At 46.2% G+C, this 60948-nt stretch overlaps 2 protein-coding genes across 2 annotated transcripts; one reads left to right on the forward strand and one right to left on the reverse strand.

Moving 5' to 3' along the window:
- The first annotated feature begins 28273 nt into the window (after nucleotides 1-28273).
- On the forward strand, nucleotides 28274-54227 carry LOC119164404 (uncharacterized). Its single transcript, XM_037416593.2, has 5 exons — nucleotides 28274-28964; nucleotides 45789-45860; nucleotides 46642-46843; nucleotides 49476-49682; nucleotides 52232-54227. Exons 1-5 carry the CDS (start codon nucleotides 28856-28858, stop codon nucleotides 52374-52376), a joined length of 735 nt encoding a protein of 244 aa, XP_037272490.2. The 5' UTR covers nucleotides 28274-28855; the 3' UTR covers nucleotides 52377-54227.
- Nucleotides 41369-44951, reverse strand: LOC142768963 (uncharacterized). Its single transcript, XM_075871618.1, has 3 exons — nucleotides 42371-44951; nucleotides 41900-41959; nucleotides 41369-41828 (listed from the first exon to the last, which is right to left on the reverse strand). Exons 1-3 carry the CDS (start codon nucleotides 42543-42545, stop codon nucleotides 41728-41730), a joined length of 336 nt encoding a protein of 111 aa, XP_075727733.1. The 5' UTR covers nucleotides 42546-44951; the 3' UTR covers nucleotides 41369-41727.
- Nucleotides 54228-60948: the final 6721 nt, after the last annotated feature.

The raw sequence follows: 60948 nt of genomic DNA on the forward strand, positions 1-60948 counted from the left end.
ACGTGAAGCAGTCCAAAAGAAGCGGGAAGAACTAGATACCAGGAATGCTTAGACACTATATACGAAGCGTTCGAAGTGCCCTGTCCTGTATGTCGCGCAACTTAAATAGTAACATAACTGCACCGCTCTTGAAGTAACAGCACGGTTTCGACGTCTTCGGAGTGGTACGACGTGTGAGATCCTTCACGTAGAGGCATTGAGGAAAACGAGTACTCCTCAGGATGTATTGTTGTGCTAGCGAGATTCCCGTGGCCTGTGAACGTCCGCAAGAGGGCAGTGATGTGATAAGTTACCAGCGAGACAGTTATAACCCACTCGAAATCTTGTTGCTGTATCCTTTAACCCTTGATGTTTTCTGCTTGCTCGTGCACATGCTCGTGCTTAGGCTCGACATCATACCTTTTTATCAACGCACCACGGCTAGTGATCGGCCAGAGTGTGCAAGTTCGACTAAAATATCCGTATTCTTCTAGAATGACCCTCTGTTGCGCCACTTGCTTGAAAACGTCCACCACAATGAGCAAAGATTCGTACCCAATTTCAGCGGGCCTTGCACAGAAGCAGGGGATGGTAGTTCAGCGGCTCCGACTGCACGGCATTGGGGTGCGCAGCGTAAATTGTTACCGTGTTGCATAGTTATGCGCAAAGGTGATCTTGCCATACCTTAATATGAGAAAAACCACGACGCATGATTTTAAACAACTTATACATAGATGTCGGTATGTTCCGTCACCTCATCCTTCTCCGCAAAGACGGAAGATCTGTTCCCCGTGGTAAGTAGGGATCGCTAGGATCTATAAATGCGAAGAGTGCTCACAGTAAGCAAAAAAATGCTTCGCACCTAACAAATCCTGTATCCACCCATGCATCACTTACCTGACATTAAATAAGCCCGCTTTAGAAGCAGGCATGTGCAATCTTTTTTCGAGGAGGAGAAAGTGGAGGTTAATGATTGAAAGGGATGTGACGTGGCACGAGATGCGACGGAGGAGGCTGAAGAGCCAGCTCATCGTAAGTCTCCACTACCCTTATTGTCAATTCAAGAATATTGCCCTGCCCATTCGGCGACGAACTGCATATGACAAGCTGCTACTGTTCCGCATATAGGTTATGAATAGAGCAGCACTATCAAGAAGAAGGATGTTTCTCTATTAGTAAATTATCCTTTCGCGATATCAAAAATACTGCGATGACTATGAGAAAGTGCCCAAAAAGATAATGAATGTGGTGGCGTAAGCCTGATGCTGCCGTCGCCGTGATGTATGTTTCGATGGCGTCTGTTAGATCATTCGTATTTTCCAATCGAAAAAAAAAAATGTTTTCCTGGGCAGCCGGAGACTTAACATATAAGGTTTCAGAAAATTTAGTTCAATCAATGTCACAAAAATAATAGAAAAAGCACTTTCATATCCATAACGTCAATTAGGATATGTCAGCACTAAGTTTAAGAGGCAAATTTCATGGTCTATTACCACGCGTGTTTTATTTCGACGTATTCGTATTTCACCCATAAAAACCGGAATACTTAAGGATATTACCGATTGTCTCAGATCATTCTGTGAAGATTACGCACTGGACGCCAATGAGGAAGGTTTCTTTCGAGAGGTTTAGCAAGCACGCACGATAACGCTGGAAACTTCGATGCCGCATGTATAAATGCCGACGTGCCTTATCACAGATCAGTTTTGCCGATGGCCGACGCCCTGTTAGCCTCTGTCAGTTTAGAGTGTGCATTGCTTGTAGATAGACTTTGTGCTCCTCGGGCAAAAGGTTGCCCAAATAAAACGTATCAGCTTAAAGCAGGTGACTGTGGCCTTCTGCAACGTCACCAACGCATGACGATGTTTAAATGAAACAGCTGCACTAGAGTTATTAGATAATAATATTACTTGGGGCTTCATGTCCCGAAACGACGATATGACTATGAGAGACGCCGTAGTAGAGGGCTCTGGAAGTTTCTACCATCTGCTATTCTTTAACATGCACTGACATTGCACAATGCACGCGCTCTCTACCATTTCACCTTAATTAGAATGCGACCACAGGATCGAACCCACAACCTGCTGGTTAGCAGCCGAACTCCGTCATGGCTACGCCACCACGGCGGACGCTAGAGATATTAGAACACAATTTATCAATAAGAACTAATGTATTGATCCATTCAACGCATTTGATTGCGTATATAGACTGCAGAAAATCCATAAATAAGGACATACACCAGTTTCTGGACGCCCTCAAGCACCGTTATCTTGGACGACTAACGATGCAGTTCTGCATCCGTATCAAATAGCCTAACAGCGGTGTATGGTGAACTCGCACGCACGACAACGTTTGGGCAACTAGAATTAACGTTTTATGACCGTGATATTTTCATATTACGGCATAGAAAACCGGCAAAGCAATCGCTTATCAGTCCAAGATGGCGGCACTTATGAACCGAAAATAAAATGGCGGCGTTGCAGCAAGCCCCTCCGACGGAAGGCGCGCGAAGCCATTTGAACGTGCAGTTTGCACTCTACTACACGGAAAAAGGAACTGCATAGGTGACGGCCGCCATCGGATCAGTGCTGATTGAAAAGAAGAGCGCAGCGCGATGTGCCTCTCCTTGTGGAGTGCCGCCGCTGCCTTTTCGGCACGGAGTCAAAAGCAACGGCTGTGGTGTTCGGCTTACTTTGGCGAGGAATGCACGTTTGTTTGGACAGTACGGCTTGCGCTGATGATGCGGAGTTTGGCTCTGGCCCTTGTTTACGCCCTCTCTTGACCAGGGGAAAGCAGCTCATGGAGCGGCCGTAGGACGTTCTCCTGTGGAGCGGCGAATAAACTTTTGAAGAAAGGTAGCAGTGCTCGCTAACTTTGGGTAGTCAGCGCTTGTGACACAATTTGCTATCCTGCAGTTAGTAACAGCAAGGGTAGCGACTGCTGCGCCACCGCGGTGGTTTATAGTGGTTATGTCACTCGACTGCTACCCCGAAGGTCACGGGATTAAATCCCTGCTGTGGTGGTTGCATTTTCGACGAAGGCGAAGATGTTGGAGGCCCGTCTAATTAGCTTTAGGCGCACGTTAAAGAGCCCCAGGTGGTCAAAATTTCCGGATCCTTTTAATATGGAGTTTCTGCTGCAGCGGCTGCATTTTCGATGGAGGTGAAAACGTTTGAGGCCCGTGGGCATAGGTTGAGGTGCGTGTTAAAGAACCCCAAGCGGTCGAAATTTCCAGGGCTCTCCACGACAGCGTCTGGTTTCGAGACATTAAACCCCCGATATCATTATTAGGGTAGTAACTACTAGTATCCTTGCTGTTACTAAGAGAAATAACTATGATCAACTACTTTTTGCACGCAGGTCGTTGGATCGAATTTTGGCGGCGGTGGTTGCAATTTCGATGGAGGCGAAAATACTGCATAGGCCCGCGTTTCCTCCCGTTTCGTCGCACTGACGCAAGGGGTAGAGTTCGCGCATGCGCCGTGAGGAGCAGTCGGTCGCCGAGGGACGGACACAGTCCCGAGCAAAAGCTGCTTCCCATCTAAAGTCACAAGTCAAGCATATCCTATGGTGGTGAAGTTAGAGCCGGGCGTAAAATCCGGTTGTGCTCTCGACGGCGTGCTCTGCGCAGCTCCAAACTCGCCGATTGATTCTGCGAAGTTCCATTGGCCCATGAAGAGGTCCACTTGGAAGGCATTGGTGACCCGACATTGGAGACCTGAGCCTGGGTCATCAATCAGCCAGATAATGAATGTTCTCTTGTTTTTCCATTTGTGACGTGATCGCATAACTTCATAGATCGGCCAAAGGCAGACTAGAGAATGGGAGGGCAATGTTGTGTGTGTGTGTGTGCGTGCGTGTATGACTAAACCGTTCAACCATTAAAGGCGAAGCTTTAGGCTGTTACACTTTTGTCTTCTGCTTTTTCTGCATTTCCTGCTTTTTATTGTGCGATAGTCCGATATTTGCGGTTCTTTTCTTTCGGCTTCTATGATTATTTGTTTTGTATTGCAATTATTCCCTGTTGTATGGTCTCCTTGAAGAACAAAGAAGGCCAACCCATTCCGCAGTACCCGCAGGCTTTGCCGCCACCATTGCGAAGCTGCCTACCGTTTGCTGCACTGAGCACAATGCGTATAACCTCTGGCACAAGCATTTAACCTCCGCTTCTCTCTTCCGTATACCTGTGTCGACCTCTCGGTGCTGGTGCACGCATCGCAGCCTCGGACAGACGAAATAGCTCTTCAGCGGCGTTAGCGTACCAAACGAGCAGCCTGCTTCACTTATGGGCATAAAACTAACACCTGTGTGATGCCAACACGATACATCATGGTGGTGGGAAAACTTCATTGCGCAAGAAAGGGGCCCCAAAGTACACCCGGCTAGGCGCCAGGTGTAGAGAGCATCTCCCACGTCGGTAGTGCGAGACCGAAGCACTCCGCCAACTCGCGGTGCACCTGGACAGCCCGAAGTTGGCCTGCTAGTGAAGTCCTTCTGAGCACACTTTCCCGCTGTTTCGCGTTCGGGGTGCGTTACTCGATGCACAACCACATATCTTATGGCTCAAATTTACGTATTCACAACAATGTTCTCACATGTTGTCCGTCGTAGTCTTGGGCAACGGTGGTCTGACTCGATACGCTTCATGCGCCAGAGGTTGGGGTAAAGTTAGTCTGCAACAAGCGTAACGTGACCAACAAGCTGCGCGTTAATTTCTTATCCGTGATTGGATTGGATAAACTTTTATTTGGTCCTCCAAAACACAGATCACTGTGTTGTGGGCAGCTCCCACGTGAGGACTGAGATACCGAGCTCCTCAGCCGCCTCGCAGGCTTGGTGGTCAGCCCAGAGCTGATCTGCCAAGGACGAGCTGCGGATGGCCGCCTCCCATCTGGCAGGGGTGGTGATGTCCGATAAATGAGCGAATTCGGTACACTGCCAGATCATATGTTCTAATGAAGCTATTTCCCCACAATGTGGGCAAAAAATACTTGGGTAGGGGTCAGGGTACATGATGTGTAACATTTTCAAAGCAGGGTACATCCGCATTTGCAAAAGCCTTGCAAGTTAGATTTTTGTGATGTGGAGGGAAAAGCCTTCTAGACAGGTAGAAATGTTTAGTGAGCTCGTTATATGTTGTAAGAATTTCCCGGTTATCCCTTTCACCGGTAGAACGCATCCCCGGGGAGACGTGGTTGGAGCGGTCTCACGCCGCCTCGTGTGCTGCTTCATTGAGATTGGTAGGGGAGTCTTTGATTTGTCCAAGGTTAGCTGGGAACCAACTCAGAAGATGATGCGTTATGTTCTTGCCATGCGGGACGTGGAACTCTTTCTCGCCTGTGTGACGATAGCAGGGCGCTTGCTGAAACTCCCTTATTTTAGGGGCGAAGCTCCTTATGGCATGGCTTGTGCGTCCCTCGTAGTACGTAACCACCAGTGGCACATACCCGAAATAGCGGTCGTTACGATTTTGACCTCCAAGGTGGTTCCGGTGAAAGATTTCTTCTGTGCGTTGTTGAACAATAAAAGATAGTGCTCAATGCACATGTTAATGACTGCTAAGGGGGAATGAGAGACAGGAGCATTCGGCCTTTAGGTAACGCGCACGCTGCAATCTCCATTAGCAGCTATTGGAATGTACATTGAGCACAATCTGGCAAGAAAGGGTTGCTACGTTATACTCGCTGGGTGTAACCTCCTTGGTTTTAGAAAGGTTTAGCGAGCGTTGGGCCGCATAGCCATGAATACAGTGAACTAGTATATACCATGAACTCGAGGTGGTTAAAGGTGGGAAGTAAACCCGAAGCGCAAGCCGTAAGAAAGTGTGCATGTGCCACCTCCCGTTTAGTCCTTGAAATGTCCGCTGGATGGCGGTGCTTCTATATGGAGAATATATGATGAAAAGATGCGAGATGGTGGTACTTGGAGTGCTGAATAGATGGACGAACGGACACACAACAGATGCATGGATGGACGCATGAACGGACGCAGGCGCGGATGCATGGACGAACGCACGGACGGACGCACGAACGGACGCACGCACGGAAGGGTGGATGGACGCATGGACGGTTACACACACGTACGCAGGAACGGACGGAAGCAAGAACGAATGGACGGACGAATGCTTCGCCCCACTCCCCATCATTCACTCCGTGGATATGCTGCCATTTTTTAAAGCCAGTTATATTTCACCCTCGAGTCATCTGAGGCATTGAATGCATAAGGAGCACCTTGACGTTTCCACCACTCGTTCTCTCCGTTTAGGAACAGAGTATCCGTTGAGGACACGCTGCTCTGAGGTGAATACTGTGCATGTTGTCCACAGTACCTTTTATACTGTTTGCACATTGAATTGAAGGTTTGTGTAATTGGTAAAGTTACGTGCACTAAATATCTATCTGTGCCTTTTGAAGCATTTTTCACTGCTTTACTGCGCCAAACCGTGATACGTACACTTGCACTACTTTGTCAGACCATAATAAATCACCCTATCGATCGCGTAGGACGTAAGCAGAAACCATATTGAACCAGTGAGTTTGAACTGGGACGGTTTTCAGCTCTTCCATAGTAAAGTATTAAGTACCCGAAACCCCATAAAGTATAGCACAATTTGAGATGCCCTGGGACGGCTTTATTCTCTCCCACTGTACTGTACTGTACTGTACTGTACTGTACTGTACTGTACTGTACTGTACTGTACTGTACTGTACTATCTATCTATCTATCTATCTATCTATCTATCTATCTATCTATCTATCTATCTATCTATCTATCTATCTATCTATCTATCTATCTATCTATCTATCTATCTATCTATCTATCTATCTATCTATCTATCTATCTATCTATCTATCTATCTATCTATCTATCTATCTATCTATCTATCTATCTATCTATCTATCTATCTATCTATCTAGTCGCCTACGACTTTTAGCTCTCCCGGCAGTTTCGATAATGGTATCGATACCAAACTTGGCATGGTATAACCAAGGAGGATTTTCCTTTAATCCTCCTTGGGTATAACATGACTATATGACGAGCATAAATGACTAGTCAGAACATGAAAATCATGACATGTATGTCGTGAATGCCATGATTTACCTGCCATGGTCTTGCTGCTCCTTTGGTGGTTTCGTTCACTTCAAATAACGCAAAACGGGCATGGTATGACACGACTTCATGGTGAACATAACTGACAGGCCCTCACCTGGAAATCATGACATGAGTGTTATGTAAGTCTTCATTACACGCCACGCTCATGGTGCACTCGCGGTCATTTCGCTAGCTTCACATATACCAAATTCGGTATTACGTGACGCGAATGGATGACGAAAGTATACGACTAGTGCAAACATGATAGTCATGACATGCGTGTCATGTAAAGAACACTACCACTTGCCACGCTCATATTTCGCTCACGGCCAATTCGCCAGCTTCACATATACCAAATTTGGTTTTACATGACGTGAATGGATGACGAAGGTACATAACTGGTGTAAACATGATAATGACTTGCGAGTCATGTAAGAACATGACTACATGCTACGCTCATAGAACGCTCACGGCCGTTTCACTAGCTTCACATATACCACATTTGCTATTACGTGACGTGGATGGAACGAGCACAAATGCCAGACGCAAACATGACAATCATGACATGGAAGTCATGTACGGCATATTTATCCTCCCCCTCGTAACGTTGTGCTGATTTTGATGTGACAATTCAACGTTCCTAATTCGTACTTCACATATCATCGATTCTCACTGTAGGCGAGATGTACCATTTTTTTTTCTAAACATGAGTCTCGGGCCAACTCGTGGCCCTTTCATTGCGTCTATGTGTCCAGAAAATGCAAGGCCAAGACACGAGCATCTCGCTGTGTGCCCAGATCCTGCGACTCAAGGAGATTTTCCCATTTCTCCCATCGACGCAGACAGCGGGCATCCCCTGCGGGGTAGGATCTGCAGGGCAACCATAGCGGATGTCATCTAGGGTGGCGGACGCGAACAGAAGAGCACCTAAGTCTAATACAGCGATACCTTGACAAGAGATTATATATATATATATATATATATATATATATATATATATATATATATATATATATATATATATCTATATATATATATATATATATATATATATATATATATATATATATATATATATATATATATATATATATATATATATATATATATATATGCGGCTTATAACAATGCGAAGTAAAGTCAAGTTGGAGGATAAGAGCTGTCGTCTGTCGCTTCCGGCTATGGAGCCTGATAACCTGGCATGGGCACTGATAGAAAAACATTGGCAGTATATCCACGCAGTGAATGATGGAGAGTAGGGCGAAGCATTCGTCCGTTCATTCGTTCTTGCTTCCTTCCGTCTGTGCGACCGTCCATGCGTCCATCCGCCCGTCCGTGCGTGCGTCCATTCCTGCGTTCGTCCACGCATCCGCCCCTGCGTCCGTTCATGCGTCCATTCATGCATCTGTCTGTGTCTCCGTTCGTACATCTATTCAACACTCCAAGTAACACCATCTCGCATCTTTTCATCATATATTCCCCATATACAAGCACCGCTATGCAGCGGACATTCCAAGGACTAAACGAGAGGTGGCACACGCACACTTTCTAACAGTTTGCGCTTCGGGTCTATTTCCCACCTTTAACCACCTTGAGTTCATGGTATATACTAGTTCACTGTATTCATGGCACTGCGGCCCAATTCTCGCTAAACCTTTCTAAAACCAAGGAGGTTACGCCCAGCGAGTATTATAACGTAGCAGTCTTTTCCTGTCAGATAGTGCTCATTGTATATGCCAGTGGCTGCTAATGTGAAATGAGAGACAGGAGGATTCAGCTTTTAATTTCTTACGGCTTGCGCTTTGTATCTGCTTCCCCCCTTTAACCACCTCGAATTGATTCATGGTATATACTAGTTCATTGTATTCATGGCCCTGCGGCTCAACGCTCGCTAAACCTTTCTAAAACTAAGGTAGTTACACCCAGTGGGTATAACGTAGCAACCCTTTCCGTTCAGATAGTGCTCAATGTACATGCAATGGCTGCTAATGGGGATCGCAGCGTGCACGTTAACTAAAAGCCGAATGCTCTTGTCTCTCATACCCCATTATCAGCTATTGGCATATACATTGAGCACTATTTTTTGTTGTTCAACAACGCACAGAAGGAATCTCTCACCGGCACCACCTTGGAGGTCAAAATGTTTGCAGGTCAAAGCGTAAGACTGGTTACATACTACGTGGGACGAACGGGTGCCGCTATAGGGAGCTTCGCCCCTAAAAAATCGATGCTACTGCACCCCGCGTGAAAGGTGTAAAAAGTTCAGAGAAGCAAGAAGTGATTCCTAAATGAAAATAAAATAAAAGTGAGCCCCATAACTGTCTCTCCGGAGGAGGAAACCTCAACAGCAGCTCACTAGGGATGGGGGTAAGGAGGAATAAAAGGACAGGGGCGATTCAAATGTATAGAGATAGAGAGAGGATCAGGAAGAGACAGGGCGCAGGGACAGCCACACACAAAAGCAAGGAGAAGATAGGAAAGATGGACGTGGTCGCAAGAGTCCGAGGACGGGGCACCACTCAGAGAGAGCTCTTGTTGGCACTAGGAAATGGCGTAGGGCGAGCCAGTAGGCCGGAGCTGCGCTGTCGTCAGAGATCGTGGGAGCACAACCGGTCGGCATGAAGTCCAGCGAGCGAGTCAGGTGCAGGACAGGGATTCGCCGGCTCTTCGGCGACGCTGGCGTTCACGGACAAGAGAGCGCTGGGGTTCCATGGCGGAAAAGGACAACTTCGTTTTCGATGCAGTGGCACCCTCTAGCTTACAATTTGTCCCGTCCCCACCATCACGTCCCTCCTCCGTACACTCACTTTCCTTTCAAACTTCCTGCCTATATTATACTATACACGGGTATGCTATGCGCTTTGCTAAACCATTTGAGGGGCCGAAAGCACCTTTAAGCCTTTGATCCCGGAAGTTACCCAAAGCCACAGTGGCTGCGCGAAGCCTCTTGAAGAGGAAGAGGTGGAAGGCACTGTAATCGACTCAGATGAAAAATAAACTCCATGCATCTCCACGAAGTCATTTCGATAAGTGAATGTTGACGAGTGAGCGAAACTATAGGTCCTAATAATAATATCCGGAATTTAACGTGCCAGAACGTCTATATTATCATAAGAGCCTGCGTAGCAGAGGGTCCCGGAAATTTTGACCACCTGAGGTTCTTTAACGTGCGCCTAAATCAAAGTACACGGGCCTAAACATTTTCGCCTCCATCTAGAAAGTCCTAAGGTCGGTAATGTCTACGTTGAAGTGGCCGACTAGGGTGAAGAGTGTATGCTCATGGGTGTTCTATACTGTTCTCTCACTATTATGATTAATATTAGTGCTTTGCTATACCTTTTTTTGTGTCTCACATATCTTACGCGAGCGTTGCCCCATATTCTATAAACTGAGTCGACGAAAACGCCAGGTCTCAAGTCCATAATGTCTACGTTGAAATCGCCGACTAGTACAAAGAGTTTGTGCTCGCAGGTGTTTTAAACTGTTCCGTCCCAAATATTATTGTCATTCTATTGTAAACCATTTTAAATGCGGAGCATCTCTTAGTCGCTCGAGGATCCAGCGTCCGCAGTGCCGTCCACAGCCTCGTTGCGCATACTCGCGTCTCGTGCCGCATGCTCGCTTCTCGTGCCAGCTGTCACTTCCCTGCCACTCTCTCACCTCGCAAGGCCGACGCAGGCAGCGTCTTCTAGTAAAAAAAAAACAACGTCTGCTCGGAGGCGACTTCAAACTAGAACATTTCCCAATCCGAAGCACCTAAATCGCATCTACCCCGAACTATACCCAGATGACTCGTGTAAACTATGTAGCATGAGACGCGCCTCCCTAGAGCATAAGTTATGGGAATGCACACAGATACAGGACGCCAATGCAGTCTCCCCAGAACAGTTTGGGACGCGGTGGAGAGCCGCGCTGATCAGCTCAGATCGGACAGATCAAATATGGGCCATCCAGCGAGCACGGGAGGCGGCTGAGAGACAGGGTCTCTCCACCGCCCCTGGTGCGGCTTAGGCCCACGCCTCAATCCGCTGGTTAAATAAAGTTTGCTCACTCACTCACTCACTCGCGCTACACAACCGTTCACTGGCCACTGAATTATGCGTCCGGAATTGAGTAGATGGCGTCTTGGCGTTCAATTGACGCTTTGCTTGACTCGAGTAAATGCGATGGAAGCAACAGCAATTGCAACCACTAAGTGGGGCGCAACCCATTATCAACATTCCACCACTCTTTGAAGGCAACGCTTCTCCTTCATTCAATAAATAATTCGGCAGATCCCACGTACCCGGGAATCCACTTTATGCAAAGCATGCGGAGGAAAGGTGACCGTGTTTCATTTTTTTATTGAATGACACGTCATCAAATGACGCTAAATTAATGTACAAATGTCGCACGCATATATATATATATATATATATATATATATATATATATATATATATATATATATATATATATATATATATATATATATATATATATATATATATATATATATATATATATGTTGAAGAGTTGCAAATGTTTATATAATTATTTGTTTGCACTTAGGCAGCGATGCCAACTGGAACATGCGTATTAGCAATACTAGAAGCTCGTATGAAGCGCTGATGGTCGTGAAGATGCTGGCCCTGGACACTGCTACATAAATCAACTTCGGCGCATGGCAACTAACCACACCTGACGTTAACCCGACGTGACGGCTGTATCAAAATAGTACATATGTAATGTTTATAAAATTGGGTAGGCAGCACTGAAACCGCTATTAACGTTTCACGAAGATTAGCATCTATTTGAATAGTAGTTCCGAGACCTGGCGTAGCTCTGTGGTAAAATGCTTCATTGGCACCCAGAATACTTGGGTTCGATTCCAGCTGGGACTCGTCGGGTCGACGCTACCGACGTCGGGGGTTTCTTAACACTCGCGCGTTAAAATTGCCCACGTGTGTTCTTGTCGTTCCTGGGCAGTTACCAAGTGTCAATCACCTGTGGCACATAAGCGCAGACCAGCGGCACATTCCCGCCCGTGGGTATGCGCCACTGTCTGGCGGGAAGGGTTTGACGACGTACGTGACGGGATTGTGACATTATTCATGTTTTGACAAGCACGTCGTATTTGTCAAACCATTTCACCCTCTCATGCTAATTTTGGTTTATGCCAAGTAAATGGGGTGACCACGAGAGCACCTAAACGTAATCGGCTAGATAGATAGACAGATAGATAGATAGATGGATAGATAGATAAATAGATACGCTCAAAGTCGCCGCAATTGGCTAAGAAATGCTTCGCATTTAATAAGAATAATAAAGCCAAATAACAACTAAGCACTCTTGAAGCATATCTAATTACGCAACAATCACGCGATACCTCCCCCCCCCCCACTGCGACGCATTTGCTTGAGCCCCCCCCCCCCCCCCCCCCCCCGTGGGAAGATGTGGGTGGTTTGGTTTTGTGAAGTGATTTTAAAAGAAAATAAGAGAAAAGTGAGCCCCGTAACTGTCTCTCATGGGGATGACACCTCAACATTAGCTCTAGAGGGATGAGGGTAGAGAAGCAATTAAAAAGATAAGATTAAAAGGTATAGAGATAGAGAGAGAGGAAGGAAAGAGCGAGGCGGAGGGACAGCGAAAGACGGAAGTAAGGAGAAGACAGGAAAGATGGACACGATAGCAGGTGTCCGAGGACGGGCCACCACTGGCAAGAGCTCTTGTTGGTGTCAGAAGATGGCGTAGGGCAAGTCCAGTAGGCCAGAGCTACGCTGTCGTCGAAGATGAGCGTCAGGAGATGGCGTAGAGCCAGCGCAGTCAGCCAGAGCTACGCTGACGTCGGAGATCGCGAGCGCACAACCGGGTCGGCACGAAATCCAGCGAGCGAGTCCCGGGTGGCTTTTATTCACATACACACGTATGTTCAGTCGAGTTTTCCAGCCTGACTAAAGTGCCAGAATACATAGCCTAGCGGATAAACAAAAGCAACCTTGAGACAGCCTCGGTGAGAATGGAACGCGACACGCGCGTCTCGCGCCCTGCATCTGTCGGCGGATTGTGTCCGGGATACATGCACGACGCGCGCATGCGTCTATTTTCTGCGGGGCCCCTATTGGCGAATGTCAAACACTTTTGAGGCGGGACAGTGTGAGCAACGCAGCTCCCTCTGGTCAGCGTGCGGTTCCTATAGTGCAGTGAACTACCACATTCTAGTCCACTATACCTATAGCAACAGTTTTCTAACCACCAGACAGTGAGCGTCGATGACATAGCTAGGTGAAAATTTTATAATGAGTACGTTGAATTCACCGACTATATCAAAAAAGGGTTTGTGCTTTAGGTGTTTTATATGGCTCGTTCTGTTTTCGTTTCTTTTGACATTTTGTTAATGGCGTAGTTTTTTTTTCACAGCTGTGCAGCAGGTGTTGTGATACGAGTGTGAACGCCTATCAATACTTCTTTCTCTGTGACACCATTATATCGACGGATGCCGGACAAGCTTAAGGCATTGTTTCCTAAATATACACTTAAGGGAACTCTGGCGCTGTTACGCATGGCGCTTCAGGGAGCATGGGAAATATGGTTAGTTCATAGATTTGGCTAGTCTTCGTACTTTACGTTCTTTCTGGCTTGGCGTGGCTTGAAGCTGCTTTGTCATAAAACGCAAATCGGCGAGTGTTCCGTAGTTGCACTACAACACTCTCACCATTTAGGAGCACCATTTCAAATAAGCTCACCAAGTTCAAAACGGTTCGTTCTTTTATTTGAAACAAAGCGAAAACACGGCAATAAACGAAGCCACAAGTGCAATTCACCACCCGCAAGTACGAAGACTAGACAAATCTATGTCATACCCATAATTCTTATGGTCGCAGAATGATCGCAGTGCCAGAGGCCCCTCTAGTTAATCTTAGGAAAATCTATGCCTATAAGCACTAAAGAGCTTCGCCATTAGAGAAATGGTTCTGGCCTTCTAGTCAGACTAATCATCAAGTTTCATGGTTAGGACCACACAAAACCAATTACAGAGCCTCATATGCTCATCCCCCTCACGCTAGGCAAGACAGGACACAAGCGGTACGCTACAGAAAATTACAAACACATTCCCACGCAAACCCCTAACTCATGCACGCCATGCATCCAGGCATTCACACTACAGACAGATGCACGTCATGTGGTGAGATTGCCACTCTATCTCATGCTGTGCGAGTGCCAGGGCCTAATGGACAATTTTAACAGTGCCGAGTCATCTGTCTCTTCCACTCCTGGCCTCTATTCGCGTTGGAAGACCACACTACTCAGCTCGAACCCGATAGCAAAGCTCTGGGCCATCCAGCTTGCCGAAGAAGCCACTTCGAGAAAAAGTCTCGGAACTGCATCCGCTGTGGGTGACCAGACCCATAGAGTTTCTTAAAGATACTCTAGAGGGAACTTTGGTACTAGTGTCGGAGATGCAACGTACGGCGCTTCAGTGAGAATGGGAATTATAGGTAGCACACGAATTTGCCTGTATCCTTCGTACTTGACGATCCTTTTCGCTTCGCGTAGATTGAAGCTGCTTTGTCACAAACCAACAATCATGTTCAGCAGTTGTGCTTCACCATCTTAATCTTCTAGGCTTACCATTTCAAATCGGGTCACGAAGTTCAAAAGGGTTCGTTATTTCTACCAAAACAAAACCGAAACAGAACGAAGCCACAAGTGTGATTCGAGGCCCGAAAGTACGAATACTATAGGCAAATGCATGTACTAGTTTTCATTCTCATGGTCGCTGAACGATCGCAACGCCAAAGTTTCCTCTATGTAACTTTAGGAAACTCTATGCCCAGGCCCACTAAAAATACTCTGGACTCGAATATTCTCGAAATACGCTGGACTCGAAAGCGTATGTTCTTTTTCGCCGTCTAGTACTTTCTTAAGAAATGCATAATGAACCAAACTTCTACGGAATGAATTAATGCAAAACCTTAATCGAAATATTTTGCCAGCGAAGGTGGAGCCCTCAGTCCAGGGCCCCTGTGGCCTTTGCCATTTTTCAAGCTCTGCCAATCAGCTTGAGCTGTTCTTCAGGCTTAGAGCAGGACAGCCCAGCCTCCCACTGCTCCGGTGTTGGCGTACAGTTTCTTGGCACTACCTGTGTGTGTTGGCCGGCCCATGTCACGTGGTAAAGTGTGGGGTGTTCTCAGCATAGCGGGCATTTGTTGGCGTACGTTGTCGGATAAATTTTACTCAGAAGACTGAGATTGGAGTACGTATTAGTCTGCAGTTGTCTCCAGGCAACCGCCTGCTCTCTGCTGAGGTCTTTGTGGGGAGGGGGCATATCTTCCTGGGGGATATCTGAGTGAAACTGCTTGCAATAAACGTGCCTCTCAAATGTCATTGTTAGTGTCCCCGTATTGCGAAGTGTTCTCAGCGTGGAATGAATGGAATGAAAAAAAACTTTATTTCGGTCCTGCAGGACGCGCTTAGCGCGTAGCGGGCGTCTCCCACGTAGGGACCGACAGGGAGTACCTGGCGGCCGCTTCGTGGGCCTGCTGGACAGCCCATTGCTGGTCGGCGAGAAGTGAGCTCCTGAGGGACCTCTCCCACTTGCTTGAGGTAGAGTCGGGAGGAGTTTTTCTACACTCCCAGAGCATGTGTTCGAGTGTCGCTGTGTGTCCACATGATGGGCATGTGTCGCTGGGGTATGCATCGGGATAATAAATGTGAAGCGTGGCAAGGTTTGGGTACGTGTGTGTCTGTAATAGGCGTAGGGTTAATGCCTGCGGTCGGTTAAGTTTCGGATGTGGGGGTGGAAAAATGTGGCGTTCCAAGTAAAACTGCTTTGTAATTTCATTGTACGTGATTGGTGCATCCCGATTGGTATCCAACCCAGCAAGATGAGGTTGCCCTGTGGCAGCGCGGTCGGTAAGTGCGCGCGCTGCATCATGGGCGATCTCGTTGAGGTTGGATAGGGCACCCGGCACCTGGCCGAGATGGGCGGGGAACCAGATGGAGCTTTGCCGAAATTCGGCACACAACTATCGTTTACTTCTGCCCACCCAGTATATTACTAAGAGTCAGATTACAATGCTCTCTGTTTACCACTGAGAAAATCTATTCGAATAGTAATTACGCACAAGCCGTTGACAAAGTCTATACCTGCCACCAGCAAAGCTTTGAGGTGTACGCAACTATCATCATCATAAGTGATTACTTGTCACAAATTGTGGTTGAATCCCACGACTCGCAATTTTCATAAAAATCAAGAACAAACTGTTAACCTCCTCCCCCTCCCCCCCAAAAAATGGCTGCAAAGCAACGGTAATGAGCTGAAGACTACAAGTACGTACGACAACATGGTTGCCATTGTGGGGAATCGAAAAGGCGTCAGAACTCAAGCCAAATGTAGTGAAAGTATCCATGTCATAAATATTATTGCCGAACTTGTAGCCAAATAGCTCAATAGTCTTGTTATAAACAGAGTCTTTAATACTGACGAATAAATAAAACCATTTGGAATAAGCTAAACTCAAAACTTGAAAGTAGCCAATAAACCGCCATGGCCCTTTTTGTTACGCTCCTTTTGTTACGCTCCTGTAACTGCAGTGCACGTGACACACTTGCTGTGGTTGTGCCCGGGTCTAGAGTAGGCGCGCATTCGGTCATCTCAGAATAACCGGTCACCGACCCGGTCACCCTCTAGACTTACAAGGGTTGATAAGAGATCCTTTCCACCAATCCTTGCTAAGCTTCATGCAAGAGTATAACTTGTTTGCTTATGCGGGATGAACCACTGTTGTTTTAGGGGCGAATCTCCTTTTAGTCTAACCTTGTAATGCATCACGCGTAACTGAGAGAAGAAGAGACGAGAAAGAAAAGAAGGCAGTATCTCCCGAACAGTATGATAGAAGGCAGAGTCTCATAAATGTACATACAAACTGCAGTTGAGTGAGGATATTCTAGATGGCGTTATACCACTAGTCTACAATTGGCTGCTGCGCGGGCTGTTCCTGGGTACGCGGAGAGCGAGTGCCTCTTTCAGACTCCTGGATGGTCGCCGTACGAGGCGCATCGTTGGCGGGGCATAAACTAAGCAGAGCGGTGGGTGTGTTGAAGACGCTTGTGCTTGGCTTCCTCGGCTCGCGTCTCGACGGTGTTACCTGCACGCGGTCTGCATTCTCGAACGCGATCGGACGCATGGACGCATGCACGAACGGGCGGACGCTTCGCCCTACTCATCATCATTCACTCCGTGGATACGCAGTGTTTTTTTTAATGTACGCTTGTCATGCCAAAGGAAAGTTTTTTGAATAAAAAAAAAAGGTCTCCATGGCAACAACTGGAAATTTCCGTTGCCCAATGGGTCGGAAAGTAACCGGTTTGGCGCGAAGTTTTCACCAACGGCCATGAGGAAATACTAGAGAATGGCAACGGCGGCGGCAAGAATACTTGAAGCAATGTCAGACCGTCGCGAACAACGACGTACCAATGTCATCTTTGTGAGTCCTTCCGGTTTAACTTGGACCTATCTGCACTTGTAATCAACGTAGACACAACTTAGAATAAACTATAAAATAACTAATAACAGCCTAGTAGCCACCGCATTAGTATTCAGAATCGTTTAGTTCCACCACTTGAAGCCTTTCAAAGCTGAGGTGTTGAAATATTTGCGCGAGGTTTACGTCAGCGACATGTGTGCACAGATATTTGTAGCAGCTTACAAGCTCACAAGAAACGTTATCTCCGCCAACAGCCATTGCGGTTTCTCTGAATTGGAAACTGAGTTTTGTTGCCCATTTGTACGAGGTTCAGAGAACACGAACACGTACAAAAAGTCACGAAAAGGCTTCGCAGCCCTTTGTCGTTTTCTGGCAACTTTGAGCGTTGTTAATTGTTGTAAATAAATGTTTAAGTATTGACTTGAGGGCAAGTGCCAGGTCAATGAATAAAAATGTTAGTTAACAATTTTCTGCTATTACGTCACAACAGTGTCAGGTTAACTGCGGCAGAGTATTTCCGTCTCAACGTGGAGTTCGCGTGTGAAAATGACAGGTGCCTTCCTGTCATAGGATTTTTATAAAAATGTCCATAGCCTAAAGAAAACCTCTGTAAGGTTGCTACTGTGTATTAGTCCTTATGTTTTATAAGTTAAGAGTGTACTGCACCCTCTAATCATGTCTGCGAGTTGTTGTGTATAAGAAGCAAACAAACAAACAAACATACAAACAAACTAACTAACTAACTAAATAACTAACGATATTTACTCAAGGGCACGCATTGCACATAGATTGTCATCGTATGTGCAATGGAAGGCAGTGAGAAATTCAGTAAAACGAAATAGGTTTTACTCTCAGCCCCACAAATCACTGGTGGCTCAGCTGTAAGTCATTCCAATAAGCGTGGAATCGATTTTCATTGTTAACGAACACCAAATCAGTGTTTCGGGTTGCTACACTTTGGCCAGAGGTGTAACGCTCTACGGAAGGGCTAGAAGAATGCACTGTAGTATGGCTTGCGTATGTGATATTTCACCGGGGTTAACCGTACAGCACGCGCTGAAACTTGAGGCTGCCTCGAAGACTCTGTCTTTGAAGCGTGAAAACGGGGCGTCGTTGAGTTTGTTTCCGGTGAAGCCCAAGGTATTGCGTCCCAAAACCATGCATGATTATGAGAGACGCCGTAGAGAGGGCTTCGGTAATTTCGGCCATCTGATGATCTTTCACGTGCGCTGACATAGCACAGCACGCGGACATATACTCTTTCGCTTCCATTGAAATGCAACCGCTACGACTGGGATCGAACCCATGACCTTTGTGTCAGCAGCCGAGCACCTTAACCACTGCTTCACGCGGCAGGTTTTCTGGTGACGCTCGTGTGGCCTTGTCCCTTTCCCTGCCTTTCCTTGCATCTTTATCTCTGTCTCTCTCTCTCTCTCGTGTGGCCTTGTCTTATACGCACTAGTCTAGTGAAACGGAATTGTCTGGGCGAAACTCGGAGGCCTTTCTTTCTTTCTTTCTTTCTTTCTTTCTTTCTTTCTTTCTTTCTTTCTTTCTTTCTTTCTTTCTTTCTTTCTTTCTTTCTTTCTTTCTTTCCTTGTTTGTTTGTTTCTTTCTTTCTTTTTTTCTTTCTTTCTCTCTTTCTTTCTTTCTTCCTCGAAGAGAAGAACAGCGTGCCTACGAGCAGCTCACCTCGGTCTAATTTGACCGACGTTTTGATGGGTCAACCTAACAGTCAAATACAACGTTATCATCCTGGGCGTGTTTGTCTTAAAGAGCTCAACTTTTCAGTGTTCTGAAATCCCACAACCAAACAGGGCTCTGTTAGTCCTTTATTTTTGTTTGTTTATTGCAACTAGCCACTATTTACCAGCTGATACACCTCGCGTCCTTACTAACAAAGAATTAACCAGACACGAATGGTACGACCACTTTTGACAGACATATTCAGCATTACAAATGAAAGCCATACTACACGAAGCTTGTCTTTAGAAGATTTTTGGTTGGACTCCACTAATTTCATTGCGCGGGATCTTGCGGGCCGATACCACCATGTGGTAATCAGGAATGCCGCAATGAAGGACTCCGGCTGTTTCGACCATCTGGTGTGCATTTGCGGAAGTTGACATCCCAAAGTGCAAGGGTCCCTAGCATTCCGGCTCTACCGAAGTGTGACTGTGGCGCAGGACTCGAACTCACGTACTAATGGCCCATATCTGAGCGCCGTAACCAGTTTACCATTGTGCCGGACAATAGCACTGCGTTGGAGCGTCCATGAAAGATGCCTTGAAGGACACTCAGAGAGCTCCGAAACGCTGGCGCTTCAGGAGCAGCTGGTATACGCGCCGGCAAGATAAGTGCGCAGAAGCGGATGTAGAGGCCTGATAGTGTGAATTATCGCGTCCATCCACTCCGTTGCAGCGCGCAGCGCTCGGGCGAGCCGCGCAACGCCTTCATCGCGTTTAGAAGGACCCTCCGCATTCCGTGGCCCTGGACTCCACGGACGCACGCCTGTCCGCCCGGTGGAGTGACGAGTGCTCCTCGCTGCCCGCAAAGCGGTTTAAACATAGCCGCGGCAACCCCCCACACGCCCATCCCGAGCTTTCGCGGGCGTGGATCCGTACCCTTTTCCTCCCTCCCTCCGGCTCCGACTTCGGGACAGGCGTCAAGCAGTCTGCTGGCCTCGGGGTCCGACAGCCAGCCGCCTTGTGCGCGTGCCTTTCTTTAGACGCTTTCCGGTACCTCCTCCCCCTCTTCTACACTTCCGAATGCTCGCTCAGGGACGTCGACGTCACATATTTTCGACCCGCGAACGAAGGCATGCTGGGTAAAGAGGCAGGTGCCTTCGACGAGAGAGAGGGCGTCGTGGTGGAAACGTGGAGGTGGGCTCGCCGAAGATTCCAGAAGCACCCGCTGGAAACTGCCGCTTCGGGGACGCTGAGTGGCCGGGCCGAATAAGACGTGATGGCGAGGATGTGCGGGGAAAAGGGTTAACTATTAGCTGTTAAGAGCTGTGGGTCGGCAACCGATGGTTAGGATATGGTTCGCGCAAAATTTAGGTCAGAAACTAACGGCGCTGCATAGTTAGGGCCCCATGGCGTGGGTCCTAAACCAATCGCGAGGAGCATCGAAACGTATGAGTAAATGCAAGTGTAGGCTTTAACGCGAAAAGTTCCGTTAATTAGAACTTAGAACAGTGGTTTTCAGTGGACGAAGAACGAACTTATAAATGGTACAAAGAAGATATGAATGGGATTATCTGTCCTGTCATTTTTTTTAAACTTTCTGCGCTATGTTGAAGTTTACCTTTTCTATGTTCCGTCATTTTTTCTATTTTTTTGCACTACGTTGAAGTTTACCTTTTCGCGATGGAAAGTAACGCATGCATTAAACGTGCATGCTCACGTACGAACGTCAAGAAAAAGCATTTATTCGACGCTTTGACCGCCAACCAGTCTTATTCAGGAGTTTTGCAAGCCTCTTAACTAAGATCAGTCCCGGTCGAAACGTCTAATAATTGTGATGTTATTTAATCATCATAAGCAATAATATATATATATATATATATATATATATATATATATATATATATATATATATATATATATATATATATATATATATATATATATATATATATATATATATATATATATATATATATAGCCGTCAACAGAACCGAACCTGCGACCTTTGAATAACGCGTTCGATGCTCTACCGCTGAGCTACCACGGCGGCTATCCCCCAAGCCACTATATTGGGTTTATATATGAATTATATATAAATACGGAAGTGTCAGTCAGCGCCACCTGTAGCCATGCAGGCGAGTGTCGCACACTCTTCATGAGCCTGTTTGCCGCCACCTAACATGTGAACTTATTACGAGCTGGAAGCTGACCAATAGTCCCTCGTACACAACCTAACGGCACCAAATCTGCCAGTACGAGACCCCCGTTCATGAATAAGGAAAAGAAGTGTATACTTAAGGGCTCGTTTTTTCGTGTTTTTGGCACAATAATAATGAGATCTAACAAACAATATAGCCAAGGAATGTACAGGGGAAGTTATTAGACCAATTGTGATATAAATGTGAAGAAAGAAAAGTGGGTGAAAAGATAACTTGCCACCTGCGACCTTCTTTCTTCTTCACACTTACATTACAATTGGTATAATAGCTTCCCATATACATTGTTCGGCATTATTGTTGTCTGTTAGATCATATATATATATATATATATATATATATATATATATATATATATATATATATATATATATATATATATATATATATATATATATATATATATATATATATATATATATATATATATATATATATATATATATATATATGACGCTTCACAGGTGAATGTAGGAAAGGAAGGTGAGGAAGACGAAGAGTCAGAATAAACTGGTGTTCTGACTGACGCCATGTCTCATCCGTTACATATATATATATATATATATATATATATATATATATATATATATATATATATATATATATATATCATCAGCCTGATACGTCCACTGCATGACGAAGGCCTCTCCGATGTTCCGCCAGTTAACTCGGTCCTGTGCTTGCTGCGGCCAATTTATACCCGCATACTTCTTAATCCCATCTGCCCACCTAACATTCTGTCTCCCTCAAACCCGCTTGCCTTCTCTGGGAATCAGGTTAGTTATTCTTAACGACCAGCGGTTATCCTGTCTACGCGCTGCATGATCGGCCCATGTCCATTACTACTTCTTGATTCAGCTATGATATCCTTAACCCCCGTTTGTTCCCTAATCCACTCTGCTCTCTTCTTGTCTCTTAAGGTTACACCTACCATTTTTCTTTCCATTGCTCGCTGCGTCGTCCTCAATTTAAGCTGAACCCTCTTTGTAAGTCTCCAGGTTTATGCTCCGTAGCTAAGTACCGGCAAGATACAGCTGTTATATACCTTCCTCTTCAGGGATAGTGGCAATCTACCTGTAATAATTTGAGAGTGCTTGCCGAATGTGCTCCACCCCATTCTTATTCTTCTAGTTACTTCAATCTCGTGGTTCGGCTCTGCGGTTATTACCTGCCCTAAGTAGACATAGTCTTTTACACACACACACACACACACACACACACACACACACACACACACACACACACACACACACACACACACACACACACATATATATATATATATATATATATATATATATATATATATATATATATATATATATATATATATATATATACGCAGCAATTCTAGTTTAGAGTTCAACAAGGCAAACTTGATACACGGATTCGCGGTTAAATATATCCACGCCGTTTTCCAAATTACGTGTTTCACATTTTAAGCCCTACATCATTAGGCGATCTGCTCCCCGCCAATGTACCTGAGTGACGGCACATCTACTAATGTCACGAAGACGATGAAACTGATAATACGGAAGCAAGGACGTTGTAAACACTCGTTCGGTTGTATTTCAGGAGTCATAAGGTCACGCGATAATAAAGGGGAGCCGATTGGCGTGGCCGTTGACTCCGAGCCGCTGAGTCTGTCACTCACGTCGAGCGCGACGTCGTGATGCGTCTTGTAATCTCTCGGGAGACGTCAATCACGTTTCGCCACAGAGCCGCGCTGTCTGGCTGATAACTAGCCGGAGTTTTTCCTCAATGCGGCTGGATAGCTGAGTGTCCCAATGGCAACGCCCTTATCGCATCGAGCTTGTGCCGTTATGTCTACGTCGTCGCGGACCTCACGTGTAGGCATGAAATAGATTCAGCAGCCCTTGTCAACGAGAAGAACTGCCGGTATCTGTTTACGTCTCCGATGGCACTTATCGAGGTCAGTAAGCAAGTGGCATACCCTTTCAGTCTTTCTGGTATCAGCAGGGGTTTTTTACGTAACACGTTGCAGGTAGTCGATTACTTGCAATTAATCCCATTTCCTTCTAAATTGATCGTTTACTTGTTTGCTTTTGAAAACTGTATTCTAGGCGATTTAAGTACATTATCTTGTAACTGATCACATGTACTCAATCGCATTTTCCCAAAGAAAAACGTGTGTTAAGTGGTCTTCTACGCCAGTTGTCCCGGAAAATATGAGACGGCTCTGTAGAGACCCACCATCTAGTCAGATGGGGATGACAAAAAGTCCATTTCTTCACATTTTCTTGGCCTTATCTCCAAAGTCTTCCGGCGAGTAGTAGGAGCAGCAAACCGCGACTCTTCATGGGGCCACTGGCATTGAAGCAATTTTGCAAATACGAGCTGATGTACAAGGTGATCCTCTGTTATAATACCACTATTACCCACAATACATACATTGAGAGTGTTGGGTGAAGCAGCTGACCTATTAATGAGGAAACGAGAAGCAATCAGCGACGTTAACTTGAAGCATCAATTCCTGTTGAGAGTTAACATCGTGTAACACTATGCATCACAGAGGCCATGGTAAACATCTTAGCCTTCACGCAAGCCTCCAGCTCTTCTTCTAGCGTGATAGCCACAGTATTTTGCTGTAGCTTCAGTAAAGTTGTGTTAGTTTTTAAAGCAGTAAATTGTTACGGCATTCAAATTTTGAAGAAATGTATGGCAATACTAGTGAATTGAGTTTCTGTAATTACATAATGACTTTTCTGTATGTGTTATGGAGCACTGAAATTTATTATATTTTAAGAGACGTAACTGTATTTGTAATCGCTTACCCATTTTATGTAACAAGTCTAGTATTAACTATATCGCCGCTTGCGTCAGAAGTGTGCCTCACTGATACACTGGTTGTTGTTACGACGGCGCTTGGGCTGATAAAGGAGCGGCGTATTTTGTTGATCAAACGAGTAGCCGAAGGGCTGCCGGCCTGATGTCCGGCGTGTATTGTCTTTCCAAGCCGCTAAGTCAGGCCCCATGCAGTTCGACGCCATAAGGTGTTCAATGAGATGGCCACAATGGTTTCCGTGGTCACGACATGTTCCTGGACGAGACACTGGCGTCAGCCCCGACGACAACTTTTGAGGCATCCGGTAGTACGACTGTGGGGCCCATCACCCAGTGGCCTTGTCACGTAAGGAAGGGACACCTCGGTGCCACAGGTGCAGCGTGGTGACCACGCTCCAGTTAAAGACGTTCGCCTGGGCGGGTGTTTGTGGCACCATCGGAGGTGGTGTGTGTGTCCCGTGATTAGACTGTGCAATGTGCACACATTCCCCGATATTGAGACCCGAGGAGAACGTGCTCTTTAAAATGAGCCACCGAGTGCATTCGTCAGAGATATCTCATGCCATGTGCAAAATGCAATAAACCCTGTGTTAATTTACCTTCCTCCAGCATCTACATCTGACACAAGCAGGACACAAGCATGCCACGTGTCTACATGACGCAAACATGCGCCACGGCATGGCGAAAGTTTTTGTCGTGGCAATGATGTCGATATTTCCGGAGCCTTTCACTACAGCGGCTCTCGAAATCACATCCTGTTTTTTTTTTGTAACGTACAACCAGAAAACATTCAAATGCTTCCTTCAGTATTTCGCTAAGAAATCCTGAAAAGCAGCAACATTTATCATTTCAGTGTACACATTGTATTAACAGGATTATGGGCCTCCGACAGGCAGGCCAAATGTGGATGGGCTTACCAATATTTGTAAAAGGCGGCTTACCATCCATGACTTCTATAGTGAATCGTATGCCCATTCGTTGGCTCTCTACTTGTTGTTCACAGTCAAGCTAAGGCGATCTGCATTGTAGCCATCACCATTCGTTGGAAGCCTTGACTCACAATCTTGCCGTCAGCAATCGTAGTAACCGCGTAATGCTTTTTATGTTCCCTTTCTTGCAATCTTTGTGCATCGTACGATGCTGTTGCGGAGAACCACTCGGCAATTCAGTATCTTTTCACGAAATGGATCGAGAAGTGTGCACACTACTTTTTGCAGTCTTCAGACTTATATTTGCTTTCGTACGCGTTATTGACTACCGATGGAGCAGGATGTGTTGGGAGTGTAGTAACTCTTCCATTCTACGTGAAGTGGTACGGGAAAAATTAGTCAAACCGTCCTTTCATTTGAGGTGGTGGTCCAATTCTAAATTTGAACTCTGCGCCCAATGAAGGTGCTTCGGCAAAAGTTGTCCGTCCACTCAGACCCGCAAGATATTTGGAGCGGCGCTGATACACGATACATACCACTCGCTTCTGGCCGCCGTACTATGATGAAGCGTTTGTGGGCCTCCGTTTATTCCTTCCTCTTTTCCTGGCCTGTTGAACGAATGCGACACGTGACTAAGAGAAAAAGTAATAGTTATAACTAGTGGGACTTAACCCCCCAAAACCAACTTATGCTTATGAAAGACACCGTACTGCAGGGCTTTGGTTCTTTAACGTCTACCTAAATCTAAGTACATGAGCCTCAGGCATTTTATCCTCCACCAAAAATGTAGCCACCATGGCAGGGATTCGATCCCGCGACCTGGGGGTCAGTAGCCGAGTGTCTTATCCACTAGACCAATATGGCGGGAACGATAAAAAGTATCCTAACATTTTCGGTATTTTATACAGCAAAGCGAGGCGTTAACGGGATGGTGGTGGTCTCTTTACAATACCTAAAAAGAGGTGACGCCCCTCCGCGGTGGTCTAGCGGTTATGGATTTTGATTACTTACCAGAAGGTCGCGGGTTCGGATCCCAACGTCGGCGGCTGCATTTTTGATGAAGGCAAAAGTGTTAAACGCCCGTGTACTCAGCCATAGGCACACGTTAAAAAAAACCCTAAGAGGTCTAAATTTCCGGACCCCTCTGGTATGGAGTCTCTCATAACCACAGCGTAGTTTCGAGCCGTTAAACCCTAGGTAATAATATTATTAAATAAGAGATGACCAGTCCGAAAACCAATTGCGCTAGCTCAGAGCAGGTTGGCGGGGATCCGTAAAGATGTCGCAGCCTATTCCGTGCGCTGTATCAGCCAACATTGGTCTGCTCACTCGAAAGAACATGGAGGGGGGGGGGGACTTTCACAATCTGGGGTGGAAAAATGGCGCCCATACTAACTGTAAGCAGCGCTTGTCCAGAGCGTCTGCTTTCGATGTGCGTGTTGCTTTTCACACGCGAACGTAAATGCCCCATTTGTCAAATAGCTTCTTCGGGGTGTGTCTACATGCAGAAGGAAGAAAAAACGATGCACTGCGAGAGTGGCACTTGCGAGGCAAGTCGATTGACGAAGTTTGCTACACGCCTCGTCATGCGCCATATGCTGGGCATTTTACTCCATATTACGAACCGCCAATTTCCGCAGTTGGACTTCTAATCCTTTTCGAGCCGCTGCTATACTCAGAAACGTGTCTCTATGGCACCACAAGTAGGAAACTTACAAACACGCTCAATTGGTGCAATACCAGTGCAACGCCAGCTCTGTCACGTCAGCGCGTGTCAGAACGGTATCACACGCCTGCGGTCAGATAAAACTGGTCTGCACGACACAATTTCACGCGGGACTCGATGAGCGATTGCACGTCCACATTTTTTCAACCTTGAATCCCTCCGTCAGAGTCAGTCCCTCCGCGAGAAGGTTTTTCTTCTTGAGGGCTAGTCCGGGCCGACTGGGTTTTTGCACCCTTTTTCGCGCTGCCCTCCTATCTCTTCTGACGCTCTTATCTCGCCCTTAGCTTCACCTAGGCATTCCACTGCGATCTCTTCGTCAACACTTTCTTTCGAGTAGACATCTCTCAATATCGAGTGGCTGAGAACGGAGAACTATTTTTTTTTTCAGTAAACAAGTCCGCAGCATCCGCGTTAAAGAGTATTTCTTCAAAGCGCGTACTTTACGTGTCTAGTTCTCCAGCGGCACTTCCCCTCGTGGCCCTTGTTAAAGCCACGTGCTTCCAAACTCTATGAAAGTGCCCCCTCCCCCCAGGCAGTCCTTTGTTCTTTTGCACCAACTATATCAGTGATCGGGCAGTCTATCACGCCATTGCAATATGTAACAGTGGGAGTTCGACTTTCAAGGTCTTTTGGAACAGAACCAAAAGCTTCCACGTTATCACCGACTGCCTCATCCCAAATTCTTCAACAGTCCGCTCTGTAGTGTGTCGAACCCGTACCCCGCTCACACTATCATAATCACCCTCCACTGGAAGACAGCTGGGGCGACGGGTGTAAGCTATCCCATGTATAGAATCTGGAACACGATGTTTCTTCACAGGTGGGCACGTTCATGTCTATGTATGAAACTCCTGGCTACTGCAAGACCAGACCAGCTCTGTACCGCTAATTAGGCTTTTTGCACTTTGACCGAGCCTCAGAAGACTTGCGTGTTGGAGAAGTAGACAGCAAGTCGCATAGGACATCGTGTGTCAGTGCAGACATATGTGTCCGGCAATACCTAGCGAATACATATTTGTAAGAGTACTGAGCAGATACAATGTTGCATGCTGAAAGCCGTCCATGTCAGACATGTGGCTCGACAAGACATGAATTATATCTAAATACTTCTGCAAGGAGTCGAACTAAGCACGTTAAACCAGGATCCTAACTTCAGTGCCACCGAGGGGCCGTGCATCGACCGCGGAGGCGAAATTCACAGAGTAAGCACTGGCTGTCCAAAGAGCGACGTCACGGGCGATGCAGACGACCGCGACTACGTCATCGACAAGCGGGCGAGGAGGCGCGTGCCTCGAAGACGTGCGCCGCGCATCGGGCTGAAGCCGGGCGCTTCTCTAAGCCGGGCGGCCATGCCCGGAGCTCCCGTCGTCCAAGAGCTGCAGCCGCCGGCGCTGCGTCAACAAACAAAGCGGCCCACCGGACGAGCGGCCCTAAACGCCAGCAGCGACGCACCCGAATCGGCTCATTCCGCCGGCTACACCCAGCATCGACGCAGCGCCGGTGACGCAGTCAACTCGCCCGGTGTGGTGCGACTCTCGTGAACCGAGGCGAGAGTTGCCGCGCTTTTCAGACTCCTACCCTTCGTCTTGCTTTTACTCGATAGTGCGCGTGCAGGGGTGCTTGTTAGAGAGAAGAGTGACGAACGGCGTTTGTGTGTGTGTGTGTGAGTGCGGGGCGCGTTTGTTTTGGCTGCGAGCCTTCTTGCTGTTGGTGCGTTGGACGAGACACCCGGTGGAGGAGAAGGGTAACGGGACCAGCGGGGGTTGGTGCCCAGCCCTTGTCTTTTCCAGCCGCCTTCGTCGGTGTGCGCACCGCCAAAGTGAACCCTCGCGAGTGTTCCGGCACGGCGCACCTCTTCCTTCCGTGACCGCGACTCTGTTGGAAGTGAGCATTCGATATCAGCAGAACGATCGTACGAACAAACGCCCCATCGTCGCGGGACTTGTCGTTTCCGATGAGGCGATCTGACGGGAACGCGGCTTGTAGCGCCGGCGTGAGTCGACGGACGTCGGCCGGCGCGCTGTTACTGCTTTCTGGATACCTGGCGGCGTCGATCGTGCTTGGTGAGTATTGTTCACGTCACCACGCCAAAATGTCCTCGTGAACAGGCTCGCAGGGAAAGTGATAATCGGCGGAGAACGTGATTACGACACACGGAGTCAGAAGGATAGACCATACGCGCAGATGCTAGGCCAAAAGGGGGCCAGTTTCAAAGCTATAGCATTTGCGTAGCTGCGTGAGTGTATAGATGACCCTTTTCTTGGCGTGTTTATGTGGCAGCGTTGCTTTTAAACATAACGCAACTATTGACTCGCGCCACTGCAACAGAAGCCGAGCGGGTTGGCTCCTTTTCACAAGACACCGAAGACTTACTATCAAATACTTTTTCTTACCTAAACGAATGAAAAGGTAGGAAAGGGTACACGCGTTAACATATGATAATGCGCTCCTGTTATTGTGAAAAAAAAACATGCTTTGACTTCTGGCTGCGCAATTGATAGGGCATCGACATCGTTCAATGCTTGTTGTCTTTACTTTTATTTTTATTCCATAACTAAACAAAGCTTACAGTGAAGTTAATAAGTAACAGCGATATTATTTTACATTATACACACGTTCACTACAAATCAGTTTTCATCTCTTTAGAGCCACTACACCGAAATTCCGTAAAAGTACGCAGAAATTACGTAGAAAGTGCGTAGAATTTACGTAGGAATATACGTAAAATTCATTGGTCGTCAATGCCCCGGCGATGTGCCACGGTACGAAGCTCATTGAACACCAAGCCATAGGGCTACAGTCGTAACAAAATTGCTATCTTTAATTACAACGATACCCATGTACTTGCGCATAAAATATGAGTACGAAGCGAGCCGGATCAATTTCGGGACGTACATTTAGCGTCATCTCTGAACATTATTGTGCGTGGTGCCGGTTTTTGACAATCACTACTTTACGAGGTGAGCTTGAATAATGAAGTGATTGACACGTACAGAAAGTTAATATTGTCTAACTAGGTTGCTAGACAGACCGTCGGGAAGTTGCAGGCTTACAAGTAGCAGGGGATGTAGGAGAGGACCGTCGAAAAAGCGAAATACTTTCATGCAGCGTACGGAAAATTTTTGTGATAAGGTGGATAATTTAACGTGTTACTCTACTGTTTGTCCGCCTAGGTGTTACGGTGCTCAGCTGCTGAGGCAAGCGTCGTGGGTTTGATCTCGTCCACGGCGGTCGTATTTCTATTCATTCATTCAGTTTTATTTCCTTAAAGACCCCCGAAAGTGTATTAAATAATGAGCGGGTTAACATACCATCGGTAGTGTTGTCGCAAAGATGAATGCAAAGTCACATTTGAAATACTATGCATGAAGCTTGGATGAGCAGGTGATTGTCGCGGTGTGATAGGAAAGGCCGTCGGTGGCTCGGTGATGCCTCCATGTAGGAAGCTCACTGGCACTAAGCAATCGGGCCACAGTCGTAACCAATATTGTGATCTTTAATTACAATGATGGCCATGTACTTTCGCGAGGTGAAATGATGACGATGCTACCAAAGAAATATCAATATGGTACAGCGTCCGCTTCTAATGCGGGAGGTACTGGGTTCGATTCAGGCCCGGTGGCGGCCGGAGGCTACCGGATTCAAAGGCAGACGGATGGTGTACCCGGACCTGGCTCAATACTTTAGTACTCCGCTCGCCCGATACCTCCGGGTTGAAGGTACGAGCGGGCGTTGTGGTTGTGCTATGGCACGAGGATGCTGATATCTACATGATGGCTTACGCGTAAGAGTGTATTTGATGCCGGGTTGCTGACGAACATTATTTAAGACATAGCCTTTCGTAGTTGGTACCCACGATCTTCCGATGGTGCGGCAGCTGGCGCGATAGCACGCACCAGATGCCACGTACCATGGTGGAAACGTGACGTGTCCACCTGACTTGTGAAGCGGGACTGCGTAGCCTCACGAGTTAAAATATTGCGCACGACTTCCACCAGCATTTGTTTCCATTACTGAATGCGTTTGTTCCACTTGGGTGTGACACCAAATAAATAAAGAATATTTAGTCGACGGCAAGCGCGACATTTGAACCTCGAGGTCATATGACTAACAACACGCTCCCATGTTGTTAGTCATATTGAGCGTGACTGTTCATGATGGTGATGAACTGAGCTGTTGCCTTCCGCAACGGTTTGGAAGCTGCCCAATCCTGCTAAATTTATGATTGATTGATTGATATGTGGGAAGAAGAACGGCTATTTGGGCTAGTTGGTTGGAATTCAGCGCTCGTGTTGTCCTCTTTGCTTTCCTTGCCTCCCCTTCGTTTCACGTTTCTTCTAGCACGTTCGTGCTCGCGCTGCAGCCCTTATTACCATGATATGTGGGGCTTAACATCCCAAAACCACCATATGATTATGAGAGACGCCGTAGTGGAGAGCTCCGAAAATTTCGACCACCTGGGGTTCTTTAACGTGCACCCAATCTGAGCACACGGGCCTACAACATTTCCGCCTCCATCGGAAATACAGCTGCCGCAGCCGGGATTCGATCCCGCGACCTGCGGTTCAGTAGCCGAGTACCTTAGCCACTAGACCACCGGGGCGGGGCAACTGTAACTGAACTTGTGCACTGGCGTTGTCTCACACGTGCTTTCTCACACGATAAAATGCTCGCGACAGGCCTTTTTTTAAAGTGATATAGTCTTTTTTGGTGACAATGGTTTTCATTGGGATAATGAAACGCTGAAGTTTCGATCTGCCAGTCTGTCTGTCTGCGAACAACACAATTCAGCCGCCTAGCCAAAGTTTGAGCCTTTGCTCAGGCATCTTGAACTGGTGGCTGCGTTCATACATTTGAATATTGTCAATCAAAACGCAAGTTTTGCGCATATCTGAGGCACCACATCAATACGTGAGTATTAGGTGGTTTGTTAATTTACTAGGAAGTACGCAGATACCAAATCCCAAAGACCCTGGTATTTATTAGGCTGCACTGAAAATGCGCCGCTATGCACGAAGGAAGGCTGGCAGAAAATTTACATGACATTTGCATTGAAGCACGCTGATACGGGGCCAATTTTTTAGGGGCGAAGCTCCTTAGGGCGTGGGCTGTGCGTCCCCTGTAGCCTGTATGTAGCCACCTCTAGTTTAGTTCTTGCAGTGTTCACTAGATGGCGGTACGGTCCCCTGTATGTAGCCACCTCTAGTTTAGTTCTTGCAGTGTTCACTAGATGGCGGTACCGTCTCCTGTATGTAGCCACCTCTCGTTTAGTTCTTGTAGTGTTTACTAGATGGTGGTACTTGGAGCTGATGATGAAAAGATGCAAGATGTTATAAACTAGAAAGCGGTACTTGTAGTTGATGAAAGACGCGAGATCTTATAAAATAGGAATGATGTCACATATGGCGCGTGTCATTGGTTGAAGGCAATCGTTCGATTTAGTGCGGCGACGTACGCTAGGGGGAGCGATGTAATAAAATCGAGTGGGCAAAATGTACAGAGGATTCATGGTTTACCAGGTTTACCTCCGGAGCTTCGCCCACTCATCATCATTCACTTCGTGGATATGGCGGAATTTTTTAGGGGCGAAGCTCCTTAGGGCGTGGGCTGTGCGTCCCCTGTAGCCTGTATGTAGCCACCTCTAGTTTAGTTCTTGCAGTGTTCACTAGATGGCGGTACCGTCCCCTGTATGTAGCCACCTCTAGTTAAGTTCTTGCAGTGTTCACTGGATGGCGGTACCGTCTCCTGTATGTAGCCACCTCTCGTTTAATTCTTGTTTGGTTTCAGAAAGGTTTAGTGAGCGTTGAGCCGCCGTGCCATGAATACAGTGAACTAGTATATACCATGAACTCGAGGTGGTTAAAGGTGGGAAGTAAATACGAAACGCAAGCCGTAAGAAGCAAAAGCTGAATTCTCTTGTCTCTCATTCCACATTAGCAGCCATTGGCATGTACATTGAGTACTATCTGACAAAAAGGGTTGCTACGTTATACTCGCTGGGCGTAACCTCCTTGGTTTTAGAAAGGTTTAGCGAGCGTTGGGCCGCATAGCCATGAATACAGTGAACTAGTATATACCGTGAACTCGAGGTGATTAAAGTGGGAAGTAGACACGAAGCACAAGCCGTAAAAAAGTGTGCGTGTGCTATGTCTCGTTTAGTGCATGGAATGTCCGTTGGGTGGTGGTGTTTCTATATGGGGAATATATGATAAAAAGATGCGAGATGGTGGTACTTGGGGTGTTGAATGGATGGATGAACGGACACACAGACAGATGCATGGACGGACGCACGGATGCCTCCACGGAAGGACGGACGCATTGACGGACGCTGGGGCGGATGCATGGACGAACCCGTGCGGATGCACGAACAGATGCAGGCATGGACGGGCGGATGGACGCATGGATGGTCACACACACGGACGAATGGACGGACGGAAGCAAGAACGAATGGACGGAAGGATGCTTCGCCCCACTCTCCATCATTCACTCTGTGGATATGCTGCCCTTTTTTTTAGGTATAAGAGCGACGCTTTTTAGCAATTACAACACGCACGTTCCATGAAAAGATGTGTTTCCGAAGCTTCATCAGAAAGACAAAGAAAAGCCATGCGACACGTGGTAGCGACAACCACGGGGCTGCTATCGCTAAGCCACTCTTATATAGCGACGGTGATTATATAGCGACGCAAACGATTTCCGCCGCCACCGGCTGTGCTTCTGCCGCTCGATCACATAAAGGCATAGGACGCGCTAAGTGCGTCCTTCCGAAAATGAAACGACGCATCGAGGAGCGAGGTTTGTCGCTGTGCGACAATGGCAAAGGCAGCCCATGCAGAAAACGCGGCCACGAAAAGGGGCAAGAAGAGGAGACGAGAAGGTACTGCCGGCAACCAGGAGTGGAATGCAGCACGTAAGCGAGCTCTACGCTCGAATGCCGAGAACGAGAAGTGCCACACTCGTGCTTCTTCCGGCAGTGCCGACGCGAGTTTGCAACGCGAGTTTCCCCTCATAGAAAGTCGGACATCAATTCATGTCAAGTTTGTGATCACTTGTGGTCATACTAAGGAAGGAAGACCTACATTTGCCATGTTCAACCTGGTCGCAGTCAAGATAAAACCTAGTGCAGCCAGGTTCAGACCTAGCTACATCAAAGCGTAAACCTGGAGGCAGCCCAAGTTCAATACAAGGAGGATTAAAATATAGCTGGAGTGGAAATTATTGCCTAGGAGTGAAGTCGTGCTTCTGGTAAGATGGCGGCTGTAGCGGCCATTTTTCTAGGGGCAAGATTTCAGAACAGAGCGTATGTCTCGCACGCCCTACGACTGTGATGTCGAAGCTTCTTCGGGTCACATAGTGCTCCAAGTGCGTCTTAGGCGCTACTAGTTTTCTTTAGTGAGCCTCTAATTGGAGGCGACGGTATTGGGAAATGCAGTCACCCATACTAGTTTCCCTGTGTTATTTTGTCGGGAACAACTATCTTTTAATATAGAGCTAATGTAGGATTTACACTAACATATCAAAGGCACTTGATCTTTCAGTGGGCACTACCAGAAAAAGAGCATGTTTCCGCCATCTTAGCAGTGGCAAAAACTTGCTTCGCTTCTGCTTAGAAAAAAATTATTTATGGTATAAACAGAACACAAAGGCTTCATACCATTCCAGTAACAGGGCACATACATTTCGGCACATCTATGTATCACGACCAACATCACTATGTTACAGTAAAGACAATTGCTCGAATTTACATGACAATGTTGGCATACATCTACACAAGAACTCAATGCGATATCATGATACAATGGTATAACGATACAATAGATGCTGGCAAGGCATTACGGGAGCTTCAACTCCAGCAATTTTTTTTAAATCCTTCTTGGTTCAACCTAGCTGCAAGTAAGTCCTACCAATAGTACCAGCCACAAAACGCCACCAAATCGGCCAACTTCGCTGTGTTCCAAGCCTTGCGCCGCTGAGCGCTAGCTTTGACTTTTTTTGTCTAATTTCGGAGTTGCTTTTAACTCTGAGACACGTCATACAAATTTGTCGATACAACATTTTTACATATATTCTGTCGTCTAGAAGTTCAGATGAACTCAAGCTCCTGTGCGTTGAATACGTCTTTATTTAACTTCATTGTGTACTGTTGGAGTTACCACTTTGCTGAAGGCGCTACCATGTTTAACGAGTCGTTACACCTGCTAACTTTCGCGAGTCACGCCAAATGTACAACTTTCCGTCGCTTGAAGTGACTTGATTGATTGATTGATATGTGGGGTTTAACGTCACAAAACCACTATATGATTATGAGAGACGCCGTAGTGGAGGGCTCCGGAAATTTAGACCACCTGGGGTTCTTTAACGTGCACCCAAATCTGAGCACATGGGCCTACAACATTTCCGCCTCCATCGGAAATGCAGCCGCCACAGCCGGGACTCGAACCCGCGCCCTGCGGGTCAGCAGCCGAGTACCTTAGCCACTAGACCACCGCGGCGGGGCGTCGCTTGAAGTGAACATAACCGAAAGCGAATTCGCTGTATATTTCTAGCCTTAGATCCTATTGTACCTATGACAAAATAGGACATGGATGACGTCACTGTAAATAATATTGAACAATTTTATTGGTAGTAACTAACACGCAAATTAACGAATATAACATTCTGTTTGTGTTCATTAAATATTAGGGCCCTTGAAGTGCCGGTCAGTGATCCCGCAATTACAGACAGTTCGTCGTAGGTCGCGTATAAAAGAGTGATGCAATGGGACCGCATTTTGACTTGTTCGCTTCCGCCAATGTTTTGGTTTTTACGTGTCGTAAAGAATATGGCGTGTACATTGACTGAGGCTGTTAGTTGCCGACCCTTTCTCGACCAGCCAGTCAGCGCTCGCTGAAAACTCTTGTGATACCTCCAACGAAGAATATGGCCCTCGGCGTGGCTCAGAGTTAACAGAGTTCAATTCAACGGAGAATACGCGAGTTGGACACCGGAGGAGGGAACTTGTATAGTTTTTCACTGGTGGACGATATATTCAGTGTACACCAGGGACGAACACCATTACATGTGAGCCCGTAACCACTCAAAGGGACACTAATGTCAACTATTTGATCGATGTTTATTGTTGAAATAGTGGTCCAGAAACCTCGTAGTGTTACTTTTGTGCCAAGGAAGGGCCTATTTTGAAATAAAATCACGTTTTAGTGCTCTTCATCGGGTTAGCGCACTTCAAATTACGCTCCTCGAGAAGTGGACCGACCGGACCGTCTCACGTCACTGTTGCCATGCACAACGTTGCCCGGCTTTAGCAATAGCTGCAGACTGAAAGCAGCGGGAGCCAAAGCAGCAACAACAGCCATTAAACAATTTCCCACCATTGACTTCGTGATTGCAGACGCTTTTGTTTCAACTGCGCCCCACTAGATGGCTCCACCTGTCCCGTGTAACCACGCGAAAATTGAATATTCGAATCACTCGCGCTATTCCCCACAGTAACGTCCGGCGATTCTTTTTTCTATGAATCAAACAGAAACTAACAAGCAGCACTTTATTGCGTCCCTTATTGCATGGAAGGTTATTTATTTAGGGCAGTTAGATCGATTACAAGTGATTAATTGTAGGCGGTCCCTCCGATGTCATCGCGATCATTTTGAAAATGTCCTACTGCGGCGCTCGTGTTCTTGTGTATTTACTTTAATTTCTCTGTAAGTAGGGCACTGTTGATGATGATGTCCTTTTAGATGTTGTCATACATTGAGCTTTCACTCTGACGTAGATTGTTGTTTGACTTTATTCTGTTTGACTTCAGTCTGTTTGACTTTAGTCTGTTTGACGCCTCTCAACGCCGTAACAGCGTTGAGAGGCGTCACTATCAGTGGCGTAACTGATAGACACGAAAAAAATGAATTAAGAAAAAAAGCACCCATGCTAAAATGAGATTAGCACTTGAGCCCTGCATGTGGCAGTCAAGTATTAAACTTTAGAGGCACACTAGCGCTTCATGCCCACTTGCAAAAAGACCTTATATCCTAAGGAGTCATGTCGGGCCAGGAGTCGCGTTAACCTATATGTATACATGGCAGAAGATTAAGCTAACAATAAATGTTTGCACAGTGCTAACAGATAAGCGCGGTCATGATCAAGTGCATGACTTTTGGTTAAGAAGCCGAGCACTGTAAGAGAGAGAGAAATAGATGAAAGCATTGTTCGTGTAAGCATCGTACCACAGTGGCGGCCACCTAGTCCACTTATTCATGAAACCCTTTGTGCACATCAATACAAGTTAGTATACTCCATATGTTTTACCATTGGTGGCCTGGGACAGCTTTCTGCTTGCCCATAGTAGAGTACCGAGTACTGTAAATCGTTAAATACTTTTTCTAAAGAAACAGTGCGACAACGGTGTCGAAAACCTTAGCAGATAACCCCTTCACGCCCAAACTTTGATGCGCTGTCGGTAAACGTCTGAATTTCGTACAGCATAATTCTAACTAACTTGCTATCACATTCAAGGAAAGGAAACTAAGAAGTACCTTGTTTTTAAAAAAGTATTTGTTTTGGCGAACTTTGCTAATTGGTAATCATTAGCACACTTATCAAATCAAATTTTATTTCCACCATGTAGAATCTTTAAGATGAAGGACAACGAAAAAAAGCTGCCGAGAGGCGGCTTGACTAGTGCGTAGCCAAAAGTAATCTATGGTATGTGTGCAACAGAAAGACAAACAGTATGATGTAAAAAACAATATATGATTATGCTTCAGACAATTATGTTCGATTTTTGCGCAATAAGAAGGAAATATCGAGATAGATACACACACGCAGTTGGTTTCTGGTTGTGTTCATTTTGAGCAAAGGACCTGGAACGCAGTGCGTTAAGGGACCTGTAGAACATTGTAGTACTTTTAAGAAAGTAATCGGCTGTTGTCGCACGCAGCACATCGGGGTTAAATCAAGATGCGTCGACTATGCAAAAGGCTCAGGTGATCTTGTGCGTTAGGCATCTTGCACTTTCCCTCCCACTAGTCGGAGGAACTGGCAAAAACAAGCCATGTCCACATATGTGGACACCTCAGGGAAAGAAGTCTAATTTGGTAACGACGTTAAGTCTTTGAAACGCTTCTCATCAGTCTTGAGATAGGTTGCCCTCTGGAAGACACTCATGTACTTGTGTTTTAGGTGTGAATCTCTTTTGGCGAGTGCCCTTTTCTCTCTCCTCGTTTCTTTTGGCATCTGTAATTACGTCCCGTTTAGTTAACGCTAGTGTAACGTAAATGTTAACTTTGGCACCACCGAAGACAAATCACGCGGGATCACACACCACCGGAGCTCGGAAGAAATTGAAAAGCAACATCTTGCTTCCTAAAACAAAACCCGCCACTCTCAACGGCATCAGGTTTTTTCGGAGCTGAGCTCACTGCCAGGGGAGACATCTTGTAGACGACAGTTCCAAGGACACTTGCCATCCCCGCGTTGGCTTGGCTGCCGCAGCCAGACGAACGAAAAAACAACTATATCCATTGGGCTTCACACCGGCTTGGAAGAGAGTGAGGAACTGCTTTTCGACAAGTGCCAGGCCACGTGATCCGGAGCGGGCTCAACGACTGCCGTCGACAGCAGGCCAGATCTTGGCCGAAGGTAGCCAAGCGCAAAACAGCTTTTCAAGCTTCGATGCAGTCGACTACGCTCGGGCAAAGGGGGACAAAGGCTGCAGCCATCCACAACTTGGCAGTGGTGCCAAGAAAATGAAAGACGCGGGGGCCGGACCTATCACCTTCCCTCAACGGACCGAAGTTGTGGGGAAAAAAGATATATAAGATTGAAAGCACTGAACCTGGAGTCGTGTACGTCCGTTCAGCCATGGTGTGATGGGACGCGTCCGTAGACCGAAATAGACGACATCCCCCGACCACTGAGACCGAAGCATAAGCTCCGCTCGTCTCAAAGAGGGTGGCACCAACCCACAAATCACTTCCCAAGAGTCGCTAAACCCAGGGCGTAGAACGAAGCGATGGCGCACGAAGATACAGCCGCGGCCTGTTGTTGGGCTGTTCGAGTAGGAATCGAGCGAAAGCCGCCCTTCGTAGACATCACATCAACTCTGATTTCAAGCATACGTGTACATTATTATACTCTTCCGACACCCTAAGCTTCATATTATTTGGAGAGTCTACACTCGTTTTTAATCTTATTTAGTGATGTTCTGATAGGCAGGCAGATAAAAAGTTTTCATAACACTGCAGATGCGAGAGTGCTTTATCGCCTAGCTTGATTGTCGGGTGATGCGTACGTCGATTCGATGATCTTTTATGCAGATAATTGATGCACATATAGTGTTTCTGCAAGGTGTTTTATCTCAAAGGACAGCAACAGCGCTTTTGTGTCCTTACAGTCCAATATTCACGTACAAAGTTACGAAAATGTGCCACTTGAAGCTCCGCAACGTTCATCAAAGCAAAAGTGTTGCCGCACGTTCTACATCGATTAAGATCGATTCGTGAGTCAGATACACTTAAACACTGAAATGAATCATAATATGAACCTGTACTTAGCAATGAGACTGCTCAATGATTGCATAGGTTTGTGACACAGCAAATCTACATAATAGCCTGAAGGCAAAGAAAACGTCCCTTTCAATTTATCGTATCGGAAAGCGAATAAATTTTCATGGCGACTTGACCTTAACAGGATGGGATGAATATGCTTGATGATACTATGCTGGTGTTTGATAGTGAGGATTGGGAATGTATATTCGTCTAGATAGCATTACAGGTTATATTTATATCAAAGAGATTGAGCTTTCGGACGAATTTTGTTTTTTTATGTTCAATGAAGTCGTAGCCCTGATATGACAGGGACCGCAGAGAGTGTGCGTTCTTTGCAAATTTTCGCACACATTTGCACTCTATTAATTACGTTTGCGCTCCTTCAACCACCTTTGTCCCCGTTTGAACACCTTTGCCCTGATTTGAACACCTTTTCTTCCCTTTGAACACCTCTGCACTCCTTTAAACAACTTTGCACGTGAAAATTTATAGATGTATATATAGTTAACATTGAGTACTACAGGCTTTGCTAGAGTTCTTCATGCCTCCTTTATGCTAGAGTTCTTTACGTCAAAAGAATATGGTAGTTTGCTCTACTGCTCACCTAAAGATCATGTTAGCTAACCTCGACCACGGCGAACACATTTTCGATAGAGGTAAAAATACTAGAGACGCGAGCATTCAGGTAAGGGTGCATGATACACAACCCACGCGGTGGTCAAAATTTTCGGAGCTCTTTACTGCAGCCACTTTCTCCTAGCTCTCTTTATCCACTTTCTCGTAATCATACATCGTGGTTTTGGCAGATAAAATGCTCACATTTATTGTGACGAATCCTTTGCTAGAAATCACCAGAGAATCTGACATGGCCATTTGAAAAATATCAACAGTTCATCCTTAATTCCTGTACATCGGTGATATCGTAAAGATAAACACGGTCCTCACGGACCGCACATGTGCTCTACTAACAGGGTTTGCTTTTCAGATGTTCATTTAGCTTTCTTCGACTGACACCACAGATTTGCTCACTGTTCGTTACTACTGGGTCGACAAGACAGCCTTCGATGTATTTGCACCCACGTCGTCTCTCACGGGGCCGATTCTTGGAATGAAAAAAGAATTCAACACCAAATTTATTCATTACGTTGTGTCCATTAAACAAAAGCATCTTTTTTGCATAAGAACAGTAATCGAAGCACGAATTTACTTTGCACTAAAGGCTCGATTGTCGCTATACTATGGCTTCATTCATAGTCACATTACTTATGAGATCACTTCAAGGGGAAGAACATACAGGGTTCCCCTCTAATCCATTCAACATTCGCAGATCGTGGCTATACGTATTATCACTAACAATTTAATTCGGTTAGCTGCTTCTCTAAGAGTTGAGGCCCACGGGATGGCTATATTCTCTCGCATAATAGAGTACCTGTTACTCGAAATCGTTAAAAACGTTTTCTAAATGCACAGAAGCGCGTCCTCCCGTCTCCTTGGTTCTCACGATGGTGTGAAAACAGTGCTGAGTGCAAGCATAGAGAAATAAAGGATAAGAGTGGACACTCCCGTAGACCCCAGCGGCCCAATCGACCCTAGCACACCTAGTGGTTGGTGAGAGCAAGTGGCGTGCGCTTCCTGTTTCGGTTTCACTGGCGCAAATTTTGAATTACTTTGCATAACCGACGTTTGGCTATGACGAAAGTTCATGATCGCCCAAATGGATAGTTTTTGTAGGTCGTTTTGATTTAGCGATTCCTTGTTTTGTTTTGTTCAGTGGTTCGTGCGAATCGGTCGTGACGTAATTTTTATTTCGATTAAGTTATAATAAAAAGAGATGCAGGTAATGATAATTCACTACGGTTTTATTCATCGCGATTGTGTTTTTCTTTTGGAACGAGTGATCAATGTATATATCAGTCAAAGAGACAGAGTATCCGTAATGTTTTATTCAAAGGCAAGGTAGAGTCTGAGAATATAAAAAGCACAATATGACAAAGGTAGACAACAAATGCATCTCGCCTTACAAATAAATTGTAACAAATACAGAGAGAACACAGACAACGCACACATCGCTAGAGTTGGCAGAAGCCGAGAAGCTGGTGAAGTATGACACACCGGGCCAGTGGGTAAGTAAGGACCTATGGCAAAAACATAGCGCACAATGCTGATGAAGAAGGAAGAAGTGACATATACACAGCAATGAAGTCGCGAATCACGCCTGGGGTTAACCGAAATAATGCATATAAAAAAAGAGCACACAGAAACCACACGACACAATATAGCAGAAAGGCTAAAAAAGAAAGGCAAAAGAAATCGCGACACTGAACGCACCCTGTTCATTGGGGCACCTCAATGTGTGGGAGCCGCTTTTTGAAGCCTCTACCGCAGGTCCTGAAGAAATGAAATTACGACAATGTATCAGTAAGAGGCTTAAAATAACACAAACTGAAGCTCATCCGCACCTTGCAGTGCAGCTTCTGCAGCCATGTCACAGTCACTACTTGAAGCGACGCTCAGAGAACCTGCATATATGAGCAGTTGGTACAAGTTACAAAGCTTGTAGCATGGGGAAACTTATACAGCTCTTTCAAACGCATAAATTGGTCGAATGTGGAAGAAAAGAGAAGGCACCAACTAGGAAACAAAAAATTTGTGATTTTTGGAATTATCAACAGTGGCAGCTTTCACTGATGAAAGGTATACGTACATGTGCACTCAGGCTTGAAGATAACGTGAAGTAGCCCTTTAAAGTCTTTTAAAACAAGTTGCGCAGGTCAAGAGCATCACAATTCACAAAATTTAAGACTTTCCAAGTGTTACTTCTATAGAGAGGCTTCTCCATCGGCTACAAAGATCTTCACGGTTAACTGTCGCCACTGATTCAATACAAGTGGCTGCTATTGCACATATTTGAGTTTCAGTCAATCACTTACATGGTGCAGCTGGTTGCACACTGGGAACAGCCATTCTTGTAAGCCTTGTGTGCCCAGGGTCCATGAAACTTTGAGCAGTAAAATGGTCGCTACAAACCCTGTACGTTGCGTACAATAGGCTGGCCGGCTTACTAAGGAGATCATCGCGTCCAGCATACTGCATCCATGCTTTCATCCTGCATTGGCAATGAAGTATCAGCTGAAAGGGGAAGTGCTTGAATAGTGATTTTTTATTGTTACCCTCACTGAGCAAGTACGAACAATAAGCCTAAAGACATGTAAACCATACAAAAGCTTTAACACACCTGCCTTCCCGTGGTATGCGCAAGAAACTCGTCCCAGGCTTCTTGTGGGTTCTGCCATTGTTGAAGCACCACGATACACAGCAGTAGCTGCCGTAGCTTGGACCGCCGGACGGCATGGCGTCAGCGCGGTCTGAAAATGTTAGTAAGTGGATGCTTCGCTGTCAAATTACGAAAAAGATATGTGCACGTCATAAGTGTACCAACAAACCCCTTTGAATGATTAGCTAATCGATGCACAATACAAAACCAGTGATACATCTCTGACCCATAAAACTCTGACTTGCAAAGATATACGTCAAGACCACGTACAAAGATCTTCAGAAGTTTCCAGGCCGCTATCCCTTGTAATGCAATGGTATCGCGGCCTGGGAACTTTAGAACACCTTCGTACGTACGCAGTATCAGCAGTACCTTGGGAAGAAAAATCGTAGTTGAAATTTATGCGGTAAAATTATATTGGAAACGTCAAAAAAATTTGTGAGCAGCTTGCACTAGTGGCACAAGGCTAGCGAAAAAACGAAGATGGTGGCCACTTGGCTAGTCCAGATTTGCCTCCGGCACACCAAGAATTATTCGTGTTCCGAGCCTTCGGGAAACGCGTCGTGAAGCATTCGAGACCCAGCGAATGCTTCTCAATATTTTGCACCGAGCCTATGACCTAGCTGCCCAGCTACGCTCAGCGCACAGACGCTCGCGTCCGTGGCAGACGCAGCACGCGTCGCCTCGGCTTGACGCCGTGCCGCCTTTGCTATACTGCATACGTTGCACAATGTTCCCGTCTAGCCGCCGCATAGAGCCACAAACTTTCTTTTTAGCGAACCTCCCAGTCCTTACAAGCTTCAGAAAAAGGTTACAACTGCGTGAATGAGACGCCACGTAAGAAACAAACTCGCATACTCGAAGCGCAACGTGTGTGTGTGCATCTTTCTACGTTTGTTGCATGGTGTCTTATTCGCGCAAGTGTAACCGTTTTCTGAAAAAATGACCCAACAAGACCAACAACATGTCATTCAACAAGCTTCGCTTGAAAACGTGCCTCACCTGTTATCTCACGCACGAAAACGCCGACGCAGCCGACGTTGACTAAAGCGACGAAAGGTTCTCGCTGTCAGTCATGCATGGGCTTGTCGCTGGGTAGATGGTGTTTATGACAGTACAGCTGAAGAAAAATAATCGCGTAAGGTGTGTTGAATAAATTGTTTTTATGTATAAAGAACATACCAAATTTGGGCGTATAATTATTATTTTGTAAAAACAATTCTGTTGCATTGATTATAACTGTTTTTTTTTTGCGCTTGCGCCCTCTGACGTTTGGTGAGAGCACTAGTTTGTTACGTAGTCGTGACGCACTTCCTGAGGCCAGGTTTCGCGGAGTGTCCACTCTTGTCTTCTTCTTTCTCTATGGTGCAAGTGGCAGCTGTTGTTTTCGTGGTAAAAACAGCAATCAGAAACGTGCCGAAGTTGTCTCAGTGGTCTTACAAGTAAAAATATCGAATTCCATTCAGAATAACATCATTGCGTTTTCATTACGCCGACGTACGCCCGGTATATGCACTAGCTTCATGGGGACACGCCAGGTGCCAGCCTATCAGCCACGCCGTATTCTCTTCTAAATATAAAACTTCTATTTATGTAGGCCTAAAAAATCGTACTCGTTCGTTGGAGCCCTTAGTCCAGGCCCAGAACTTCAGGACCCCCATTGGCTCGCTCCACACCACGTGCTCGCTGCATCAGCCGATGCCGCTCCTGCGGCTTCGGCTTCCCGCAAGAAGGCGTGATGTTAACGTTTTTAAAGTAAAGACGTGTGGTCCTGTCTACTCACAAATGTGTCGTCGGTTGCGCTGTTTGAAGCTGAGCGCGATCATTAGCGAGGTTTTCGAAACACCATGGCAATACAGAGCCACCACCACTTAGAAGATTTACGACTTTGTCACTTCCCCAGCAAACTGTCGCTTGTAATAGAAGGTCACGGAACGGTGGCCGTGAAGGGAACTGCGCCCTTCGGCCTCAACTTTGAACTTTTTTGCGCTTGTTTCCGCCGCAAGCAAAAAAAAAATCAGCCGTAAACGTCCCCGCTTACTACAAATCACTCGTCGACTTAGCAGGGGTTGTTATGAAAGCGCCATGTCGCAATCAACATGGGCGTGTTGTCAAGTGCATGAAGGGAAAACTGTCTTGTGGTTTCGACCCTTGCTGCTAAAGAAAGAGCTAGCTCAAGACCTTGGCCGCCCTGTCGAAACTCAACAGGTTCACGCAACTAAGGGCCCCTTCGCAGAAGCCGCTTTACGTCTTAGGCGCGTGATACCGTGCACGCAGAACCAGCGAGCTGCGACACCGCATGTCCTGATTCATGACAGGAAGACTGAAAGTGACATTGAGGACGCTCAGGTTGTTAGGACGTTTCTATGACGTCGATGCACAACATGGTGTCGATTCTGCGTCGACGTAAGTTTGCTTCTTCGAGAACAGTGAATGTTAGCGCAGTAATGGTGAGGAAAACTACCCAGTTAGTGGAGCCTAAACTCGTTTTACAGGCGTTGTTTAGACTTCTATGAATATATTTTGAGAGTTTACCATTATTAAAACCACCCGCCCAATAAAAGGTACGAAGACAAATTCGCCAAAGCTGTTCGTACATTGTAAAAATATCGGCCTATCCCTGTTTATGTGAGAGCGACTCACTACGTGCTAGTTCCCACCCTGATGGACCTAAACAAAGCTACTTTGTCATACCATACTAAAACCATTGCTTCGACGGGAGTGCTTGGCCAAGCCTTCGAAACCTTGGCTCGACCCTCTTCAATTTTTATCATCTCACAGATTACCATTACATAAGTAACGCGTATGAATGGTTGTGCTGTTGCAAATTTTTCCGTTGTAGAAGCTTGTGCTTCCATCGTTGTAGGAACTTTTGCTTTTTTTTTCGGCACAACACCGTTTGAAGATACCTTACCAACTCGCTCCAGTAGTTCTTTCTGAAGCTCATTAGGTAGCCTAGGCTGCGTGATTAAACCCGAACAGAAATCAAAGTAGTACAGAAAAAAACCTACTCTTATTATAAATGTGAACGCGTTTAGATGTAATTTTAATAATGGTGATCATTTTCGTTTCAGTATCAGCTGCCCCATCAAAAGAAGACGTGGGAAAAAGCTACGAAGACAGTCGCTTGAAGCTCATAGTAAAAGGTGAGATTATTTGCTCCTTCGCTACAAAAAAAAAAAAAAACAAGCAGTTGTACCATCGGCATCAAATGAAAGTTGAACAGTGGCAGGCATTCGCAAAAGCATAGTGTGGGCCCTCCGGAAGTCACCATTGGCAGGAGCTCCCATATGGTTTGGCAGCACTAAGCAGATGCGTGCCTGCCCGTGGGGATCACTGGACGCGTCACGAACTAGGCCATTTCGAATGCTTGCCGCGGTGCGGGTTTCATTTGACGCCAGAACTACACTTCCTCGGCGTTTCTACCTGTGGACCAGAAACTTGAAAACTGCTGTACAAAAGTGTTGAGTACTTGTTCTGCAAATAGCTCGTAATAAGCTTTCGACGTCTTTCTTCTGAAGTACAAATAGTCTTCGAACTGGTTGGCTACATGAACGTGCCAGCAACAGATATAAAAAAATGTGACCACAAAGTTTAGTAAGAAAAACACGTTTTTAAAAATTGAAGATGTTCATACGATTTGTTTATCACTTCAGGGCGAAAACCTTCATTTCTTTATAGTGCGTAAATCTGGCACTTCGACTTCCTGGCGCACGTCAACAAAGATCATCGGTGTTCCAAGGAGTCCGACCTATTCTTTCGCTGATACTTTCGAATGAATAGGAAGCTAGATTTTTATTTCTGAGTTTCAATTTGAGAGAATAGTGGAAGCCGTTAACACAAAAGCATCGATGCGACCGATCATTGCTTGTGGCCGCCGTAGAGCATTAAGGCCCTGACAAGCGCGGTGCTTCGTTCCCGTTCCAGCTTTCGCGGACGAACTTGTACGAGAACTCTCATCGGCACTGGACAAGAGCCACGTGGAGCTGATCAAGGAGAAACTGGAAAAGCTTCCGGACCACATCCAGGAGCACCCAGCTATCGGACAGAAGCACCTATGGGTGGGCAAGGGAAAACCACCGGCATCGAAGGATGCTGAGCGGAAAGAGCGACACGCCCTAGCCAATAGGTGAGAGTTCGTGTTCTGCTGTCCTGTCAGACAGGCGTTGCATCGTGCACTATTTAGAAACCAGATGTCCCACGTGATGTTACGAGATTGTAGCCTGGTGCAGCCCAAAATAATCCAGCTTTGTCTTTTTTTTCTAAGGAACAGTGACTCATGCTTGTACATGTCAACGTATGAAAGGTGGATCTCTATCGAGATAAGCGATGTTGGAAGCAGTGTATTGCAAGGCATCCCTGTTGATTATGTCAAGAGAAAGAGAGAGAGAGAAAGAGAGACTTTATTTGCGCATATTGCAGAGCATTCCAAATAATCGAGCTTCTATTCCAGGGCTCCGCTGGCCCTAGCCATAATCCCTACCCGTTGGACCAGCCAACGCTGATCAGCAATGAACGGGCTAAACAGCAGTGCCTCCCATCGTTCATCTTTGTTGTTCATGTTGTGGTGTTCTTCATTGTGATGTGTACACTCCCATGTGATGTGAAACAGAGTTGGTGTGGCCCCACATCACGGACATAAATCTCTGTATGATGCGGGGTAGAATACATTCAGCCTAGACCTTTCTTTAGTGTAATTCTGCAGTATTACATGGGCAACTGAAAATTGTATCCAGCACCACATAAAAATCTCACAGCAATGGAATCGGCGACATTACGCAGAATCGAAACAAGTACATACACGAACTTACACAGGCTCTACATGTATTCTATCCCATGACTATGTCAACTCTTTCCTTTTCAGGAGCATCTCATGCATTCTGCCTTGCACCAAAGAGGGCTGATGCTATATTGTAAACCGAGGAACATTTAGAGACATGGTCAAATCGACCACTGAATAGACTTCCGGCTGGAGAATTGATGCGGCTTTGAAAGTCATCGTTTGCGTACGCTGGCACTTGTACAGCTCACAAAGGCCAACCTACATCATCGGATGTAAAAGCAGCGCAAAAATATAAAATATAGGGAAAGACTAAAAAAAAAAAAAAAGACGACGAGGAGCTGACAAAAAGGCTTTTCTTCAGTGTTTGTCTTTTTTTGCGCTGTTTTTACATTCAAGCATCAACCACCAACTATCCCTCTACTACATCTAGCCCTATACAACTATCGCATCTACTACATCTAGGTCACACAAATCATTTCATCACTTGTACATTACTGCATGTTTGGCACGAAGTGCAGCTTTTAATATAAATTTAGGTAAACCACGCTAATAAGATCTGTTACAGATATGAACTCCCAGGGTTTTTGCCCGGCGTTCGGACAGGTACACAATCGAAGAATGATTATTTAATTGACAATCCTAGTTAGCGTCAAAATCTGAATTCCTCAGCTTTTCTTGCATCTCTCATTATGTATTAGATGGAGTTAGTGATGCATAGAATGAGAGCTTCACAGAAACAGAGTCGTTGCATAGGTAGTGAACAAGTCGATCAGTGGAGGCTTCAGTGAAGAAAAGTTCTCAAAGGTAGTGAAGAATACTAGACTTTCGCACAGATGAAAGAAAAGATGAATAGATATGTGTGGAGTGAAAGAAACAGCGTTTAATTTGGCAGCAATCTTCATCGCTCCAGCTCGAGCTTTGCTGTGCGTTCGTTGAGAAAAAGTGTCTTGATGCAACTCCCACAATCCGACAGGATGTCTTCCAAAATAATCATTACGTCGTCTAGCTTCGTCATCATAAACGCTGTCTAACAAGCCCTATAAAGCGATTACTCATGACCGGACATTTTGAGAGAGTTCCTTCAGTTTTTATTAAGCAAACTTACAAAGAGGTTGTCACTAATATGTGACGCTGACGATTTCTCTTGCGTAAAAGAGGTAGTCGCAAACTAGTGCACAATCACAAAAGTATTCAAATAGCCGTATGTACGAACGCTTGGGCACTTAGACCTAGTCTTCAATACAAAGAAATGTCCACTTACACATAACATAAATGATCGCACAAGCGAAATATACGCACGCAACAGATGTATTAGTCAAAATGTTCACAAGGCAAGTGTTTAGGTACTCAAAAATTGTCTCTAACTGCAACAGCTGTGCTTGCAGAACCGAATTTTTTCACAAAAGCAGCGCAAGAAACATGCAGCCAATGTTTACGGTCAATGGCAAAATTGCGCATAGTTCTTCTCTCAGAATTACTATATTTGTTGTATTTATGATTGCTGGAAATATTTCACGAATGTGCACGCAGCGATGTTTTGAAGGTTTTCCCCTTACTATATGCCCAAAATGGCTGCTGACACGAAGGTCGCAGGTTCGATTCCTGCCGCAGCTGTCGCATTTCGATGGAGGGGATATGGTAGCGGCATGTACATGTGGAATGTCAGAGGACGTTAAAGAACGCAAGATGGCCGAAACTTCCGGAACCCTCCACTACGGTGTTTCTCTCAATCATATTATGGTTTTGGAATGTAAAAACCCCTCTATAATATTATAGGTGCGAAATATTTACTATTGACAGTTCCCTTAACTAGTCCCAGTTAGGGAACTCGCAATCGGGTCCTGAATAAATGCTGTCTATGTTCAGAAAATCTGACGAAAATTGTCTGGTTTCCTGGCTATATCAAGCACTTTAGGTGGGACCTGATCAAGAGCGTGGTACTGATGCTTCTCCGCCACTTCTTTGAATTTGAATGCAGGCGCAAGATGCCTGTACACAAGCGGGATGGCGCCCTGGTGCTGCCCTCGGAGGAGATCTGCCAGACGACCACCCAGTGGGAGCAGCTGAATCGCACGCAAGACTACGACGGCAACGAGGTAGAAATCGTGCAGGACGAGATACAGCAGTACGTGTTCTCGTACCGCTGTGCCACTGCACAGAACCCCTGTACAGCCATCTCTGTGCTGTGAGTACCTCGAGCACTGATCTTCTTCCAAGGCACCGTTTCGTCACTCCCGCGAAACATAGAACTTCCAAGCGTTACAGCGCTTTCTACCACCGTCTTGACACTTCCATGCTCACCTCACCCCCACAACAAATTACTGCACGCATTGTGGAAACCTTTCACTGCGATGGCCACCAGTGGTCTAGTCACCACCTGCACATAATCTACCATTGCTTCAGCGTTTCTTGTACCTCCGCTGCTCTCACTCCTCATCTGCAGCGAGACTGTAGCAACGCTCTCTGTTGGACATTGCTTGCACAAACAGGTAATACGCACTGGACGAATAAAGGTTAGATTTAAGTAAACTATTCAAAGCGAGATATTTAAAGAAACAAAAGAGCTTTAACTCGTTTAGATCATCAACATAAGGTACACGTCATTAGCTGCCGCACTAACAGTTTTCATCATTCCTTCGTCCCACGCACATCCAACGACTGGAACCACCTTCCCTCAGACATGGTTTCCATTTCAAGTTACGACTTGTTCTCATCTACAGTACAGAATTACTTACGTGATGACACGTGAAGTGTATATTGTACATATATATTTTTGTACTCTGTTTGCCCCATTCTGATGATACTTACACGTACATTCATTGTACTGCCTAACATCGAATTTTCATGTTTTGTAATTTTTATTATTTTGATGTTACTATGTTTGCTCTTGGTTATAGTTTTTTTTTCTGTACCCCACTCCCCTCTGTAAAGCTATGTGCGATTGAGGGTAAAATAAATGAAATGAAATGAAATGAAACTATAAAGAACATTGCCAGTTTGAGCAGCACTAAGCACTTCTCCTGAGGCTTCTTGGGGACGTTAACTTTCACACCATCCAATCCGGTACCCGGGGTCCGAGTAAAGACGAACAAGGGGGGGGGGGGGGTGCCCAATATGTCAACTCTAGCAAAAACGTTGACTAACTCCACTGTCAAATACAAGGCACACACTTAATAGCCTCCTGGGCAGTGGTCAGTCGTTACTGCAAGAAATACCACCGTACCTTAATTAACCAGACCTAGATAACAGTTAAATCCGCCTCATGGCAGAAAGAAGAAAACACCCTGCTGCAGTTCGCACACTAAGCCCAGCTAGAAAATTTTAACAGCGCTGCTGGTTAGGGCTGTCTTGAAAAGTTTTCTGTCGGCAGAAAACCACACGTGGGCGTGCGACACAGCAATCCACCTTGTCCATTTTCCTGTGCTGCACTCTATCGTTTTGGTGGGGTTTCTGTCGGGGCAGGCAGAACAAGTATTGTCAGAAGCAAAGTCTGCCACACCAGAAGGCGTTTTGCGATTTCCCCGCTACGGGAAGAATGCACGCTCCGTTGCATTGTGAAAAAGGTGGATTGGGCATGACTCACTATACTGTCACAGTAAGAGCAAGCGTTATATGTAAACTCTGCTCGACAAAGTTACGCACGCGGCACACGACAAAGAGAGAAAGAGAAAGATAAGTTAAAAAAAGAAGATAGAGAGAAAAAAGTGAACGAAAGCGTTAGTAAAAAATAGAGAACGAGACAGAAAAAGAGAGAAACAAAAACACAGAGCAAGACTGAAAGGGAAAGAAGGATAGAAGAATAAAAAACATAGAAAAGGCTAGACAGAAAAATAGTAAAAACAGACAACAAATATAAAAACTTATGAATACAAAGAGAAAGAAACAAAATGAATAAAGAAAATAAAGAGTGAAAGAACGGAGCAAGAAAAGGGGAGGAAATTGAAACAGAGTTGGAAAATGAACAGAGAGAGAGAGAGAGAGAGAGAGAGAGAGAGAGAGAGAGAGAAATAGAAAGCAGCAAGTACGAAAACAGATGCAAGAGGTAGAGATAGACTGAATGTAAAACATTTAGGACAAACAATATAGACACCTAGCTACGCCCTTACATCTAGCTTTGCGCCACGAGGGCGAAGCTGCCATTATTTATTGTGCATCACATTTGTCACTCCACAAGTACCCAAAAGATGGTGTTATCTCTTTATCAACTATAGAATTGCTCGCGATAATTGAACGCAGAGATTCTGGCTTGTCTGTCTGTCTGTCTGTCTGTCTGTCTGTCTGTCTGTCTGTCTGTCTGTCTGTCTGTCTGTCTGTCTGTCTGTCTGTCTGTCTGTCTGTCTGTCTGTCACATGAAACGATCCTACCACCCGGCCAATAATTAAGCATTCGCTCAATGCCCAGCCATCTTGAACTGGTGGCTGCGTTCATACTTGTGCACATAGTCGATCAAAAATCAAATTTTGCGCATATTTGAGATGCAGCATCAATACGTACGTATTAGGTGGTGTGTCCTTTCAGTAGAAAATGCGTAGATACGTATTTCTATAAGCTCTAGTATTTCATAGGCTGTGCTGAAAATGCAACGCTATGCACGAAAGAAGGTCGGAAAAAGATTATAGTTTTTCGACGACATTTGCAGTGAAACATGCCTATACATGTCCTATTATTTTGTAGTTACTTCATGACTCCTTCATAAATTGTTACTTATGGTCTCTTTCTTTAATTCTGCTGTAGGTACGACAGCGAATGCACAGAACGCAAGGGCTGGATGTACCTCTACTACCGACCACTAGAGGGCGAAGAGCGAGTAGCAAAGTGGGGCTACGTTTCTGTGAACCACCACTGCGTCTGCAAGGTTACGCCGAAGGGTGCCCGCTAAGAGCCGCCCCTGAAAATGCAACCATCTGCAGCTTGCGCCGAGGGCCGCTGCCAAAGAACATCGCTTTTGGCCACGCCTTTTGCAGCGCTGTTGAAACGAATCTGGAACGCTCCAGCCACGTCTGGCTCATGTTCTTAAATGCCACCGAGAACTTATGTAATAGACCACTGGCGATAACACCGGAAAATGTAAAGCGTGATATATCGCATTTAGGTGGGGCTAGTTCAATGAATTCTTACTGGTAAATTATACTAAGTGCCTCCTGTAGCAGATACATGTATTTGTTTTAAGTTATGTAATATAATGAGTGTGTGTCACAACAAGATGGAGAAATGTGAAGCTGCCTACGCACTTTAAGAAGTAAAGGAGCATGTTTGGGGTGTCTTCTGACCATGCAGAAATAATCCTAACCTGGTATGCTTGCCTTTTATTTCTACTTTCCTATGAAGGATGCTACTGGTGACCGACTAGTGTGAATGCCATTTATGATCGAAATTGCCGGTCAAACGGAGATTACAAATAGGAAGCATGTGAGGTAAATGATTAATGTTGTGGCTAAAACACAACCCAATTACAACGGTTTTTCAGGAGCTAATATTGTTACCTTTAAAAACAATTTGCTCTCACTGGGTCTATAGTCACCCCGTGTGCTTTCAGTCGATTTCTTGGAAACTCGGTGGTGCCGGCGACTTTTTCATCTACAACACCATGCTAAATTGAAAACGCACACGCTGTTATGAACTTGAACGGCTTGCCGTTAGAGAGAGAAAAGGCACAAAAGAAAAAAAGTAGTTTTCTGAGGCCAAAATACGTACCGAAGGGTGCAACTGCTTTCACAGTTATTCATCAGATGTTCAAATGTTTACTGGTGCAGAAGTAGCTTGTCGTTTTAACCCAGCCACATAGTTCTTGAATCTAACAAAGCGCTCAAGCTTATTTTAGTTATCGTCTTGGTTACAACTTTAGTACTTATTAGAATAAGCTGAACGTTTTGCTTAGAAAAGCAGCGTAGTATAGTATATCGCTCTAGGCGCACATGCTAACTTTGAAAACGTAGATCTCAGGCGGCTCCTGTTGCAACACATGTTGTGTTGCTTTCATTTTTTTCGCGTTCTGTGACTAATGCTTAATAGGCAGGTGTGCACACAAAGAGCTGATATGTGTGATTGACAGCACTGACACATCGCGTGCAGCAAGGAACTTTGCGGTCGCATTATCATTGCCTGTGCAAGGACACTAATGCAACTAAGTATTTCAAATGAATTATTTTTTTCGACTGTGTACATCTGTTTGGAGCAATAGCTTTACGGATATTGATACTCCTGGAGCGAACATTTTTGCTTTGTTTTTATATTGTGCACTCCGCTTTGTTTACAGTACGATAGATCTTTAGTGCCGCGTATGGGTTGGCCTATTTATAAAGTTGCGCGCTATGTTTCATTCATACCCACAAATAAGGTATTAAACGCATTTAGCTGTCCATACTTCCTTCGTGCATTAATGTTCATTCACAAGCCACAATCGAATTCATTGAACACATATCTCGCGAAATTACTACACAGTGAATCTTGTGTCCAGTATTAAGCATTTCCCTACCCTGAACCTCATCCCCGCCCGTCATCCCCACCCCCTTTTTGCAATTTTATAAAAATATTTATATTCTTGCCTCTACTTCATCAATCACCCGTCATAACTCATTTGTCATCCGCGTGTTTTCATTAGCGTAGACGTACAATGAATTCATCAGCCCGTTTTTTTACGCGTGAAAAGTTTTGCGTGAATGTGCGTCGCAGTTTGTATATGAGAATGTGGTGTTTATATAAAGCAGCAAAAAAAAACTGTAGTGTAAAATCTTGTGCTGTTTTCTTTCTTAGTGTCGGTAAGACATTAGAACAATGAAATAAGCAAATTCTGGGACAAGGTTATGCCTACACTTCCTTGCACTGAGTCGGAAACTACAATTCTATAGAAGGTGAATATACACACATGCACCTCCTCTCCTGACATTGGAAGGCCTCAGGTGGTTCACTGGAGGGCACCTTGAAACCAGAAGTAACACGAACCAAGTACCACTCAACCGTATATATCCGTAATTATATTCCGAGGTCAAATTTAAATTATGTTATGACAGAGGAGCCCTTCAGGCCCCTTAAATTCTGGAATTTTTATATCCGTTGGAGGATACTTTTTCTGCGCATTTTCCCAAGAAGTAAGATCTCAGAAAACCATAGATGAAAAGTACATCCAGTGGTGCAATTATAAAATGATTTGGATACAAAGTCCCAATTTGGGTCATCAGAGTTCAGTAATTGTGAAATGAGAAAAAAATGCCTCCTAATTTCTGCCGCGCACTACGGTACACAAAACATGAACCACTGTCATAATCGGCAGTATGGAAGTCCTCGAAACAATTTCAGCCCCGCGCTCCGAAAAACAACTCTTGTCGCCGGCTGTCCCGCCTCGGCATCAACCATGACTTTGGCTGGGCCTCTTCTTTTTTCTCCAACCTCCACAAGATTGCAACACTGCGTGTGTAGATCCCAGAAGGAATCATTGAATAAATACTTGCACGTGAATTAGCGGTTTCTGTTTCGTTCCCGAGTTGCTAGGGGAAATGTGTGACGATGTGAGCTGACACCACCAGGGCCGAAAGGGCCCGAGTATATGCTCTGGGAGTGCTAAATTGTTCAGTAGAGTGCTGCAGTCAGCCAGGACGACCTAAGGGTGCGTTGGGAAGCCGTACTGACTAGTTTAGACCTTCTGGAACAACTTTGGATGACTCAGCAAGCCCGGGAAGCTGCTTTGAGACACGATCTCTGTACTTCTGCTGGTACAACTTAGATCCAGGCCATGATTTAGCAGACGAGTTAACGAAGTTTCATGACCCAAACCTTTTGTGTGATTTGCTAGGAAAACAAAGTTATCACATTGTGTCAAAACTTGAGCGCAGTGCTGTTTCTCACCATCAAAGGACCCCCCTCCAGCAAACGGGGTCATGGCCGCTTTGTAACAAGCTTTGACGCCGAGCTTTGAGATTCTTTTCGAGAGCGCGGCTGGCTGGTAGCCAGTCTGTCACGATGAAACGTCGACGCCATTGGCTAAAGAGGAGTTATCTCACAGTGAAAAGCCGCACTGCTCTTGACTTGTTACTAAGTATTGAACGTTGGTATGGCGCATAATTCATGGGTAAATTAGAAGCGTGTGGTATCCTCCACCATTCCTACTTTGGCGTTCTACCCCTTCACACTCTGACGTCATGGTTTGTTGGCAGTGCAGGCGCACAAAAACGCGCTGCTTTTGATGTACGAGACAGATGCAAAATCGGCGCGTGGGCAGCACGGCACCACACGACACAATGTGCCAGCTCCTGCGGGTCCCTGCGCGTTTCCGCCGCTTAACTTTCTGCGTCTTTCATGAAGGCGTGTAGAATTGTTTTGTGGTGTTGAGTAGCATAAGACAAAAAACAATCATAACTTTCCGAAGATGCGTACAATCGAAACGAATCCTGACGGAGAAAGAGCTAACCGCCCGTTTGTCGTATGCGGAAATCGGCACAACCTGGCTGTAGTGGGCGAAGCACGCTTTCCCGCCACGTTGTCCTTAGCAGCCGCAAGGCATTCCGATCGATGGTCACTAGTGCTTCACAGCAAACTGCGCCGGAACACCTCATACAGACGTCACTGAACGACGTGCTTCTCGTGTGCCCCTGGGCCACTCAAGTTTTTCTGCGCGGCAGCGTCGTTCCCACTGCGCGGGGCACCGCTACACTGAGCCGCATTCGTAGTAAGAATAAACGACCCGGTCCAAGTTTGTAGGGCGACATGGTTCGGCGTTAAATTAAACGCGAACAGCGGAGTGCGTGGATCAAGGAATATTAAAGCTATAGTGCGCGTCATCCTGTGATCACCGATCACGAGGGTTAGGTGCACACATCCGGTCTGGCCGCACTGCGCGATTCCCCTGGACTCCGACACTTTCGCCTCTGTTAGAGTTCTCATATTCGAAACGAAGGCAACAAAAATGAAAGAAAATTGAAAGTGAAGCGACCTAAAATGCGCGGCACGCCCGCTGCAGCCCCATATCAGCACCACATAGAACTATAACGCCGGCGAAAATATTGCATCCCAGTGACATCTCGCGGTGCTGCCAAACAGGATGTGCGCGCTTATCAGTGGCGATGACTGGACGTAGCACTCTATACAGTTGCTAATGCTCGGGTAACACGCTCCGCTGTTCGCATATCATTTGACGCCGATAGCAGCAGGCCTTGCCACCGTGCACGTTGTGCATGCAGTGAAACCATGTAAAACCGCGAAAACGACACTGCATGACGGGTTAAACGCATTGTGGTTGCACTGAACTGTATCTTCTCCTTATCTGACCACTGCCGTTGTCTTTCATTATCAAAACTTATATACTGTGAGGCACGCTGAAAAGGGGGGGGGGGGGAATTTTGCAGATTTACTTCGAGCAACAGTGGTTCTTACGCGTGCGTCTTAATCAAAGTACGCGGTTATTTTTTCCGTCTCTTCCTCGCCGGATTGTGGCCTGACTGGAAATCGAAACCACGTCTTCTAGCATAGCAACACGGATCGCAAAGCTACGGTGGTGGGGAGAACGATGCTCCAGGCAGGGTCGCCGTTAGTGGCTGCCTGGCACCACACTGGCTACTTTCAGACCCGTCAAAAACTTTTCTGTCGGCGCCTTGGCTCTTTTTTTGGCTACCTTTAAACTTCCCGTTTGGCACGTTCAAGCTGGTTTTATTTATTTTATTTATTCACCGATAGCAAATACTCTTCACAATACCACTTCTGCTCAGTTTGGTTACAAGTTAGGCGATCATTTTAATGACGTCACTATTTTGGCTACTCTTGGTTTGAATTCTTGCGCCTTTTGAAGTCCGCCCAACGGCGCCCCCACTCAAGGGTGACCTGACCTCAAACTGCGCCCTTGTGCTCCTGGCTACGAAGAGCGTCGGATGCGAAAGTAGAGTGCAGATGATCGCAACTGCGTGACCACAGTTACCGCCACGGTGATACAGCGCTTACGACGCTTGGCTGCTGACACGGAGGTCGCGGGTTCAACTCCGGCCGTGTCAGCCGCAATTCGACAGAGGGGAAACTTAAGTGCTCGTTAAGGAACCCTAGGCGCTTGAAGCTACGGAAACCGTCCATCACAGTATGCCTTATATTGTAGTGTTGGATCGTGAACCCGAACAGTTATTAGGAACTGCAGTTAGGGACTGACTTCGGGCGCAGGCGCAACGCTAGACCCCTAAATTCCTGACCACACGCGTTCTAAAGCTATCGAATTCCGTCACACACGCACAGATAAAATCACTTGTCTAGAGTGCCCAGCTGGTCGCTCTAGCTGACGTTTTTTTACAGAAAATGTAAAGACGGACGCTATAACAATACCGAGCTTAGTCGTATATACCATGCGCTGTAGGCCCTTGTGCTATAATTCAAGCACGAACGGAACCTTGTAGCTAGCGCGAGCCAACTGCAGCGTCTACAGCCACGCACTTTGGTGACCTAGAAAAGTGCGATTCTGCCCCGCCGCGGTGGTCTAGTGGCTAAGGTACTCGGCTGCTGACCCGCAGGTCGCGGGTTCGATTCCCGGCTGCGGCGGCTGCATTTCCGAGGGAGGCGCAAATGTTGTAGGCACGTGTACTCAGATTTGGGTGCACGTTAAAGAACCCCAGGTGGTCAAAATTTCCGGAGCCCTCCACTACGGCGTCTCTCATAATCAAATGGTGGTTTTAGGACGTTAAACCCCACAAATCAATCAATCAAAAGTGCGATTCTATCTGCCCAAAAAGAGAAGAAAAAAAAAACTCGCATATAAGCTGCAACAGCTACGTTCGCGAGGCTACAGCGAATCCTTAGTTGACTCATGTATTCATGAATGAGTGTAGTGCACGTGCTTTCCCTTTCTGATTTACGTTTAAAAGAAACAACGATAGCGTAAACAAACAGTTGTTGAGTGTACATGTTAACATCTTGTGAGGGCCGTTGTCATCGTGGTCAGAGCGTGGCAACACCCATGAAAGCTATCAGCACGAGCTGCGAGAAATAGTGCCGTCAAAAGGAATCAATTACCTTGGTGTGTGACGCCAGTGAAGAGTAACCTTGAATGATGGCACAGTTCTTGTAGCAGTTGCCTGCACTGCATCCTTCGTTCACAAGCAAGAATGCAGCACCTTCTCGTTGAGGCGATCTTGCCCCGCCGCGGTGGTCTAGTGGCTAAGGTACTCGGCTGCTGACCCGCAGGGCGCGGGTTCGAATCCCGGCTGCGGCGGCTGCATTTCCGATGGAGGCGGAAATGTTGTAGGCCCGTGTGCTCAGATTTGGGTGCACGTTAAAGAACCCCAGGTGGTCGAAATTTCCGGAGCCCTCCACTACGGCGTCTCTCATAATCATATGGTGGTTTTGGGACGTTAAACCCCACATATCAATCAATCAATCGGTGAGGCGATCTTTCAGTAAAGCCCGGCGAGCGGACCCATTGTGTCGGGTGGATAGTGTTGCGCGTTCCGCTGTTCGCGTCGCCCGTAGATAACACGCCGCACATTGTCGTCCTTTACGAAAGGGAACACGAGAGCGCGTGACCTGCACTCTCCGGCGGCTGGCTGCAGCGCCACCAATCGACAGCCGAAGAAACCACGTCCGCTTTGGTGGCCCCAGCCATTATCAGATCGGTGCGGGACTTTCGTTCAACCGCGATGATTCTTTTACTTGTTCGCCAATAAATGACACCGAACTGAACACGCTTTCTTTAGCTGTCGGTTGACAGCACTATAGACAGCCACCGCCGAGCGCAGGCGACGCGCTCGCGTGTTCCCTTTCCTAAAGGACGGCAGTGTACACGTGGTGACGTAGGATCAATCTTGATACTGAGCGAAGCGACTGAGAAGGAAATTTAGTCGCAGTGAAAAGGTCGCTCCTAAAACGATAATGCCGAACTGTAGAAAGCCACACACACTAACTCGGTGACGTCAGCCTGAGAAGAGTAGAGCTGCATGGACGGTTGTCATGACATAACATCCATGTTCGATAAGCGTCCGCGCACGCCTATGTACGTACTCTTCTTAGGCCGAACTCACCCAGTTAGTGTCTGCAGCTGCCGGCGATTCCACATTACCGTTATAGGGGCGACTTTTTCACGACCGTTTTAAGTACTATCACAGTAGATACACTGCCAAGACAATGTACTTGGTACCAGAAAGAAGCGTGACGAGAGAATTTGTGCACGGGCCTCTGAGTATATGCAGTCGTATTTCACCAACTACGCCAAACATCCACCAAGTATCCCCCCGAAAAAAAGGCCTCGTATTTCTCAGTTGTTCGTGATTATTTCTAGTTGGAATGGTCTTTATTCTGCAGGGTGGCTGATTCCAGAGACGCCAAAGACGAAGCATAGTATGCTGACCAAACCTGCGGTGCTGTTCACTACCGACCTCACACAGCCCTCGGCGAGCTTGGCTAGTCACTCTGAATCGTTGCTTAATTAAAGCGCCCGCAGCAGGCTCCAGCCTTATTGTTTACATTTCCGTAAGAATCTCGCCATTTCGGAGTGAAAGCCGTGGCGATCACTCTTGACGAATATCAGGGCGACGAATATCACAGCGTGTCCAAGGACTCGAAGGTGTCACTTAGGTGTAGAATAAAGTCTCTAAAGCAGGAATGCTTATGGCGCCACACACTCAATACAGTCGGCCGTATTCAAAAATGTTTTCACTCACTCATTTTTGGTCCGCAGAGTCCCCACCAGGTTCATTCTAGTATGTTCCAAAAGTGGCACCGACACACTCTCACAGTTCAACGGCATGAACTCGCTGAAACATCATGTCTTGCACCCTTATCATCAGTTCCATGCCCTGGGCTGAGAGGTCGAATATCACAGCGCCCTCGGCTACGCGTCCCTCGTAATATTATCGTGGCCTTCGGACGCAAAACCCCAGATATTATTGTAATCCTGACGGGTAGGCGTAGCCTATTCTTATGAATATAGGCGCGCGCAGGGTTTCCCTTTAGCGGGAGGGGAGAGAGAAGGTGCGCTACAGTGCCCCCTTCATATTATCCAAAAGTGTATGAAGCAAACCTTGCGCTTAGCCCCGCCGCGGTGGTCTAGTGGCTAAGGTACTCGGCTGCTGACCCGCCGGTCGCGGTATCCAATCCCGGCTGCGGTGGCTGCGTTTTCAATGGAGGCGAAAGTGCTGTAAGCCCACGTGCTCAGATTTGCGTGCACGTTAATGAACCCCAGGTGGACGAAATTTTCGGAGCCCTCTACCATACAGCGCCTCTCATGATCACGTCATGGTTTCGGGATGTTAAAGCCCAGAAATTGTTACATTAGTGCCACTGCGTAAACAGCTAAGAATACAATTAGAGAAAAGAAGCCAGACAACAGTTTTGCGGCTGCTAATTTTGTACATGGTCGCCCTTTATTTCACAGGTAAACCTCACTCAGTAAGAAATATCATCAAGGTTTATGCGAGTTATAGTCACTTCATATGAATGGCAATGTACACAATTCCCATATATGCGACCATTACCCTAAGAAAGCCGGA

Source organism: Rhipicephalus microplus, chromosome 8 (assembly GCF_043290135.1).
Source record: "Rhipicephalus microplus isolate Deutch F79 chromosome 8, USDA_Rmic, whole genome shotgun sequence".
NCBI lineage: Eukaryota > Metazoa > Arthropoda > Arachnida > Ixodida > Ixodidae > Rhipicephalus > Rhipicephalus microplus.

Excerpts from the sequence above, each read along its gene's own strand:
- LOC119164404 (XM_037416593.2), top strand. The coding sequence starts at position 28,856 with ATGAGGCGATCTGACGGGAACGCGGCTTGTAGCGCCGGCGTGAGTCGA. Across the intron at positions 46,844-49,475 it reads CGACACGCCCTAGCCAATAG|GCGCAAGATGCCTGTACACA; the intron begins GTGAGAGTTCGT and ends ATTTGAATGCAG. Across the intron at positions 49,683-52,231 it reads TGTACAGCCATCTCTGTGCT|GTACGACAGCGAATGCACAG; the intron begins GTGAGTACCTCG and ends ATTCTGCTGTAG.
- LOC142768963 (XM_075871618.1), bottom strand. The coding sequence starts at position 42,545 with ATGAAAGCATGGATGCAGTATGCTGGACGCGATGATCTCCTTAGTAAG. Across the intron at positions 41,960-42,370 it reads TGTGCAACCAGCTGCACCAT|GTTCTCTGAGCGTCGCTTCA; the intron begins GTAAGTGATTGA and ends TCATATATGCAG. Across the intron at positions 41,829-41,899 it reads TGCAGAAGCTGCACTGCAAG|GACCTGCGGTAGAGGCTTCA; the intron begins GTGCGGATGAGC and ends TCATTTCTTCAG.